At 34.6% G+C, this 72089-nt stretch overlaps 2 protein-coding genes and 1 pseudogene across 2 annotated transcripts; 2 read left to right on the top strand and 1 right to left on the bottom strand.

The window, feature by feature from the left end:
- The window catches only part of LOC120145290, an 11834-nt pseudogene extending 9485 nt beyond the window's left edge, over nt 1–2349 (top strand).
- A 24203-nt stretch (nt 2350–26552) lies between these two features.
- Nucleotides 26553–36646, top strand: LOC120145732 (protein TOPLESS-RELATED PROTEIN 2-like). The gene is given in 28 exon segments (XM_039159488.1): nt 26553–27402; nt 27405–27453; nt 27874–28053; nt 28301–28414; nt 28663–28821; nt 29035–29070; nt 29072–29213; nt 29291–29420; nt 29511–29620; nt 29742–29880; nt 29982–30091; nt 30305–30374; nt 30488–30561; nt 30643–30738; nt 30819–30914; nt 31033–31160; nt 31480–31714; nt 31800–31967; nt 32639–32740; nt 32822–32968; nt 34090–34200; nt 34286–34337; nt 34340–34467; nt 34551–34679; nt 34860–34955; nt 35251–35436; nt 35956–36128; nt 36226–36646. Coding segments are annotated over 28 exon segments (3372 nt in total). The 5' UTR covers nt 26553–27374; the 3' UTR covers nt 36410–36646.
- A 1337-nt stretch (nt 36647–37983) lies between these two features.
- LOC120145097 lies at nt 37984–40445 on the bottom strand. The gene is made up of 5 exons (XM_039158996.1): nt 40319–40445; nt 39237–39678; nt 38998–39165; nt 38164–38882; nt 37984–38112 (listed from the first exon to the last, which is right to left on the bottom strand). The coding sequence occupies exons 1-5, from the start codon at nt 40430–40432 to the stop codon at nt 38065–38067; spliced, it is 1491 nt and encodes a 496-aa protein (XP_039014927.1). The 5' UTR covers nt 40433–40445; the 3' UTR covers nt 37984–38064.
- Nucleotides 40446–72089: the final 31644 nt, after the last annotated feature.

Consider the following 72089-nt stretch of genomic DNA (forward strand, 5'->3'; position numbering starts at 1 on the left):
AAAAAAATAGAGTGAATAGGAATTGATTTAAAGAGAAGCGGAAATCGGATTGATCGCTCTAACCTAATACCATGTAGAAAACAGACTATGTAGAAAAACTGACTGTAGAAAACAGACAAGTCTATTTTTTTCTTGTATACATTCAGTAGAACATATTACATATTTATATACAAATTATGCCTCTAAACTAGGAAACTCTAAGAAAGGAAACTAATCCTAGGAGATGTAATCCCTTGAAATAAGGGATTGAAAAATAGAAAATAATTACAGAATCTCTTAACTTAAGGGATTGAAACTTATTTCTATAATTCCTACAGTGTTCATACTTAAGAATTGTTTGAATAAAGTGGTTGAGTTGTGTGAAGTCGCGTGTATACCATTTGTTTCATAATTTACTTTGTTGACCTTTTGGATTTTGTTTCCCTTTTCCAGAATTTGCAGGAGGCATATATCATTGATTAGTTTTGTGGTCTTGTTTCCTTTCTTCTATAATCTTTGTGATCCGTATCTCTTTTTTAAATATCATTGGCTCAATATTGGATGTTGTGAAATTTGGATACACTAGTTGATATGACACTTGAGTCTGTTGTTTTCTCTTCCAGGTTTCAACGTGGAGAAAGTTCAGTACAAGAATGTTACGTTCACAGTTTGGGATGTTGGTGGACAAGAGAAATTAAGACCACTCTGGAGGCACTACTTTAACAACACAGATGGACTGGTAATGATAAGCTCTCTCTCAAAAGAAATTGGAAAAAAAAACTTGTAATGTTTCTTTTGATGGATTTTGACCTTAATCTGTGCCGTCGTTGGTTACTTTATTTGAAAGTTACCTTTAGTATGGCCTGGCAATTATTGCTCTCTCTCAAAGAATGGAAAAAACTTTTAATGCTTCTTTGAATGAGTTTGACCCAAATCTGTCCCATTTGTTGGTTACTTTGTTTGAAAAATCCTTGTATATGATAGTAGACATATCCCCTTTTATCTTATAGCTGTCTGTTTCCCGATTTGCTTAATTTGTTTCATTTTATAATATTTTCGTTTTTGTCATTTCAGAGGGAAACTATATTATTGAAATTTGAGAGATTAGGCTAAAGTCAAACATTGGAGGATTTTATAAATTCCTCTGCTGGTTAAGGCTTTACTACCTTTAATCAAAACTGTTGTCTTAAGTGCTTTCGTTATGCTCTACTGATTGAAATGATAAGCACGTTCATACTTCTCTCTACTATATTCATCCTTGCAGATCTTGTTGTTGATTCTCTGGACCGAGAGAGGATTGGCAAAGCTAAACAAGAATTTCAGGTTGAAATTTAGAAAACATACACAAAACTTGTTAGACACTTGGGCTTAACTTTGCCTCTTTTCATTCTTAATTTTTATTCCAGGCCATCATCAATGACCCATTTATGTGCAATAGTGTCATTGGTGTTTGCCAACAAGCAGGACATGGTATGATTCGGTAGTGATTTAAAACTTTCTTTTTATGTATATAGCAAAATGCATGTGGCATCTACTTGATGAACTATTGAGCGCACATATGCATTAGGTTGTTTGAAATTGAAGTAACAATATCAACTATATTTTTGTGTTGAAAAAAAATTCTTGTTTTTTCATGTACTCTTTGGACTGGATAGCTGAGATGAATAAGGCAATATTGTTTCTCTCTTTCATTTGATTTTGATTGAAGAATAGAGAAATATGCAATAAGCATCTTTCAAGCTTTCCGGTTGGAATGAAAACTATCATTGGTTTTTGCTTAATTGTGCATAAACTTAAGCTCTTCCACATGTAATCTGTTTCATTTATTTGATCCTGTGTTCTTTCCAGAAAGGGGCAATGACCCCGATGGAGGTGTGTGAGGGATTAGGTCTTTTCGATCTAAAAAATCGAAAATGGCACATACAAGGTACTTGCGCGCTTCGAGGTGATGGCCTCTACGAAGGGTTAGACTGGCTGTCTGGAACTCTCAAGGAGATGAGAGCTGCAGGATATTCGTCACTGGGTTCATCAACAATCTAAGGATCTCACACAAATCAGAACTCAGAAGCCATTTCTTTGCTTATATTATGGCATTAAAGCAAAGCTTGACAATGAGGAAAATAATTGGTAAACACTTCATTTAATCACTTCATGTAACATCATCATCATCATCGGTACTGCAGCCTGTAAAACTGGAAATTAAACCTAGATATTGTGATCTTTGTTTGGTTAATGTAAAGCTGATGGAGTTAAGTAGGGTTGCTTGGCAATTGCAGTTAAAGAAAAGTGAACACCATTGTGTATATTAAGAAAACAGGTACTATACGATGTTTGAAGGAAATTGTTTATCACCAGAGGTATTTTGATTTATATAAAGGATTATTATCAGTGTTGATTTTTTTTTACAAGCTAGATTAAAATGGTGACAAGTATTTATTTCTTTTGCTTTATTAGATTTTAATTTATTACAAGAATATATGTTATAATTTTATCACTGGAAAACACTTTTATACTGATATTGTTCTAAATAATTGTTCTTATATAAATAATTGTTCTTATATACATGTCATGAATATTTACACTTTTTTGGATTTAGAAATATAATTATTATGATCGGTGGCCTCAATGATGCCTCAATCATGAAAGGTAATATTATTATGGAGGTTTTAGGTTCAAAGGTAATAATAATTTTATTATTAAAGTTTTAGGTTGAAGCAGATACGTTTATAGGGTGTAGAGGGTGTTGTTAAGAAAATTTTAAACATTTATCATTTTATAACTTTTTATAAGCACTCTAAAGTATTTCAAAGAAAATACTTATTATACATATAATTTTTTTCATTAATATTATATGTTTATCGTATTATATCAACTAAGAATATTGCTTTTTTTCCAACATAGGTCTAATAATCTTAGAAGTCGATTTTTTTTATTTAATAAATATAAGGTAGTATCTATTCAAATATGACTCTTAATCATTTGACATTGACTGTTTATACATTTAGTATTCATAGGGTTCAAACTCATGACTTTAATGAATAACAACTCTTTTACTATCGATATCACTTGGTTTATGCTTAAATAATTGTTTTATTTATATTTGAAAATTTATTTGAATAATAGTATTCTAAGTTTATTGGAATGGATAAGCAGTCAGAAGTATTTGCACATGATAGATTAATTTAATTAGGGTAGGGTATGAGATTGAGGTATTATTTTAAAAGGGGGCAAATTATATTATTAATCCTCATTCTATTATTGTTTTTTATCTTGGTCGTTGAACTATGTAAAATCATCATTATTGTTAATTTTTTTTCTATTTTGATCGTTATCTAAAGAGGATGTTGATATGGATTTTTTTATTTTTTGAAATTTCATATTATTTTCTCTCCTCATCAATAATCCACATGCCGTTTTTCTTATATTATTCTAACACACTCCCTTTTAGTGTTTACGATATTTTCTCATTTTATTCTCCTCTTGGTTGATCAAATAACATAAAGAAACATTATATGTGGATTGTTAACATTCTCGATGCTTTTAAGAAATTATTCTGCTGACAATCAAGCTCAAAGATAAGTTTTCTCGACCTTAACAAAGGTATCTCTACTCCATTTGGTTGTTGAAAAAGAGAGTATGTTAATTACGGGAGGTATCTTCGCATCCCTGGCCATGGAAGAGGAACTCAACACTCTCGAATATGTTCAATTGATGAACGAAGACGTCAACTAAAAAATAACCACGTATGCAAGAGATAACTTCTTGTTGTTGAGCGAAAGTATCACAATACTTTTTGGAGAACCCATGAAGCCATGACGGATAAAGTGTGAGGTAACTCCTACTCGATATGTACAATGAGTTACGCGAAGACATCTCAGCATTTTGGGTGGTGGTTTTTTTATGCCCTTTGAAGTGGCATAGAGTAATTTTTATTACCATCACAGAGACATCTTAACTTTATCAGTCGATGTTAAAGAGAATTATGGAGAAGCGAATGCACCTCGATGTAACTCGTGTCATAACCATTTTTTATAAAATAATTAAATATTATTTTTTAAAACGATTATGACTTTAATTTTAGAAAAATTGATGGTTGAATTGATTTGAATAAATGGAAAGGAGTCGCCATCGACCTTTGGGTTAGGTAGGTCGAATACCTAAAAACGTCTTTTAAAAATAAATTTAAGAAAAATCGTTTTTTAAGACAAAATGATATGCGTTACCAAAGATTCATTTAAATGGATTCGGGAGTCGGTTACGCGTGGGGAAGGGTTAGCATCCACAACGCCCAAAATTGGTACTGTGTCGTTTACACATTGTCGTAACTGGGGAAATCATAAATCGAATATAAAGTTAAATTATGATCCATTTATTAAAATTTGATTAATTTTCTTTGAATTAACTATTTAATTAGGGAAATTCTTTAACTTGAATAGAAACCTTGAAATTGCAATCTTCGTCGAAAAAGCTATTTCGACTATTTCTTATCCATAAAGAATATTCCCTCTTTGATAAAATGCAAATCGAATATAAATTGAATATTACATTTGGCATAAAATAAAAATAAATCGCTATTTAAAACATGCATTACATTGTTCAATATGAAATAAAATAAATTAATTAACTAAAATAAAATCCATTATTTCAAGTCTCATTTCGTTCGAACGTCGTATCGGATCGTACCACTTCAATCAAGTGATACTCTCCACGCTCATTCTACAAATACGTGTTCTTGAAATATTCGAATAACATATCACTAAATAAGGAAATAAGGTAAAAACAAGCACAATTATAAAAGAAAAATAAAATATTTACAACATAAAAATAATAACATTATTAAATGTTATACATAATAATACATAAAATAGGAAACATGTACATACATAAAGGACTGAAATCAAAAAAATTAAATATTACAAACGTATACAAATGAGCAAAAAAAAAGTAATTGAACTTACAAGGACCCAAAATGGAGAAAAACATAAACTTAAAGGACAAAATAGTACAATAGGAATTTAAAGGTCAAAATAGAAAAAAATAAAAACTTAAGGGACTAAAATAGCAAAACATAAACTTAAATGATTAAAATGGCAAAAATAGAAATCTAAGGGACTAAATAGCAAATAAAAACAATCCAACGCTAAAAACAAAATATTAAACAATACATGCACTATAAATGCTAATAACCCAAAAATAGTATTGAGGACTAAAATGAAATAAATAGAAATATAAAGGACCACACAATAATTAAACCAAATACCCAAATAGTGACTAAAATAAATATTTAGGTAACACCCCCAAACACTACCCAATCCGGATACGAGTATGAGGTGTCACATTGACTTTCAAACTTTGACTCTTAACGAAAATCAAGGAAATTTAAAACTTCATTAAAATAACATTGTTACTTTACATAAGTTAACCAAAACAAGACAAAATCGATCAGAGCATTCATAACTAACACTTTTTACATGCCAACCCACTATACACAATCAAAATACATACTTTCTTAGTTACTTCTGATCTGATCTTCTAGCAATGATGTCGTTCTTGTCACCCCTATATCTGCTCTTCTGAATTCTTGGTACCTACGTATAAATCACTTACACGCTAAGTCACAGACTTAGTGAGGCCTAAAAAACATACACATACTATCATGAATACACACTACTATTATTCCACTAAGACCATTGCAATGCACCTGTAGATATCACACTATGACATATAAGTATGATATGCATGAATGAACAATTATGTTTTATAAGAGTTTTCCTTTAATTTATCTTTGAATGCTCATGTACATTATTGAGAACAGAAGGTACGAGAGTACACTGAGATTGTGCACAATGTTGTCACCACAGCTCGAATAAAATCCCACTAGGGGAACTGACTAATTGTCCCGAAGGACTATTATGTCCCGAAGGACCACTATGTCCCGAAGGACCACTGATAATTCCTCGACTTGGCATGCCAATGGAACTGACTATTTGTCCCGAAGGACTATTATGTCCCGAAGGACCCTATGTCCCGAAGGACCACTGATAATTCCTCGACTCTTGGCATGCCAATTATACTTACAGCTCTCATATTAATAGCATGGGCTTAATTACCAAAACATTTCTTATTTCATATCTCTTTCATCACTGTCTATGTAAACACATAAGTCACTTCATATCATTTCCATTATTTCACATACCTGAAAGGATCCTCTGATAATGACATTCATTTATATAATATCATGTTAAATTATGAATGAATTATGCATGGAATCACTATAACATTAACACATATATATGTATGCATGTGCATGAATATGGAATCATAAATTCAATTATAAGAGATAAACTTATCGCAAGTCTTATCTCATAATAATTATATCTAGGATATGCACTCACCTTAGCCTTGTTTGATTTGACTCGATCATAATCCTTCGATTGTTTCGGAACAAGATTACGTTCATTATCTACAAAATTATACATTTATACATATTAGTAATCCAATTGTATACTCTAATCTTCCAATTCTTAAGCTTAAGGAAAGGTAATTTCCATTCTCATCTATAATAGGGGTATCGGTACCCCTACAGCAATCTAGAAATTTCATTTTAAGGGGGGTATCGATACCACCTATAGGGTATCGATAACCTTATTGCATTCAGTTATTTTTCAATCAAGGGGGGTATCGATACACCTTCATAGGGTACCGATACCCTCTGCCCAGAAATTACATTTTGAGCACGAAATTTGCTTCTTTTTTAGCTCAACTCTTCATATTTCACCTCCTTTAATATTTCTAACTTGCATACACCTACTTAAACTAATTTATACACATTCAATACCTCTTAAACTTAAAAATCCAATCCTCCACATAGAATTCAAGAATCTCACTCAAATTCCAACATGTTCTAAATCTAATTCTAACACTTCGTATGTCTTAATTAAGTCGATGACAAGTCAAATTCAACCTCCAATTCTAATTATGAACTCTTTTTCAAAATTTTATTCAAGAACTCTTAATCTTGAATTCTTCCTACACCCTTCATCTTGTTGTTTTAAAGCAAATTAAGTTTGCCTTAAGCTTAATTAACATCTAATGAACAAAACAAAACTTAAATTTCAGCAAACAATTAGCTCATGAGAAATCTCACCTTTGTTTTGACCCCTTCACGTGTGGAGAAAGAAGAGAATAAGAGAACTCTAGAACCTTGTGTTTTGCTTCATTCTCTTCCACGTGTAGCTAATATATCTCTTCTTTAATTATTTTCCATGCAAATAACTATTCTATCCTTCAATTCCATCTTCCTTATAATTTAACCCTATACCAAATTACAATACTATTCAATTATTCTGCTTTAGTTACCAAATTCTAAAGTTTTACAATTTAGTCACTAACCCGATATTGAGGCTGTTACAAATCTCCCCTTAAGAAAATTCGTCCTCAAATTTTCATTACGCAAGAGATGGGGGTACTGAATCCTCATATCCTCTTCACGTTCCCACGTTGCTTCCTCTATCTTGTGATTCCTCAACAAGACTTTAACTAACAGAATAGTCTTGTTCCATAGCTGTTTAATCTCATGAGCTAAGATTTGAACCGGTTCTTCATACGACAAATCTAATTGAATCTTGATCTCTTCTGGAGTCACAATGTGGGAGGGCAGATCGATATTTCTGAAGCATTGAGACATGAAAGACATCATGGATTTCTCCATTTCAGGTGGCAGCGCTAGTTGATATGCCATGGTCCAACTCTCTTTACAATCTCGTAAGGTCCAATGAAACGAGGACTCAACTTTCCTCTTCGGCCAAACCTTAAAACCTTCTTCCATGGAGACACTTTTAAAACACTTTATCTCGACTTGAAACTCAATTCTTTTTCTTTTAGTTCTGCATACGATTTATGTCTATCAACTACTGCTTTGAGATTACTTTAAATTATTTGGATCTTTCTTTCAACTTCCTAGATCAACTCAGGACCAAGACTTCTTTATCTTAAGCTCAAACTAATTTAGGGGCATACGCCATCTCCTTCCATAAAGAGCCTCATAGGGTGCCATTTTGATGCTTGATTGATAACTATTGTTGTAAGCGAACTTAGCAAGTGGCAAGTATCTTTCCCACGATCCTTTGAATTCTATTACACATGCTCTCAGCATATCCTTCAGAATATGGATAGTTCGCTCAGATTGTCCATCTGTTTGAGGATGGAATGTTGTACTAAAACTTAGTCGAGTGCCTAATGCTCCATGCAAGGTTTTCCAGAATCTCAAAGTAAATCGAGGGTCCCGATCGAAAACTATGGAAAGGAACTCCATGCAATCTAATAATCTCTTTAATATATAACTCAGCATATTTATCCATGGAGAAATCAGTCCGCACTAGAATGAAATGAGCTGACTTAGTCAATCTATCTACGATCACCAGACTGATCTCTTTGTTCGGAGTTAAAGGTAACCCCGTTACAAATCCATTGTTACATTCTCCCATTTCCACTGAGGAATCGAAATTGGTTGCAATAATCTGACGGAACCTGATGCTCAGATTTGACTTGCTGACAAGTCACACACTTAGATATGAATTCTGTAATGTCCCTCTTCATTCCAGACCACCAATATCGACTCTTGAGATCCATATACATTTTGTTTCCTCCAGGATGCATGGTCAATGGGCTACAGTGAGCTTCGTTAACAAGTATTCTTCAATTAATCATTATCAGGAATAACTAACCTCCCTTGATAATATAGGTTCCCATCAGTCTTCAATTTATAATCCGTAACCTCTCCATTCCTTATCTACTGTAGCTTCTTGAACATTTTCATCTCTAGCTTGTAATTCTTAATTCGATCTAGTCATGATGGCTTAAAAGTAACTCTGCATATTGCACCATCTCCGCTTAATGATAGCCTAGCATCCAAAACTCGTAAGGCTGCAAACGTCTTTCGACTTAAAGCATCTGCTACCACATTTGCTTTACCCGGGTGGAAATCGATTACTATATCGTAATCCTTTAAGAATTCCACCCATTTTCTCTGTCTTAAATTCAATTCTTTCTGAGTCATCAAATTCTTTAAACTCTTTTGATATGTATATAAATAACATTTTTCACCATACAAGTAGTGACGCCAGATCTTAAAAGCGAACACTACTGCAGCCATCTCCAGATCGTGAATTAGATAGCTCTTTTTGTGCGGTTTTAATTGTCTCGATGCATAAGCCACCATTTTACCTTCTTGCATTAACACGCATCCTAAGCCATTACGAGACGCATCATTATACACTACAAAGTTCTTACCAGACTCAGGTTGAACCAACACTGGAGCTTCTGTCAGAATCTTCTTTAGCCTTTCAAAACTCTCTTGGCACTCCGGAGTCTACATAAATTTTATCCCCTTCCTCAATAATTTAGTTAGGGGTAATACTATTATCGAAAAGTTTTTAACGAATCTTCAGTAATAGCCAGCTAACCCCAAAAAACTCCAGACTTCTCACACATTCTTTAGAACTTCCCACTCTATAATAGCTTTAATCTTTTAGGGATCCACTCGAATTCCTTCTACAGAAATCACATGTCCAAGGAACGTCACTTCCTTCAACCAGAATTCATATTTGGAGAGTTTAACATAAAGCTTCATTTCTCTCAAAATCTGTAGAACAATCTTTAAATGTGGACTATGCTCTTCTTCTGACTTTGAATACACTAAAATCTCATAGTGCCCATATCTCGTTCTGAATGTCATCTTTGGAATATCTTTATCTTGAATCTTTAATTGATGGTAACCAAAACGTAAATCAATCTTCGAAAACACTGAAGTTCCCTTTAACTGATCAAATAAATCATCAATTCGAGGGAGGGGATACTTGTTCTTGATGGTCACTTTATTAAGTTGCCTATAATCAATACAAAGACGCATGGATCCATCATTCTTTTGACGAACAAAACTCAAGCTCCCCATGGTGAGACACTTGGTTGATAAACCCTTTATCCATTAATCTTATAATTGGATCTTATTCTTGTAACTCTTTGGGGCCATTCGTATGGTGACATGGCAATAGGTGTAGTTTCTGGCATTACTTCAATATGAAATTCTACCTCTCTGTCTAGAGGTAAACTCGGTAATTCTGTAGGGAAAATATCAGAAAACTCTCTGACTATAGGAATTTCGTCAATCCCCTTCTCTTTAGCTCTAACATCCAGTACACTAGCAATAAACCCGTGACATCCCTGTAGCAATAACTTTTTTGCCAACATCACTGATATTACATTAGCCAATGGGTTTCATCCTTCACTAAATACAATGACTTTTATACCTTCTGGACTTCTCAACGTTACTCTTTTAAGTCTACAATCAACATTAGTATAGTAATGATATAACCAGCCTATTCCCAGTATCACCTCGAATTCGTCAAAAGGAAATTCCATCAGATTAGCAGGGAATTCAATTCTCTGAATCCGTATGGGAAACCCTTGACACATCATATTGACCCAAGCATTGTGCCCTAACGGATTAGTCACTATCACCTCACTACTAGTAGCTTCTAACAGAATATTCAATTCTTTCACTAACTTATTGCAAATATAAGAATAAGTAGACCTTGAATCAATCAGTACAAACACATTCTTGTCATACAACTGAAAAATACATGCTATTATCTCTGGGTCATCTCAATCCTCGCTAGTCTTAAGATTATACACACGAGCTGTAGAATGTATCTCTTGTAGAGCCGACGACTCTGATTGACTTCTTCCTCTACCTCTTCCTCTCTGGGTAACCGAGGTAGATCTCTCTGGCTGAGCAGATTCACCACCTAACATGGGACAATCCCGAACAAAATACCCGGTGTCCCCACATTTAAAGCAGGCTCCAGAAATCATCCTGAAAATCCCCGAGTGATTCTTTCCATATGTGAACATGGTTTAACTTGACTTGGATTAGATCTCCCATCTCTAGATCCCACTGATCATGTTGTCATCCCCTCATCGTATTTGATCCCCTCGCGGAGGCCATAGACTCTGATCTCGCTTGGGGTTGAGAACTAACATCTCTGCCCCTTTTAATGGTGCAGCACTCGATGATGCACCCAGTCTTTTCGATGTCTGAGCTCAAGAATCTCCAAACCTCTCATTCTGAGCTCTTTCCAGAGCTTTAGCACGATTCACCACTTCATGAAATGAAGAAAATTTAACACAATAAACATCTCTTCAAACGAGGATGCAAAGCTTTAGCACGATTCACCACTTCATGAAATGAAGATAAATTTAACACAATAAACATCTCTTTCAAACGAGGATGCAATCCCTCAACAAACCACTCGCAAGCATCCTTCTCTGTAGGAACTAACTCAGCAGCGAAGCGACTTAACTTGTTGAATTCACATTCGTACTTATACACTGTACGGTTCCATTGCTTCAAATTCATGAACTCTTGCTTCATTTGTCGGATGAACTGATCTCCGATATATTTATGTTTGAACTCTTCTAAAAACAAGGACCAAGTTACCTGATCACTTGTCATTCTCAAGGTAACATTGGTCCACTAAATCCTTGCTTGCCCTCGAAGCAAGGAGACTACTCCATCCAGCTTGTCAACATCAGAACAATGAAGTCCCTCAAGCATAATTTTCACGTCATTAAGCCAAAGGTCCACAGCAACAGGACCTTCTTCGGCTTCACCTCTAAACTCTGGTGTTCCAAAGCCCTTAAACTCCTTTGCAGCATTCATTCTCGGAGTTGAAGTAGTAGAAGTTTGGAAACGCGCCAAGACAACGTCCAGTGTTATGAAGAACACATATTGATCACTTACAGGAACTTCAGAAGGTGTCTATTCTTCACCTTGCCTGGCCAGGGCAGGTGAATTGTTACTTTCAGCGGGTCTATCATCTCTCGCTTCACTTCTAGAACTACTGTGTCCGGATCTATAAAAACAAAACCATATCATTCTATTAGTAAAATATCATACTTACTATTATCAGATCAGAAGTTTTCACTATTTTGTTGGGCATGTATACTTATAAGACTCTTTATACTTCGGTTTATGCCGAGAATCGACTAAACCGGTAGCTCTGATACCATTAAATGTAACACCCCCAACCCGTACCTGACCCGGATACATTTATGAGGTGTCACATTGACTTTTCAAACTTTGACTTTTAACGAAAATCAAAGAAATTTAAAACTTTCATTAAAATAACATTGTTACTTTACATAAGTTAACCAAAACAAGACAAAATCGATCAAAGCATTCATAACTAACACTTTTCTTACATGCTAATACACTATACACAATCAAAATACATATTTTCTTAGTTACTTCTTATGTGATCTTCTAGCAATGATGTCGTTCTTGTCACCCTTATATATTCTTCTGAATTCTTGGTACCTACGTGTAAATCACTTACGCTAAGTCACAAACTTAGTGAGGCAAAAAAAACATACAACAATACATCATGAATACACACTACTATTAATCCACTAAGACATTGAAATGCTGTAGATATCACACTATGACATATAAGTATGATATGAATGAATGAACAATTATGTTTTATAAGAGTTTTCCTTAATTTATCTTTGAATGCCCATGTACATTATCGAGAACAGAAGGTACGCGAGTACACGAAGGTTGTGCACATTACTGTCACCACAGCTCGAATAAAATCCCACTAGGGGCACTGACTATTTGTCCGAATGACCACTATGTCCCGAAGGACCACTATGTCCCGAAGGACCACTGATAATCCCTCGACTCTTGGCATGCCAATTATACCTACATCTCATATTAAATAACATGGGCTTAATTACCAATAACATTTCTTATTTCATATCGCTTTCATCACTATCCATGTAAAACATAAGTCACTTCATATGATCTTTCCATTATTTCACATACCTGGAAGAATCCTCTGATAATGGCATTCATTATATAATATCATGTTAAATTATGAATGAATTATGCATGGAAATCATTATAACATTAACACATATATATGTATGCATGTGCATGAATATGGAATCATAAATTCAATTATAAGAGATAGATTATCGCAAGTCTTATCTCAATACAATTCTATCTAGGATATGCACTCACCTTAGCCTTGCTTGATTTAACTCGATCCTAATCCTTTGATTGTTCCGGAACAAGATTACATTCACTATCTACATAATTAAACATTTATACATATTAGTAATCCAATTGTATACTCTAATCTTCCAATTCTTAAGCTTAAAGAAATGTAATTTTCACTCTCATCTATAATAGGGGTATCGATACCCCTACAGAAACCTGAAAATTCATTTTAAGGGGGGTATCGATACCCTATAGGGTATCGATACCCTTATTACATTCTATTATTTTCGTTCAAGGGAGGGTATCGATACACCTTCATAGGGTACCATACCCTTTGCCCAGAAATTACATTTGAGCACAAAATTTGCTTCCTTTTAGCTTAACTCTTAATATTTCACCTTCTTTAATATCTCTAACTTTCATACACCTACTTAAACTGATTTATACCATTCAATACCTCTTAAACTTAAAAATCCAATCTCTATATAGAATTCAAGAATCTCATTCAAATTCCAACATGTTCTAAATCTAATTCTAACACTTTGTATGTCTTAATTAAGTCGATGACAAGTAAATTCAACCTCCAATTCTAATTATGAACTCTTTTTCAAATTCCATTCAAGAACTCTTAATCTTGAATTTCTTCCTGCACCCTTCATCTTGTTTTTAAAGCAAACTTAAGCTTAATTATCATCTAATGATCAAAGCAAAAACTTAAATTTCAGCAAACAATTAGCTCATGAGAAATCTCACCTTGTTTTGACCCCTTCACGTGGGAGAAAGAGAGAGAATAAGAGAACTCTGGAACCTTGTGTTTTGCTTCCTTCTGTTCCACGTGTAGCTAATATATGTATCTTCTTTAATTATTTTCCAAGCAAATGACTATTCTACCATTCAATTCCATCTTTCTTGCAATTTAACCCTATACCAAATTACAATACTATTCAATTATTCTACTTTAGTCACCAAATTCTAAAGTTTACAATTTAGTCACTAACTTGGTATTGAGGTTGTTACAATTTACAAATGTCATGGTCATATTCGAAGATAAAAAAATACACAATAAACTAAAATAGTGACTAAAATGAAATGTTTGTAAATATTACACCCAGAATCAAACATAAATGAAAATGGTATAACACATATGATATTGATCAAAATGAATTATTCTAAACATGTATTGCTAAAAGAGAATAACTGAACATAATAACACCAAAACATTTTAAAAGGAAACATGGACGAGGTTATAACATAAAATAAAATAGAAGCAAAGTAAATAAGACCAAAATATTTACAAGCTATGAAGAACCTAAATGGATATTTACCCAACTCTTGAAAAACACGGTAAAAGCCCATGGGCAAAACGGTACCTTTTTGGTTGGCGTATATAAGCCCCAAAACCAAGCTTCATTCTCATTCCACCCTCATTTTCCCCTATTTCACAAAACAGAGAAGAGAGAGATTTGGAAATCTCTCAACATCCCCCGTCGTGAGCCATGGTGGAGCTCGCAGTGGCAAGCGGCGGTGCACGGCAGCGTCAGCGACCGGAGGAAGCCCAAAACGTTCATCTCATTCCCCTTAAACCAAAACCCACATTAGTTTCACCTAAAAATCGCCCTAGCCTCGTAGATCTAGGGATTACCTTTCGAAAAAACCGAGAACCCGACGACCTTTGGTGTTCTCGACATTACTCCGACAAATAACCCCTCTCTTTTTGGTCGAGTTTTCTCTCTATTTTCTTTCCTTTTTTTTCTCCCCTCCACTAAATCCCCTATAATCTCTATTTCCTCTGTTTTCTTTTATTTCTCTCTTTGTGATTTCTTCTGATTGTTTTTCTGCTGTTGGATGAGTGCCTCTCATAGCCCGATTTTCATCGGGATTCTCAGTTTTGCCTTGGGATTTCTCTTATACTTGCATCTCATATTTTATTAGTTTTTTCGAACTTTGATATGATTTTTGCTTTTTTTCATTGTGGATGGATGGGAACGGCTCGATGTGATGTTTGGCGATGGCTTGGGATCGCTTGGTGGTGGCTCACGTTGCGGGGGCATGAGAGGTGGAGAGCACACGCGGTTTGGTGGCTGACTTTGATTGGCGGTAGTAGCTGGTTATAATTTAGGGTTTTAAACCATAATCCCTAAAGTGATATGGACCATTAGATGAGTCCTAAGAGATACGACACCTAGAGATGGAATGGAAATCGTAGCTGGATTCTATGTCAGCTGGGTCGGTTCAGTTTGGGTTAGTGGATCATCGGTTCGATTGTAAATGGGTTTAGCTTGGTCATATGTTGGGCTTCTGGTTCGCTGAGTGATTGTAATGGGTTGATGTACTGGGCCTCGGGTAGGCTGAGTAGCTTGTAATTTGGGATCCAGTGGGGCCTACAAAAAGTGTTGTAGACATAAATAAATAAATAAATAATAAAATAGCGATAATAATAATAATAATAATAATAATAATAATATTTTTGGTAGACCCGGACAAAAACGGGTGTCTACAACTCGGTCTGCGACAACGTACTGCAAGTATTATAGAATCATCTCCACACTTTAACAAAATTTTGATGAGATTAAGACATCTTCGCCTTTATAGAAGTGAAGAGATAGAATTTGTCTTGTATCTTGACGCTTGTTAAGACACAATGGAGTCACTCTTATTGCTAGAACAGAGGCTCTCCGATCCACTGGATAAATTATATAAGTCGTAAGCTTGGGGTGAAAGCTTCTTTATGCCCGACAAAGATATCTCAATGATATTTAAGGGTAGAGGTATCTTATTTCTTGTGGATAATAGAGACATCTTAACTTGTCCAATAAATTCATGTAGAGGTAACTTAACATGTTTGATAAAAGAGAATGCATCCCCACTATGACACCACAGGGGAAGCGTCTCAATGCCATGACAACATGATAACAAATATAAGACCCTTAATCTTAGTATTAGAAAAATATTCAGGGTTATAGTACTCAAACAGAAGAATAAGAAATCCAATATTTTTATGTTATAGATAACATAAAAATGCTTGAGTGATATATAGTATTTTAAAAAGCTAGTTTTTTTTTATACCTTTGTTTGACGATAAACTAAGCTCTAGTCTAGGCCTTACTTAAGTTTAAGGCTAAGACGAAGGTTTAACTAGTATGTTTCCTCTAAATTATTTCCTATTCTATAAGATTAATGAGAATACAACTCCTATATCTATTAGCTACTCAACTAATATTAGAGTTGTATATGTATCTTATCGGGACCAGGGTTTTAAATAGTGTTCGCGATCACGTTTTTGGTTGCGTCGCGTTTATCACAGTTGCTGACATAACGGATGTCATTGCTGGTATCGCGATCGTGAATTTTTTTAAATATCGCACAACTTACCCTAAAATGACTAAATCAAATATAATTAAAATAAAATTGTAAAATTTAAATTGCATAAATTTAGATTACTGAAATTAAGACTAAATTAAATAAAAATTAAAGTTTACATTTTAAACTAGAGATTAAATTATAAATTCTAAAAGTGGAGGGATCTCAAATTAATATACCTTTAAAATTATATTTTAAAATTATTAAAAAAAGAAATAAATCACCCCTTCCCCGACCTTTCTGCCTCCCCTTCCCCAACCTTTATGGTCATGGCCTTCTGCCTCCCCCTTCCTCCTTCCCCCCATCATTATCTAGAAAAAAAACTGCGGCACCAATGTTTGTACAGGGAATGTTGGTTTTTGTTTTTGTTTTGGAATCACGATTGAATAACGGTTGTTGCGTCCCATTATCAGTGCAATCATCTGTTTCATGTTAAATTGTGGGCGCAATCGACTGATTGGTGGAATCTGTGACCCACCGCAAAAACCATGAAAACGATTTCGAACGGTCGCGATCGCAATATTATGGTCGCTATCACATTTTCAGAATGTTGTTTGATACCCTGATCAAGACTACACATGAGAAGAGTAGCTGGATAGAATGAACCATTTCTCTTTCATTAGCAATTGAGTGTCATTCCTTAATCTTCCAATACCTCTTGATGCCACATTTGTTGCTTTAGAAGCGAGACTTTTCGGAAGAGATAGTAGTCGCAGGTGATGGACTCAATAGCTATTGAGGTTGACACTATCACACCATCCTTTCAACGCTAGTAGGAAAAAAAGACCCAAGTGAATATGGTGTGTAACATTGTTTGTGTTATCCTCATGTATTTCTTATTATCCATACCATACGATCTTTTGGCCTTGAAGGGATGCTCGACATTGTCATTGCGATCGTGGCTCGACTTGTAACACTCTAATTTATGGGTTAGTAGTTTTGGATTACCCTTAGTGAGTTTTGGATAAACCTGAGAGTATATCAAAAAGCTTTGGGCCAAATTGGTCTACTTTGGCTTGGTTTAAGCCCAAAAAAATGTAAAGTATATATTTTATTTGGGGCCAAATGATGGAGGACCAAGGAGGTAATTTAACCCTAAAGAATTTTAAAAAATGGATCTCTCATTTATTTATTCATGTCTATGTTAGGAGGGGATCTTCCTTGTCTTCTTCCTCACCTTTCACTTCCTCTTTCTTTCATCTCTTTCTCTTGTAAGTTTGCTAAGGTGAGAGCTTTATTATCAACATCTTTAGTCCAAGATTATGAAGAGCATAAGAATCTCCATTCCTAGAGTTTCTTTCTAAGCTCTCAACTTTAGAGTTTGACCATGGTAACCATAGTGAAGTTTTAGAAGGGTTTTGTGTTCTAGAGCTAATAGTGATCTAAATCATTTTAACCCTAAAAAATAATGTTCTCCTCTTAAACTTTTAAATGAGTAACTCATCCCTTGGTTATTAATTAGTGAAAGAAGTAGGCGAAAGCTCCAAAAGCAAAGGAAAAGAAAAATTAGTACTTGGGTGAGCTTGGGGTTGATTCTCCAAAACTAGTAGTAAGGTAACACACCCCTAACACTTCTATAATGCTGTAGATCATATAGTTTGGTGATTGTATGTGTTCATGAAGCATGTTGAGTGTATTTGGGGTTAATGTAATGAATTGGGGTATTAATGTTACTCATGCATAAAGAAACAAATTTTATGATCATTGGAACCTCGAAAGCTTTTTAACAATTAAGGGTCTTGGGAGTGACTAGGAGAGTTTTACTTGTGAGAAAACAAGGCATTTTAGGTTTAGGGCACCAATTCAGTATGAACAATATGATACTACTCATTTAATAGACTAAAAAAATCAGGGATTTGGGTAGGTAGTATCGATATCATATTTCGAGGTGTCGATATTGTTTAGAGTATGATACTCGGGGTTTGGTATTGATAACAAAAGACAATTGTAAATTCTGATAGCCAAATTGGTACCGGTACTATGATAGTATCGATACTACAAGAGAGGGTGGTATCGATATTCTAATTAATGGTATCGATATTGAGGTATTTTTACAAATATTGAATGAATTTGGTATCGATACTTGGGGCAGTATCGATACCACACGACTGAGTATCGTTACCTTCGTGAATGCAAGGCCTATAAGCCTTGTTTTGATAAAGGGACTCATAAAGGGGCTAGGACGTTAAAAGTTTTAACGATGAGGTACTAAAATAAAATAAAAAATTAAATTTTAGATATGATTTTAAAAATAAAAAATTGAAGTACTAAAACAACAAAAATGGATAATTTAAGTTCTAAACTCATTATTTACCTTAAGTTAAACTTTCGTTCTTTCAACTAAACACTTGGAATTACACTTAAAAGAACAATATGAAAGGTCTAAAACGTAAAGACTGATAGGGATAATTATTGTGATACTTTAATAAAGCGACAGCTGCCCCACCCTAATATGTTTATTCATATTATTATCTTGTTAATATCTTTTTTTTTCATTCCATAATTTTTTATTTAAATCATTTGTAAAAATTATTATAATTATAATATAAGTAAAAGAAAAAAATTATAATATTAAATTTTGTAAAATTTTATAAAAAATGATTATTGGTAGTGATACAAAAACTTACACAAATCTTGTTAAATACGAGTTTAACTTTTTTTTAACATTTTAATTAATTATTTAATATTTTTATATATAAAAAATAAAAATATTAATATAATATTATTAATATATATTTATATGCTAAGTGTTTTTAATGTTTGTTTTAGGGTATTTCTTGGTGATTTTCCCAGTATATCACCGGTGATCGGTATTATTATCGATCAAACACGGTCAGATTTTCTCGATCTAAACACTCTTAGCAGGAAAGCGCGCCCCTTGAACGCGCTATGTGATTTGGCGCCACGTTGAGGAAAGCGCCCCCTGAACCGCGCTATACGATGACTGGGTACACGTGGGGTATAGCGGCCCCCTGATACGCGTTTACCCACGTAGGGGTATAGTGCGAATCAGGGGGGCCGCTATACGACGTACCAAAATTATATTTAACGCGGTCTCTGATCCGCACTATATCTTTATAATATAGCGCGGTACAGGTACCGCGCCTTATATGCTTATAAATACTCTCATCCGGCTCACATCTCTCGCATCTCTCCTCTCTTATAAATTAATACAACAATTCCGTCAACGAGTAATAATATCGTAATCTCTCAATTTGATTTAGAACTCGTGTGATTTTCGTTATAAGGTAATTTTTGTTATAATTTTTTATTATTACTTATTGTTTATTATCATTATTTGAAAAAATATTATACTAATTATTTTCAATTAATTTTTATGTTTGTAAAATTGAAAGCGGGAGCATACGTCGAATAGTTTTGCGGTGCAGGTAATAATTAAAATATTAATTAAATTATTTTTTTGCAGATAAATATTGTCGCACTTTTAAACTCAAAGAATGGCGCGACTTTCACTATGTTATTATGATGGTGAAATTCGAGAGATGAAACCGGCGTTGTTTTCGTATCAAATGAGCTTGTTAAAATATCATTCAAGAGAAATAACTCTTGAGGAGCTAATAACGAAGATTTCGAGGAAGATTCATGTTGGAAGTAGAAGAATGTCGTCGTTGCAGTACAGATTTCCAACATCATTGTTGCCCATTAACTTATACAGCGTTCGAACTTTCGAACAATGATGATGTTCAAATGATGGTTGAAGCTCAAAGTAATTATTCAGACTCCGCTATGAGATGTATGAACATTTTGTTCAAGTGCGTGCTGTTCGGGGTCAATCTTTAAGCTCACACTATGGGCTGGTGAACAATACGTATGGAAACACCGCGTCCAGTTCAAGGGTATGACATTCATCTGCAAATCCCTTTGACCTTAATAGGGAGATGCCATCGACGCAACCATCTGTGCCGTTTCCATTTGACACGATGGCATCAAGCTCCAGTGGGAGGCATTCGACTGCGAGCTTTTTCGATCTCAATGTCGATATGCCTTCCAGTTCAAGGAGAAGGCTTGCAGTAGTAGTAGGTTCTTCGACCTAAATGTGGAGAGCATGGAGGAACCATCATCTCCACCAGAAGAACCGCTTCGTGAGCCTGGTGCGGATGGTGCTGAGACTGGACTATTCATTCACCTAGAATCATCGCAATTCAACTCGATGATGATGAAATTCCAGGAAATATGGCACAAACTGACCCTCCTGCACACATGTATGAAGCTGATTATGGTGCAATGTACGGGCCAGAATTTGCGGATATGCCTCATCTCGGGTGACTATGGATATTACTCATCAAAATGATTGTGAGTTATCTTTAGGCATGGAGTTTTCAGCAAAGAAGAAGCGATGATGGCTATCAAAAATTACAATATTCGTAATTCTGTTCAGCCAGAGTCAACCGATCGACGACCGAAAAATATGTATGTGACTATGGATATTACTCATCAATAAATGATGGTGAGTTATCTTTAGGCATGGAGTTTTCAAGCAAAGAAGAAGCGATGATGGCTATCAAAAATTACAATATCATCTGTTCAGTCCAGAGTCAACCGATCGACGACCGAAAAATATGTATGCTATTGTGCCCGACGCGAAAACGGATGCAATTGGATGGTCGTGTATGAAAATGAAGAGGAAAAACAACATATGGGAACTAACAGTATACAACGGTCCTCACATGTTGTGCTGGAGGGGTCAGCCAAGATCATCTGAACTTGGACTCTGAAGTGATATGCCAAGCCATCATGCCCATGGTAAAAGCAAGCTCTCATATAGCTGTTGCAGTGTTGATTTCAGCTATACAATCGTAGTATGGGTACACCGTCTCCTATAAAAAAGCTTGGTTGGCAAAACAAAATGCCATTGTCAAACTTCATGGTGAATGGGATGCATCTTACAACGAACTTCCAGGTTGGTTAGGCTGGTGCAGACGTTGAATCCTGGGATAATTGTGGACTTCGAAACCTCCTATGCATACCATAATGATCGAGTTCTTCGCGATCGATGCCAATTCTACCGGGTTTTTTGGAGTTACCCATAGTGCGTTAATGCTGCCAAATACTACAAGCCTGTGGTCCAGATCGACGGGACTTTCTTGTATGGAAAATACAAACAAGTTTTATTATTGGCAGTTGTCCAAGATGGCAATCGCAACATTCTTCCAGTTGCTTTTGCTCTTCGAAAGAAGAGAAGATATAGATTCTTGGGCTTTTTTCTCCGAAATTTACGTGCACATCACGAGGGAAAAATTTGTGTCATTTCAGATCGCGGAGCTGGGATCAAAGCAGCAATGGAGTTTTTGGGTCCAATGTGGCAACCACCCTTTGTCTAACATAGGTATTGTCTCCAACACATTGTTGCGAACTATCATGGAAGGTACAAGAAGAATGATGAGCGTCAATTAATTGTGCGCATGGGTAAGTGAAAGCAAGTTAGTAAGTTATACATTTTTTGATCATTTTAATTTTGCAAAGAAAGTAAGTTAATAAGTTATACATTTTTTGATCAGGTTACGAACTACTTCCTCGAACGTTTGAATCAATGCTTCAAGATTTGCGGGCGAAGAATGAGGAAGGTTACGAATACATCAGCCTAATCGATAAAGAAATGTGGACGAACGCATATGATGGTGGATATCGATATGGACGCATGACGACCAACTTGGCTGAGGCAATCAATTCAACCTTAAAGGGTGCACGTCACTTACATGTAGCGGCTTTGGTAAAAACTACATATTTTCGTTTGGGGGCACTTTTTGCGAAGCTCGGGGGACAAGCTCAAACCTGGATGCAAGGCAGTCATGTCTATCACCCTAGATTAGTTGCAGATCTACATAAAAAAATTGCTGCATCAAATGGAATGTCTGTAACAAGCTTCTCTAGAAGGGATGAAATATTTCGTGTCACAGAGTTGCCCCGACCTCTTCAAGGGATTGAAGCTGTGTCGCTAAGAGTAAATCTAAGGGACAGAGCGTGCGACTGCGGGTTTTTTCAAGCTCTGAAGTATCCATGCTCTCATGTGATAGCAGCTTGCTCCCATACACGTCAAGACTATAATCATTTTTGTGGATCCCGTATACCTATTATCTGAAGTTTTTAAGGTATACGAATTTGAGTTTCCCCCAATAGGTAATGATAAAGACCCTGATGAGGTTCAATTTTGGCTTCCGATTGTACCAAATCTGAGTTTATTAAGGGAGCGTGGTCATCCAAAATCCAATCGAATTCATTGCGATATGGATATTCGAGAAAGATCTAGACAAGACAGAAGATGTGACCATTGTAGAAACCCATGACACACTAGAAAAACATGTCCACTTCTGTTCTCATCAAGTAACAGTTGATGAGGAAATGATGTATTTGTTTATCAAATAATAATTCTTGTATTTTAATTTGCATTTACTTCAAGTTAATGTCATTCGATAATCGCTGATGAAGATTAAAAAAATGAACACAATTATTAAATTTTATCAAACTAATAACAATTTGATATTTAAATACAACAAACTTACAATAAGAATAAAATGGTAAATGATAACCAAATTACAATAACTGATATTAAATGGTAATAAAAAAAATTAACTAAAATATATTTAAAAAAAGTCCAACAAATTTAACAAAGTAAAGTAAGTATTAAATGAGAAATAATAAAAAATTACAATTAAACAAAAAATCTATCGATGCCTACGTCGCGAATGTGTTCCGCATGGCGGTGGCTGTCGGTCTCGAGGAGGATTTCTTCGTATCACTGGTTCTGACTCCTCGCTGTCATCATCATTGTTATCGTCGTCGTCACCATCGTCATCGTCGTCATTGTCATCGTCATTGTCCTGAGCAGGTACATCAGGTTGATGAGGAGCTGATGACGATGAAGCACCTCCATAGAATAAGGACCCTGGAGGTGTATGACTGACTATCCCACCGGCATACGAAAACTGGGAAAACTGGGAAAACCCAGACATCGCTGAGTGTGAAAACTGTACAGGAGGTGTCTGTGCTGCGACCATGGGTGATGAGGATGAGCCCGCCAAATATCCATCATATGAACCCCAAGTCGGATCTACAAACATAGACCATAATAGCCTCCTGGAGGGGTCATCTGTGACGGTGGTTTTGGCGGGGTCATAAAACCAGGTGAAGGCAGCGGCGGCGACATCTGGTAATGGAAAGGCGATGGAGGCATCATATATGGCTGCTGGGAAGGTCCTGCTGGTGCATCATATATAGGACAGTTTCCCGTTACTGTTGAACCACTCATAATAATCCTCAGCATACATCAAAAGGTCATAAAAAATGGGCTCTCTACGGGGAAGACGCCGATGTCGATCCTCCCACAACACGACCCACCCATGATGCCTCACCAGCCAATATGTATCTATCTTGCCGCGTCTATCTAAGCTATGCAACTCGTCCATATTGTGAGGTGCTTTCGGAATTGGTTGAAAACAACCAAACTACCGGAGCACACGATCAATAGAGTGCCACTCGACGGTCGCATAACAGATCAGAGGGACCATCGCCATCCAAACATCTGATGGACCCCTCAACTCAAGTGGGATCACCGCCCTCATATCATCAGTAGAATATGGCACCCATTCAAACTAAAACAAAAAATATAATTTTTATCAAAATAATAATCTAATTAAAAATTGTTATACGCTGTATAAAATTATTAATATACAAAATCATGTTTATAATTACCTCCCTAGTGGAAATACGAATGGGTTCACAACGGGACATAAAAGGACAATCGTATCATGCCCAAGACTACAGCAGCAGGAGACATCCGCCGATAGCATTACGCTGTAGTCAGTGGCTCCACACATCTCCCTGTACAGCAAAGCCAAAACTGCCGAGCCCCAACTGAATGATCCGGCGAGATGAAAGTCGCTAAGATGTCGCAACCATATGCAGTGAACTAGGTTGCGCGATTTATCCGGCATCAACAACCCTCCTATCAGCTGCAGTATGCATGCCCGTGCATACATCTTAACTCATCCTCAGAGGCGTCTGCGCTCAACTCCCGAAAATTGGCATCTAACCAATTTAACGGTATCCTACCTCCGATAAAATTTTTCGGGACACGTCCTAGACTATCCCGACACAAAGTAGTCCAAGAACCGGAAGTTATCCCCGATATCACATCTCCATCCACCGGAAGCCCCAGGTGCATAAAAACATTCCCAAGCGTGATCGTGCACTCTCCACACGGAAGATGGAATGTGTGGGTCTCCGGCCTCCACCGCTCTACTAAGGCAGAAATCAGGTCTGACTCTATCTTACAGTGACCCTGATATCTACCTATGTAACCGAATCCAGCCTCTATAATACGGCAAGACACAGCTGGGTATCACTAACTAAGATTCCTAATAAAAGGATCTAATACACGGTCATTCTCCTAAAAATAATAACTACAAAATTAATTTTTAATCTAATAATCATGCATTAATGAATCAACTAATTATACTAATAATTTAAATTAAATTAAAACGTTAAAATGTTACCGTATCAGTAAAGTGTCGAGATATTTAATTCTTAATCTAATAATCATGCATTAAATCAATCAACTAAATATTACTAATAATTTAAATTAAATTAAAATGTTAAAATGTTACCGTATCAGCAAAGTGTAGAGATATATGATTTCCATTCGAGAGAAGTAGACTGCCTTCCATTATATATATGCACAAGAATTATATTAATAAAATATTAAATAAAGTAAAAACATAATAATAAAAATATTATAAAATATACCTTAAAAAGAGAGTATTTGAGAGAAATTTAGAGATTTGAGAGATTTGGTGTGATAAAAGTGATTGAGGATGGGATATTTATAGGAGATGGGGATGTGAAGGGTTGGGTATTTAGGTATAGCGCGCCCCTTGCACCGCACTATACCCCACGTGTCAGATATCCAAGTATAGCGCGTATCAGGGGGCGCGCTATATCCACGTGGCGCCAGATCACCGTATATCGCGGGATAGGGCGCGCGCTATATCCACGTGGAGCCAAATCAACATATAGCGCGATTCAGGGGGCGCGCTTTCCTGCTAAGGGTGTTAGATCGGGAAATATAGTCTGACCGGTGTTAGATCAGTAATAATACCGATCACCGGTGATATACCGGGAAAATCGCCCTATTTCTTATTATATTATAGGGTAAATTACACTAATCATCAATGGACTTTATTCTCTCCTATTTCACTCACTGTAATTTAAATTCATTCAATTTTCTCACTGAATTCACACAATTAGCATTTTGGTTACTCAATCTTTTTCTAACAAACGACGTTATAAATGAGATGTTATATAGATGCAAACGATGTCGTTCGGTGAAAATTTTTGTTTTTTTAAAATGGTATCATTTTGAATACTATTAAATATTTAACGATTGAGTGACCAAAAATATTAATTATATTAAATTTAATGAGAAAATTAAATAAATTTAAAGTATTGTAATAAAATAAGATGAAATAAAATTCAATTACACCATTTACTATATTATATTGAACTATTTATTGGATAGGAAAAATGAGTTATTTTCAAAATAAAAATAAAAATAAAAATAAAAATAAAAATTACCAGTGGGAATGTAAGATTACCAGAGAATAGGATTACTGAGAATGTTATATTTTGTGTTTGATTGGTTTAGCAGGAATGTAAGATTACCGTGTTTGGTTAAATGAATAAATATTATTAGATATATTTGACAAAATTATCCTTATTATATATTATTTTTTAACAAGTTGAAAATATTTAATATTTCTTTAAAAATTTAAATTCATAAAATTTATTTTTTTATAAATTAAAAATATAAAAATATTTAATGAAAGGGTAAAATTTTATTTTAATCCCTAAACTTCATATAAAATTGTAATTATATATATATTTTTTGTAAATCTAAAATATTTTAAGGATAAATTTAAAGGTATTTTAGTCCAAAACGTCGGTAATCTAGCAACATCTAAATAAATGAAGATAATGACATTCCCGGTAATATATCTAAAAAAATCTACTATTTATAATAAAACATTACTTAGAATGAGATTTCCGACCAATCAAACATAAAAATATTAATTCCATTCCATAAGAATCTCATATTACTTTATCCGAACACCCCTATAGATTCTAGCATGCTATTATTTGAAATAGCATCCAACTGTCATACCAATTAATCGGACAAATTTGTATTTGTGTGTGTGAGAGACATAAACAGAAAAAGAAGGAAGAAAAGGAAAAAAAAAAGTCCAGCAGACCTTTGTCCTAATCTTGCAAACAAAAAGATACAGACAGAGAAAGAGAATCAAAGTTTGAGTTTACCCTTTTCTAATTTTATTTTTCAGACAAAAGTTAAGGTTGTTGCAGGAGAAAAACAAAGTAAAAAAGAAAAAAAACCTAACCCTGTTATAGTTTTTTACTCTGCTTGCTCTTTCATGGTGTTACATCAAAGGGCAAACTATACTCTTTTTGGTTCTTTGGTTAGCTCTTTCTCTTAGTGTACACAAATAAAACTTGAAAGTTTCAGACTTTTTGTTGTGAGTGAAGTTCAAGCTTTATCTAACTCTCACACTTTGTTGCTTCAGTTTTTTGGATCGTTTATTTACGGTTAAAGGAAATTAGGGTTCATGTGAAGGTTGGGGTTTGCTTGTAAAAGAGGTCTTCAAAGGGTTCTTTGGCCTGGTTATTGTTTTTAACAATTTGGGTTTTTGTTGTTTTGGCCAAAGCAACTTGAATGGTTGGTTTGTGGGAGCAGTGAAAGTAGAGTGTTTAATGAGTGATATTAGAAATTAAGTATTGAAGAAGGGAGTTGAAGGAATGCCATTTTCTGGGTATTCTTTGGGCCTTTTCAATTATTGGGTTTTGTTGGTGTTGTAAGGTGTTTTTGTGTTAATTTTTAAAAAAAGTTGATTTCTTGGTTCATCATTTAATCTTTGAGCTGGAGCGACTAGGAGTACCCGGGACAATGTCTTCCTTGAGTAGGGAGCTGGTGTTTTGATATTACAGTTCCTGGATGAGGAAAAGCTCAAGGAAACTGTTCATAAGTAAGTTCTTTGCTTCATTTTGCTATGTTGGTTCATTTGAACTTTTTGGCTGTTGAGCTAGGTTAGAATGATAATGACTTAAGAGTTTTTTTGCCTATGGCTGACAGAGGGAAGAGCATATTTCCATCATGTTAGCTAATGCCTTTTTGTGTTGCAAATTGCAATGGAGAAAATCATGTATATTTGTTTGGCATTATAGAAATGGCTTTATTAGTGGCAAAGAAAAAGGGAAAAAATGTAAAACAAGAACATGGCCTTTCGGTTATTCATACCTTTATTTTCATTCCCTGGCAGTTTGATAGGCTCGAGTTAATTCACTTTTGAATACGTTTCTACTAATCCTTGCTTTGGCATTCGACGCTTATAGCTTTTATTGTGTGCTTTTGCATGTGGCTTGGTGATGGTGTGCTCATATTCTAGGTTAGAACAGGAGTCTGGTTTTTTCTTCAATATGAAACATTTTGAAGATCAAGTCCAGGCTGGTGAATGGGACGAAGTTGAGCGTTATCTGTGTGGGTTTACGAAGGTTGAAGATAATCGCTACTCAATGAAGATTTTCTTTGAAATTAGGAAGCAGAAGTATTTGGAAGCTCTTGACAGGTGAGCACATAATGTATTGCGATTAATATCTTGCTTGTCAATGTCTAGGATTTGCAAACTTTGTGCTTCTTACACTTATAAATTTCCAAAGCGGATGATGTCAAAGGGACACTTTATAGAGTAGCAGAGGTAGCTTATCTTGAACTTAGGAACATTTTTCAGCCCAAGGCTTACGTGGCTTTTATGCAGTTTTCTCTCATGCTTCTTTCTTAAGTTTGGAGTTAATCTATGCATCATCTTCTATCAGGCAGGATCGAGCAAAAGCTGTAGAAATTCTTTTTAAGGATCTGAAGGTTTTTGCATCATTCAATGAGGAACTTTTTAAGGAGATTACCCAGTTGCTTACTCTTGATAACTTTAGGTGTGTACTTGTGCTTTCTTTTTGCTCTTGACCAGGGTTTCAAATCGTGGTCGCGTTTTCGGTTATTTCGGATTTACCGTGATTGTGGCCGTCGCGGGCGCAATTGCGGCCGTCGCGGGTAACTCGGACAGCGGTGAAGCCGCTATATCGCGGACGAAATCGCGGTCGCGGACCGTTTTTGAAACCCTGCTCTTGACAGTTACCTGATTGAATTAAGCTAAATTTTGCTGTTTGTTTTCTGTTATCAGAAAAAATGAGCAGCTTTCAAAATATGGTGACACAAAATCCGCTCGAAATATTATGCTTGTAGAGCTTAAGAAGCTCATTGAAGCGAACCCCTTATTTCACGATAAGCTTGCATTCCCAGCTTTTAAGAGTTCACGACTGAGGACCTTAATAAACCAGAGGTTATTGTTTACCCGCTCGATGGTTATTTTACTAAATCTTGTTCGGTATTTTTTGGTTCCGTCTTTTCTTCTTTTATCCATTGTGAAAGCAACGTTTGGGTTTTGGCGTTTCAGTTAGTACCTTGATACTTTAACAAAGGGCATATAGAACAATTGATACAATCGACTCTAGATTGGTTCAGTCTCTGTTAGCTCATTTTCTCTATTTTTCAGTCTGAATTGGCAACATCAGCTTTGCAAAAATCCTCGTTCAACCTGACATTAAAACTCTCTTTATGGATCATTCTTGTTCTCCCACTACTAATGGTGCTCGACCTCCTCCTCCGACTAGCAGTCCCCTTGTTGGACCAATTCCTAGGGCTGGGGCATTCCCTCCTATTGGTGCCCATGGTGTAAGTATTTGTATTAATTTCTCATATAAAATATATGAAACATTCTAAAAAATTTCTTATACGACTCCGATGTGCAGTCATTTCAGCCTGTTGTTTCCCCATCCTCTGGTGCTATTGCGGGTTGGATCTCAAGTGGTAATCCTTCTTTACCTCATGCTGCAGCTGTGGCAGCAGGTCCCCCTGGTCTTGTCCAACCCTCTAATGCAGGTGGGTACAATGCGTTGGCGTTTGGTGTCTCTGTTGAAATAATGTTTCAGTAAACTTGCTTTATTTGATAATTTTTCTGTGATGGTTTAGCTGCATTCCTCAAGCATCCAAGGACACCATCTGGTATGCAAGGGATGGATTACCATTTGGCTGATTCTGAGCATTTGATGAAGCGCATTCGTACCGGCCAACCTGACGAGGTGTGGATATATTTGGCAATTCCTTTGTTGTCTTAGGTTCCCTCAGTTATTTTTTGACATTATTATTTTCTTCTTACCTCCATTTAAGTACTGAGAATGTGCTGACACATGGCTTCTGCAGGTATCCTTTTATGGTATCGCACATACTCCCAATGTATACTCACAGGATGACATTCCAAAAACCGTTGTTCGGGCCCTTAATCAAGGATCTAATGTCATGAGCATGGACTTTCATCCTCAACAACAAACTATTCTCCTATGTAAATATATATTTTCTTCTTCATGCCATTTTGCTTTGAAAATTCTAAAAAAGATTAGCATTCATTGCTGATTTATTGACGGTTTAACCTTTTTATTTTAGTTGGCACAAATGTTGGTGACATCGGCCTTTGGGAAGTAGGATCTCGGGAAAGATTGAGCCATAAACTGTTCAAGGTTTGGGATATCACAGCTGCTTCCATGCCTTTGCAGGTACCATATAACTTCCTCTGGTTTTTACCATTTCATCTTTCTTTATTGACCCTTACAGATTTTTCTGTTGTGGCAATGGTATAATCTATATTTGATGGATTCTACCTTCCCACCACATAAAACATGGACAAATATGGGCTTGAAAGTTGAATGATGTTGTGATATCAGTTAACTTCGGTGTGATACTTTCTTTTTGTATTTATTCTACCCTAGACGGCTCTGTTGAATGATGCTGTGATATCAGTCAATCGATGTGTCTGGGCACCTGATGGACTTATGCTCGGTATACTTCCCTCTGTTTGCTGTTTGAAACTTAAATACCGTTTGATCTCTCTGTCTTCCCCTCCTTGAAATTACTTGTATCTATTCTTGAATTAAGTATTGCTTTTTCTATAGGTGTTGCATTTTCAAAGCATATAGTCCAGATATATCAGTATAATCCAACTGGAGAATTAAGGCAGCATTTGGAGGTAAGCTTGTCACAATGTGTTATAATATCTGTTGAAACTTGCAAAAAAAAAAGGTTCTTAACAGCTTATTATACCTTCTAGATTGATGCTCATGTTGGAGGTGTTAATGACATAGCATTTGCTTATCCCAACAAGCAATTATGCATTGTCACATGTGGTGACGATAAGATGATTAAGGTATCAACTTTTTACTCTTTAGTTTTCTTAAGTTGAAGAAAATGGGTTTGCCGGTATTGAAAAGGTCTCATGTTTGGCAGGTATGGGACACTGTAGCTGGACGTAGACTTCATATTTTTGAAGGTCATGAATCTCCTGTATATTCTGTTTGCCCTCATTATAAGGAAAATATTCAGGTAAATCTCACATAAAAATTACTAATACAGTTGTATTTAATTTCTGCTTCTATGTGGTCGTTCATGGTTGGGTCATTTTCCATCCACGTAATATCTGTGAACTCTTTCATATGAGCAGTTTATCTTTTCCACTGCCATTGATGGGAAGATTAAAGCTTGGTTATATGATTGCCTAGGATCTAGAGTGGACTATGATGCTCCTGGACTTTGGTGTACAACAATGGCATATAGTGACGATGGAACTAGGTAAATTTTTTAATTTGTTCAATGCCTTCTTTCTTTCCTTACCTTTTTTATTTGAAATTATAATCAATAATGTTGCAACACATAATATTTGCATAATTATGCATTGAGATGTTGGCATTTCAAATGCATTAGAACTCTTTCAAATTAAGAAGATTGTTGGGGTTTTTTTCTGTGGTTCATCTCACCCCAAAGATAGTCAATTTCTGGTTGTTTCCAATTTTGTAAGGTTACTTTCGATGTTATTTATCTTCAAGCTTTGTAACATATGTATAATGTGTAATATGCATATGTGAACAGAAACTCTGATTTATTCCTGCAGGCTCTTCTCTTGTGGAACAAGTAAAGATGGAGAATCCCATTTGGTTGAATGGAACGAGAGTGAAGGAGTGATCAAAAGAACATATTCTGGTTTTAGGAAGCATTCTTTAGGTGTTGTCCAGTTCGACACAACGAGGAACAGGTTCTTAGCAGCTGGTGATGAATTCCAGATTAAGTTTTGGGACATGGATAATACTGCCATGTTGACAGCTGTTGATGCAGATGGCGGGTTGCCTGTTAGTATTGTTACATGTTTTTCTCTCCTTCTATTTCTGGTAGTTAAGTTGCATGTCATAATAGTCTGTTCTGATCCTTTTACAGGCCAGTCCCAGACTAAGATTCAACAAGGAAGGTTCATTGTTGGCTGTTACAACGAGCGATAATGGTATCAAAATCTTGGCTAACAGTGATGGATCACGCTTGATAAAGATGTTGGAGAGTAGGGCTGTTGATAAAAATCGAGGCCCATCTGAACCTGCTAATTCTAAGGTAGTTTTTTGCTTTGCAATTATTCCTTGGATTTGGCAATTGTCTTATCTAAATAAGGCTATGTAACTCACGTCCTTGGAGGATATAAAATATCCTAGAACTGCATGTGCTGTTGGTTTGGTGGTTAAACTTGCTAGGAGACATTGCTTAGTGCATGTTTGTGTGTGATTTTTGGGGGTTGACTTTCTTACTGGAAAAAGGCCGGAATATTGGAATAGAAGGCATGGTTTTAGGCTTTTACTGTGTGCTTTCAGTGAATCTATCGGTTGATTATGGATTATGTTTCTTCAGAGATGTTTAGGTTGCGTTATCTTTTGTGGTTTTGGTCTTTTGGTTTTAGGCTGGTTGTGGTCCATGTGTAGCACTTTTCTATTATAATGACCTTAAGCAAAGATGCTTTTCCATGGAGACTCTTTTACGACTATTACACAATGCAATCACAAGGAATAATATAATATCTTTGTTTGACCTTACAATATCCGGTAGCATAGCAAAATAAACTCATTGCTAGTTTGTCATACTGCATAAAGGGTAGAAATTCTTGATTGTTTCAACGCAAATGGCTTCAGAATCTTTACGGCTTTCTCTGCATGTCTTTTTTTTTTGTGAATATTCTTTCTATGTTGCTAATATGTTACTTATTAACTTCTTTCGAACTTTGTTTTCTACAGCCATTGATCATTAATGCTCTTGGTCCTGTTGGAAATGCTGCCATTGCACCATCCCTTGAACGCCCGGATAGAGTCTCCACTCCTGTATATATTGGAAGCCTTGTAAATTCAGCCTGCTGTTTCAGTTGCATTTTTTCTTTGGTGTTACCAGGATTCCTAATTTCATTTGGATGTACTTCGTAGGGTACCATGGACAGCAGCAGGCTTGTGGATGTTAAACCACGAATTTCTGATGATTCAGACAAGGTAAAGAGCTGGAGAATTCCTGACATTAATGACCCATCTCACCTGAAAGTCCTACGGTTATCTGATGCCATAACAGCGGGAAAGGTATGAAGAACAATTGGTAGTCAGATTTCAGTGTATCGTTGTTTCGTAACAAACTTACTCGCATGATGGCAATGCTTGGCTTCTTTCCTTGGTTTTATTTTGATATTTATTTGTGGGTTGTTTAACTTCTTGACCTTTTCAATCTTCTGTCGGATGAGATTCTTTGGCATGTTTGAACCTGGTACCTAATGTAATATCTCATTCATGCTGTACAGAACAGGGTTTGAATCTGGCTCGATAATAGCTACTTTTGTGGTATATAAAAAGCATTAGCCCTCCATCCCGATGCATGCCAAAAATAAGATACTTTATACATGTATTCAGTAGGGGCACATATTTTGGTGGTTTTTCTGTTCATTGGTTTAAGCAGTAAAAGAGATGATATAAACACATTGGAAGCATATTAATTTATATATACGGTACCCCAACACTTCACTTTTCTTGAAGCATCCGTACTCGATGCTTGTGTTCAACATTTGCTTGAAAACTGGTATAGGGATGTGATCCTCGGTCCTTCCAAATACTTGGAAATCTTGAAAAAATAAATTGAATATACCGTGTTAGACACATACCAATGTCTATTACTTACACCTAAATCTGGGTAACATAGTTTTATAGCTTTTTGGAAATTGAGAAGAACATTTGAATGATTGGATGCTATCTTTTTGCTTAATTATTTTCGTTTTCTGCCTTCAAAAAAATTATTTTCCTTTCCTAGATATTTGATTCTAAGCAAAACTGTCATATTTAGCCTGTTGTTACACCCATTATAGGAGGAATGATGGAATACTTGGTCATCTATACATCGGTTCTTTTAGTCTCTTCCAACATGCTTCGGGATAATAGCTTAATTTAAAAAATTAGACTGTGATGTGATATATGCATTAATTTTACTGTTTTATGCTTAACCTGTAGTGAGAAATTAAGTTAAATTGTAACATTTAAAAAAAAAAAAGTTTAATTGTAATGTAGCATAGATGGATGCATCCATATATTTGTACATCAGTTATGTCTTATGCATGTATAATCTTCGTCTATTAGAGAATTGTTTTATATTATTTTTGTCCTACTTTTGGCTTTATATATTCCTGTAATCGAGGATTGGTGACCTTTAATTGCAGGTGGTTAGGCTGCTGTATACCAATTCTGGTCTTGCTCTTTTGGCCCTTGCTTCGAATGCTGTTCACAAGCTTTGGAAATGGCAACGTAGTGAAAGGAGTCCCTTAGGCAAGGTTCGTCTTGTGTCTTTAAATGAGAAAATCCATATTCTTAGTATTAAACACATTTCTAATACTTGTCCATCTCTAATACTTGAAGGCTACTGCATACGTTGCACCACAATTGTGGCAGCCACCTAGTGGCACTCCTATGCAAATGATATAAATGAGACTAAACCTGCTGAAGAGTCTGCTGCCTGTATTGCGCTATCTAAAAATGATTCTTATGTTATGTCTGCATCAGGAGGGAAGGTTTCTTTGTTCAACATGATGACATTTAAGGTGAGTTCAGTTTTCACTTAAAACTCTGATTTTATTTGTTCGTTGAAGGTATCCGCATGACTTATGTGGTTAATTCTTAACAGGTGATGACCACCTTTATGTCCCCGCCTCCAGAAGCCACGTTCTTGGCATTTCATCCGCAAGACAATAATATTATTGCGATTGGCATGGAAGATTCCACGATTCAAATTTACAATGTCCGAGTTGATGAGGTGAAGTATTATTTCTAGCTTGGATTTCTGTAGAAACTATTTTGTTTATACATGTGACCGTTTGGTGGTTTTCGAAATATAAATGCTAAAATATTTCACGAGAAGCTAAAGCTCATTGTAGCAGCTCACTAATAATATTGACTATTAAGTTTTTGTATGCCATTGGATGTGTTTTGGCAGGTCAAAACCAAACTCAAGGGCCACCAAAATCGGATAACCGGACTTGCCTTTTCGCAGACTTTGAATTCTCTGGTGTCTTCAGGAGCTGATGCACAGGTTAATTATTGATTGAACAAATACCGTATGATGCAACTTTAGTAGATATATCGTTAATTCTATGTTGCCCTTGTATTTAGTGTCTTTAACTTTAATGTTAATCTGGCTCTTCATTTTCCCTAAGAGTATCTGTGTCCGACATATATTTACATCTTCGAAGTGTATGGACAAAATTAGAAAATAATCGAGTATACCATGTTGGACACATACCCATATCCTCAATTCATCCCCGGGTCCAAGTACCACGTGACAAGTAATTTAACCAACTTGTTTAATACGACTGTTTCCCTTGTAGCTGTGTGTTTGGAGCATAGATGGATGGGATAAAAAGAAATCAAAGTTCATACAAGACCCAGCTGGTAGGCAATCTCCTTTAGCGGGAGAAACCAAAGTCCAGTTTCACAATGACCAAACTCATCTGTTGGTTGTCCATGAAAGCCAAATAGCCATTTATGACAGCAAGCTCGAGTGTTTGCGCTTCGTAAGTTGCCTACCTCACATTATTTTCCTTGCATAGTAATTTCTCATTTTTCTTTCGGGAACTCGTTTCTGAGATCACAACTAATGTGGTAATAAGGGCAACTCTAGCATCGGTTGTAACTGTCTGGTTGAAATTTTGAAATTGAATTGTGCTCCGACAATGAGGGGTATTTCAAGTATAATTAAGCCAATATCGATGATCTAGAGATACTTATGCCTTTCAATCTAAAATATGAATACATAAGTTAATATTCAATTCAAAATCATGAAATTGTTGCCCATTTGCAATATGATACGACCGACCAAAGTCGTGTAAGTGGTTTTTTGCTAGTTGAATGTTTTTAGTTCATAATTTTGCAGAACTTTAACGAGTTTTACTATAACACCATAATTGCACGAGAGTTTAGTAGTTGTCTGTGCATGATGATAATTCATATATATTGTTTTATTCATTTTCGATATCCTTGGGAATTCTTCCGATGATATGATATATAAACCACTGATTGTGTAATTCTTGCAGTGGTCTCCGAAAGAGGTGCTCAATGCTCCCATTTCGAGTGCAATATATTCCTGCGATGGCTCACTGGTTTATGCTGGTTTTTGTGATGGCGCTGTTGCAGTTTTCGATTCAGACAATTTGAGACTCAGATGTCGAATAGCGCCTTCCGCATATATACCTTCATTACCAGTCAGGTGAAAGATAATGACCATATGATAATTTTACATACAATGTTTAAGCTCTGTAAAGGTACCATGGCTGACCAAGAAATGAAAAACAACTTTTCTGCAGCGGTAGCAATGGTGCAGCGTATGCCGTGGTCATAGCTGCTCACCCATCAGAAGTGAACCAGATTGCGCTGGGGATGAGTGACGGGGCGGTGCATGTGGTCGAGCCATCTCAAGATAACGGGTCTCAGAATCCTTCGAGTTCATCAAATCCTTCATTAACTGGTAAACAACCAAGAGTTAGCTAGTAGGTAAATATTAATGTCGGTAGGAAGCGTTCTACTTTTGTAATCAAATTGCCTTAAAAATCACTGCCAATGTTATTTAATATTCATCGTATTTCTTTTTTTACCACGTTGGTTGTTTTATGCTTTCCCTGCATTGTTATTTATTTGCCATGTTTACCACGAGACCTATGCGTGCAAATATTATCCTTTAATATGAAGAGTGATTTCTTTTGAGAAATAAATACTAAACTTCTATTGCATGATTGTCTCCTACGTGTTGACTCATAATAAAATTATTTTATCGAAATAATTTCACCTAAATTAGTGTGCAACATAGATGGGAACTTCTTTGGAGTGAAGGGCGTCGTGCATAATGGGAAGCTCTCCTAGACTCGTGTATTTATTGAAAGTTAAAAGCACCAACTGGAGAAAAAAAATGTAAACAGCTCAAAGAAGAGCAAGGACTTTTGAAATAATACAGTTATGGCTGAGTCGGCCTAATTAATGGAGTCAACTGCACATTCTCTAAGTGCATGTGCATGAATCCTATGGGTTGTGAAAGATCTAAATCAACGCTGGCTACAAATACAATTAGGTTTGGCAACGCAAGCATGTGAAGTAGTGTACACCATGAGATGCTTTGCTCTTAACCAATTAAGATTTTAGCATAAAAAGTGATTCTCTGCGTCTTGGTGTGCCTAGTGCCTTTCAAAACTATGCACATGAAATAATTTACTCACCTAGTTAAAAAAAATATTCAAATAGCATATTGAAATTATAAGCATCTATTTGTAATGTCCCTTTAAGGATTCTTCTTTTTTTATTATCTCCAACTCCCAGTATTCAGAAAACAATCAACTAAGCAAAATAATGAATTGTGCACCACAAAGAAAGGGGGCCGAGAGAATCAGGTAAGAAATGAATGCAAACATTTGATAAAGCAAAATTGGTCTCTCTTACACCTTAGGACCGACTCATTATTAGCAAAATAATGGAAAGGAAAACACAAGGCAAGAAACCATTGTTGTTCAAAAATAGCAAGGCCAACATTTGCAATGTCTGTTTCAGTTTTGCTACTCATCATCTTCACTCTTCATCGAATTCTGTGGCAACATTTGCAAGGCTGGTCTCTTGCTCTTTCCACATGGTTGCTGCAACTGCAAAAAGAAATAAATGAAATTATTAACACTGAAGCATTTGAAAGCATTTAAAAGCTCTAATATTTTACCACCTCACCTTATGACTGATCTCTAGTTTGTCAAACATCTTGTTTAGCTTCTTTAGTCGTCTTAAACTCAAACTTTCCAACTTCTGCTTCGCTAATTCCTTCTCCACATTGTTCTCCTTGTTAAGCTTATCCGACATTTGAGTCTTGGCCACTGTTGTCTGTTCCTTGTTTGAAGATTTACTTGGCTGCGAAAATTGAGCTTTCGATGGTGACGACAGCGGCATTGAGGTTGTAATAGTCTCACTGTTTGAGACAGGAGTTGTGTCTGCAAATTCCTCCGCTGGCTTTATGCAGACATTGATTAATGCTTCGGAACCACCATAGTCTACCATCTTCTGAGCTATATCATCCACAATAGATTGGGAAGCTCTGTGGAATGAACTCACAAGGGTGGTTTCAGCTTCGGTTACATTTGCATCAACTGATGCTTCTTCAGACACCATGTTTGTCATGGAATCCTCAGATGATGCCTCATCATCATCATCAGATTCTTCATCTACTTTGCTGTCATCATCACCATCATCAACAGTTTCTTCAGATTTTTCATACACCATATTCCTTGGGCCCTCATAGCTGTAGGCACCTGTTGGAATACTTCTACCTTCTTGTTCACATAAAACTTCCTCTTGTAGTTGATCAGTTGATGATTTGCTGTTAGATCCTGTGTCATCATCAATGTTGGAATCACCAAGGAATGCATCATCATCATCATTAGATTCTTCATTTCCCTTTTTTGCAGAGGATTCCATATGAACTTCTGCAGGGAGATCTGGAACACTTGAGCATCAGCAGTGATTTGCTCTTCAGCTAGTGATTTACTTTCAGATCCTGTGTCATTCTTGATGTCATAGTCGCCAAGGAATGTATCATCATCATTAGATTCTTCATTTCCCTTCTCTTTTGAGGAATCCATATGACCTTCCGCAGGGAGAACCAAAACGTTTTGAGATACATCACCATCAGCATGCTCTTCAGCTTTCGGAAGTATGGTTACATCATTATGCATTGCCTCCATATCTGCTGATGAAGAATGATCAGAAACTTCTTCAGGTAGATCGTCAACATTTGCAATCAGTACTGCAATTGATTTAGTCTCATCAACAACCGGTTCCTCATAAGCTTCCTTGGTCTCATCAGCTACCGATTTCTCATTTAAGTTCTCGATCTCGCATGCATCATTGGAAACAGCAACATCATCAGCCTTATCAGCTACCAATTCCTCATTTAAGTTGATGGAATCTTCAGAGACAGCACTATTATCAGAATCTGCAAGTGTAACAACAACCATTTCCGAAGAGAAAATTATAAATGGCTTGAAAACACAAATTACAGTGTTTGGCATGTTAAGATGGTTAAAGAGTGGAATAATTTGCTTTCATACCCTTTGGATCTATGATTCCAAGAGGATCATCTGCAATCTTGTCATCACTTTCTAGTTCAGTCTTCTCATCAGTTTCTACATTGACACATTCAACATCATCTTTCAATTCCCTTTCATCTTCAAGAGATACACTTAAATTCCGAGCCAAAGGTAGTTCTAGTGTAGCTCCTGCAAGTGAGATGATCAAATTAAAAACCTGAAAATGGAATCTCAAATTCATTCATAAAAAATAAACTTACCAGATTGACCATTTTTTCTTCCATCTTCACCTTCTACCATTTCATCAACCTTTGCAGGCATTTTCTCACTCTCCTTGATACTCAATCCAGTCATGCTCTTCCCTAGCAACCTCACCGACCGCCTTGTACTGTAGGTAGGCTGCAATGAACCTTCTTTCTGAGCCTTGACTTTGCTCCTACCACTTGGCAATGGAGTCTCAACTACATCACTCTTCCTCTGATCCTTAACCTCAACCTCAGGCATATTCAAGTTCTTGTTTTCTTCTTCCACTGCCATTGTTTTTCTTGCAGTTTTTCGGGTTCGGATGGTTGATTGTGTGCTTTGTTCTTCCTTGCTGGGCTTTCTACTAGTTGAAGTCCGGGTAACAGTACCAAGAATTTCCTTATTCACAGTCTTTCCTGGGGATTGAGATTGATTCTGCAGCTCCTCAAGTCCTTCAACCTGTTACAATCATTAATACAGAAAATGAATATTTTCCTCTGAAAAAGGTCACATTTTTCTAGTTCCAAGAAATTGATTCTTTTTCCTTTGAGATTAATATCAGGTAATTAAAAACAGTTTCTTTTCTTCCAAACAAAATGATTGATTTTCCCATGTTTTCTTGGCAACCAAACAGAATCTTTTCACAATAAAAAATATTACTATGATACTTTTCATCTGGTTAAATGGATTACTGAAAACAAAGTTCATTTTCTTTCCTTTTCAATAAGATTACTGTTTTTCCCACGTTTTCTTGGCAATCAAACAAAACCCTTTCATTGATTAAAGAATAAAATAACGGTTTACCAGACAAATGATAGTTTTTCATCTGATATTAAAATCTGGTAAACGGATTCTTGAGGGGGAAAAAAGTTCATTTTCCTTTTTCAGTACTCAGTAGCATTATTGCTTTTCCCGTGTTTTCTTGGAAACCAAACAAAACCATTTCACGAGAATCATGACTAAAGAATCCAGGAATGTTATTTTTCACCTGATTAAAGTCCAAAAAATTGATTGTCATGAGATATAAAATAAATAGGAATTTCAAAGATTGAAACATATATAAAAACGCAGATCCAAAAGAATAAAAAAAAAGGCTTACCAGCTCAAGAGCGTTGAGAGCATCAACCATGGCAACGTTAGTAATGTTAGCTGGGATTTTGTTTCTCTTGCAAAGAAACTGGAGCTCTTTCCTTGTAAGGCATTGGAAATCCATTGTTTTTCAAAGATCAAAGGAACTGAGAAATTCGTTTGGTTTGGATGAGACGAGAGAAGAAATGCGGCCTTTTAAAGGTGCAAATGAAGGAAGAAAACCCTAGATGATATGACCGTTGGAGCGGCTGGATTTGAATTTTGAATATAGGATTAGGATATTATATCTTTTTAAATATTATATGAATTTCCTAAAATCCCACAAAATAGTTTCCTAAATAATTTCTTCTATTTTTTTTGGAAGAGAAAATTTCCGTTTAATTTTATGTTTCTTTCTTTGAATGGGAAGAAATTCAAATAAATTTAACCAATTTTTAAAATAAATAAATAAAAACCAAACAGAAAATCAAATTAGTGACACCTAAATGATCTGGACGCTTAAATCAACTTTTAGTATTAAATAATATCATAAAAAAAAAGTAATGAACATAATAACTATTCAATAAAAATCTGTATTTTATGAAATAATTTATTTTCGAAAAAGTCCCAATTATTTTAAAATATAAAAAAACCTCAAACTCTTAAAATCTTTTATTCTAGTCTCATTTACTCCAACCGCCGGTCATCTCCGGCCGCCCATTTGCCGGAGACCGACTACCCATACGTCACAGACCATCCAATGATCAGTCACAACTCTTACTATCATCTCAAAACCCAAAATTCTCAAATCCCTAAATTTAAAATTCTAATCCCTAAAATCCCAAATACTCATCATTTGATTGGCCGTTTGACCATGGAAGGAGGGAGGAAGGGGAGGGAAAAGGGGACGGGGAAGGTTTGAGGGTGTTTTTTTCTTCTAATAATATTTTTATTTTCTTCTAATAAAAAAAATGAAATAACCCCTTCATAATATACTTGTTGAATTTCCATTGCCTTTTAACCTTATTCTGATCGGTGGAACCTAAGTATGGTGTTATTTTATTGCTTCTTTTCTATCCACGTTATAGTAAGATATGCTACATTGATGTATTCAACATTTTCATGAAAGATACAAGTCATGCTTGATTTTATAAGGCATAGAAAAGAGTATTTATTTAGCCATTCGAGGTGTAATCCATGCAGTAGTAAGTTCTTTCCAAGTTTCAGGCCAAAAAAAACAACTTCACTCTGCACTCGCATGTCCAAGTTTAAAAGAAGGGAGTAACATATTTGAAGCACTTCTAACCTCTAGTTATACTAATTTCATTGTCACTTTACTTGGAATCTGTTAATACTGTTCTCCATTTGCAGTAGAAATGTTTTCTTACCTCGCTGCCACCATATATGATTTATGATCTTAGAATATATGCCAATATTTTTCCAATGACAATTCTGTTGCCGTATGGAAATACTGTCACCCTTACTTCCCCAGTGCTTTTGATTATGAATGTCTTTCCATCCAATCTGTCTTCTTTACCGGTCTAGTTATCTCCCCACTGGTCCGGAAATGTTCTAAAGTCCTGTCGGAATCGATGTGGAAAATGTGCAAATAATGGGTTTCCACTTGTTTGCAACTATTATTTTGTGGTGTTTTTATTTGGAGAATTTCATGGGATTTTTTTTTTACATTGTTTCACTTAATATTGGTTTTGGAAGAATAAACATTGTTAAAATCGTTATACTTGGAACAATTGTTGTTCAATAATATTTAAAAATAACTCCTATTCAGAACAACTATTGTCGAGGCGTTCTTTTTAAATCAGCGTCGAATAAAATCTGGATTTTATAAGTGGTTATCTCGATTAATTTAGGACTTGAATTTAAAAATCGTAAAATCGGTTCACGGATTCGCCACCATCTTTGATTAGATGTGATTAGACATGCAAAATAAATGTGTCATTCTAATAAAATAAAATTTTAATTATATTAAAACAATAATTTTCAAGTCCATGTTAACAAAAAATTGAGTTCTAGAGTCAATTACGCGTGGGGAATGTTTAACACTCTACAATGTCATAAATCGGTATCTAATTAATTAATTAGTTGTATTTGTAATAAAACTTATACATTTGAATATAGTTTAATTCAAGAGCCCTCTTTAAACACACACAAAATAATACATATTTCTTTTTCTCTCATTCTTAAATTTGAAGTGAAATCGTTATTTAGGTTTCACTTAATAGAATACCCCTTTATTTTAAAACTATTGGAAATGACATTCTTATGCGTCAAGACAAACATTTCACAACAATTCTAAAATAAAAGGGTATTCTACTTAGTCCAATTATTTGATTCGAGTCGAGGAATACTTATGGAGAGTATCATGCATATTAATTAAAATAATTAAAACCTAGACCTATATGTATAAACAAACATATTTACACCTAGCATTTAAGAACATATGCAAAATGATATATATAATATAAGTAAATAAAATAATATATCACATGATACTTAAATTTTGTTTAGCTATGTTTTGCTATAACCAAAAAAAAAATATATTAAAGAAATTTTGAGATTATTTTCGATTCAATTTTTAAGTTTATATTCGATTTAATTGTTCGAATATGGAAATTACTTTTAAGAGCAAAAACTCCATTTGTACTCCTTACTCTTTTTAGCTGCAAGAATAGTACCGATATTGTTCATGTGGTACTGATACTGATACCGATACTCCCTTTGTGATTTTGGCAAATGCAAATTCCAATAGCCAATTTCTTACCGGTACTGCTCAAGTATCGATACTCATGTTGGAGTACCGATACTCCCATCTCACCAACGACTAGATTTTGTATTTAATGCAGGTAGTACCGATACTACAAGACTAAGTACTGGTACTCAAGGCGTATGGGCATAATTTATTGCGGGAAATTTCATCCAAACAGCTCTATTAACTCCCACAACAGCTCAAACGGCTAGAATTGAATAAAGGGGCATAAAAACAAGATTTCAAGTTATATGTAAAGACAAAAGATCACAGAGAAAGCCAAATCAATCACACAGAGTAAAAAAAATCAAGTAAATATTCTTAAACATTCATTTTGCTTTTAAGAACACTTTTGTACTTCTTTGTTTCATTCTTTCAAGTGTTCTAGTTGTTCTAAATTTTGCAAACACATACCTTGTAAGAGTTTTTCAAAATTTTCTATTTGTAATTTCTTCTTAGGAAGGTTTATACACTTGAGACTTGGGGTATAAGTCTAAGTGTGTTGTAAGGTTAAACGTTGTCCTAAAAGGTTTGAACAAATTAGTGAATTTTGTTGAAATCCTTAGTGTGGAAGCTAAGGTAGTGGATGTAGACTCATTGAAGAAGTTGAACCACTCTAAAATTTCTTGTGTCAAATTTTGCATTTTCTTGCAAAAAGCTTACATCACCCACTCCCCCTCTTTGCCATTTCATTGGTTCGATTAACTCAACAATTGGTATAAGAGCTAGACTCACTGAAAGGTTTTACCAACTCTTGAAAAGATCCTAAAAGAGTCAAGTCATTCATGGCCTCTACATCAAGTTTCAACATCGTTAATGATTCTCAACCCATCAGCAAGCCTCCATACTTCAATGGAGCCAACTATTCCTATTGAAAAAATAGGATGATGCTCTTCATTCAAGCAAATAATTTGGGAGCATGAAGCATCATGATGAGTGTTCATTCTACTCTAACTAGAGTTATGGTATAATAAAGTGAAGAAGAAAGGAGATTATTCCAACTCAATGCAAAGGAAATGCATATTCTATTTTGTGCACTTGGACATGATGAATATGAAAGAGTTTCATCTTGTTCCAATACTAAGGATATTTAGGACAAACTTGAAGTCACTCATGAAGGAACTAATGCAGTAAAACAACTTTGATTAGTCTTCTCAATCATAATTATAAAACTTCAAGATGAGACCAGATGAAAATATTAAAGTTATGGTCGATGGATTTTCTATTATTGTCAATGGTCTCAAAGGTTTTGGTAAAGTCATCCCAAATGAGAAACTAGTGAGGAAGATGATCTATAGTCTTCCTAAATCATGGTAATCTAAGAAGACCGCTATAGTATAAGTAAAGAATCTCAAGACTCTCACTTTTGACGAGCTCATTGGGTTTTTGCATACTCATGAGATGATAGTAAAGGAAGAAGATGAACAAAAGAAGAAAGGTGAAGAAAAAAATGAAATGAAAAAGAAAAAAAAAGGTTGGTGTTGCTCTCAAATCTACAATGACTCAAATGAAGATGATGATAAAGATGAAGAAATGACAATGTTTTCCAAAAGATTCAAGAGATTCATAAGATCTAACAAGAGAATAATATTTTAAAGAAAAGAGGGATTCCATAATGATTATAAGGAAAAAGATCATATTATTTGCTATGAGTGCAAAAAGCCCAAACATGTCAAATATGATTGTCGACAATTGAAGAAGAAGGGATCTTGCAAGAAGAAACACAGGGCACATGTAACTACATGGATTGATGATGAGTCCTGCAATGAAGAGGAGGAAGAAGTAGCCAACTTGTATCTCATGGCCATAGAGGATGATTCTAAGGTAACCTCTAATTCATCTATTTCAAATGAGTATTCTTTTGATAAATTGCAAAAGGCTTATGATAAATTTACCTTAGAATTTGAGAACATAATTTCTATGCATAAGAAAAATATTTCAAAATTGAAAGATAAAATATTTCAAAATTGAAAGATGAAAATGTTCTTCTTTCTAAGACTAATCTTGAAATTGAAAGTCAAGTCAAAGATATGCAAGTCAAACTTGAAGAGTTTGAAAAGAAAAATCAAGACTTGCATAACTTACTTTCAAAAGTTTATGATGATCATAAAAAGAAACTTGATGATCTTAAAGCTTCTTTTAACTATGTTGGTACAAAAAGATTTGAAAAAGGTGAACATTCAAAACCTAACAATGTTAAAAATAGCTTTAACTAGTACAAACATAGAGGTCCCCAAAGAACCTTATATAGAAAAGTTATTAAAAGCATATGGGTCCCCAAAGGACTCATTGCTACTAATTAAGGATATCCTTGAAAAATGGATACTAAATGAGACAAGATTATTGGGAACTAATGCTAATGGATCCAAAAAAAAATTGAGAACCAAAAAATCAAAATTTAATCTATGTTTGTAGGTGGAGCATTTCTACAAGGCACAAAGAAAAAGTTCAAATTCATAGTACCTTGATAGTGGATGCTCAAGACACATGAACGATGATAAGAGTCAGTTCTTAGAGCCTAAAGCTAAAACTGGAGTAGTAGTAACCTTTGGTGACAACTCAAAAGGTCATATGAAGGAATTGGTTCTATTGGTAACAACTCATCCATTCTTATAAAAAATGCTTTATATGTTAATGAGTTTAAGCATAATCTACTTAGTACTAGTCAATTATGTGATAAGGGATACAATGTATTGTTTGAGTCCAATGGTTGTAAATTGTTAACATTGTATCCAATATGGTTATGCTTGTCAGTCATAAGATACAAAATATCTACATGGTGTATTTAAATAATATTGACATTTCAAATGCATGTTTGGTTGCTAAAGATGAGAATGTTTTTTGGTTGTGACATAGGAAACTAGGACATGCTAGCATGAGTGTTTTACAAAAACTTGTGCAAAACAATCTAGTAAGAGGTTTGCCAAAGACAAAATTTGACCTCGATAAGATTTGTGATGCATGTGATAAAAGTAAACATAAAAGAACTTTTAAAACTATTAATGATGTATCATCTAGTTGAGTATTGCAATTGATCCATATAGATCTTTTGGGCCTATTAGAACTACTAGGTTGGGTGGAAAACAATATATATTTGTTTTTGTTGATGACTATTCTATATTTACTTGGGTTCTTTTCTTAAGTACAAAAGATGAAGCTTTAAAAAATTTCGTTACTTTCTCTAAAATAAACAAAAATGAAAAAGGATACTTAATTTCAAGTGTTAGGAGTGATCATAGAAACGAATTTCAAAATCTTGGTTTTGATGAATTTTATAACTCTAATGGAATTAGACATAATTTTTCACCCCCTAGGAACCCTTAACAAAATAGAGTTATTGAGAGGAAAAATAGAACTTTAGAAGAAATGGCTAGGACCATGTTTTGTGAAAATAATTTGCCAAAGTATTTTTCGGTGGAAGCCACAAATAACACTTGTTATGTGATTAATAGAGTAATAATTATACCTACTTTAAAGAAAACTCCATATGAACTTTTCAAAAAATAAAAAGCCTATCATTAGTTATTTTCATCCTTTTGGATGCAAGTGTTTTGTTTTAAATAATGGAAAAGATAATCTAGGCAAATTTGATACAAAAAGTGATGAAGAAAATTTTCTTGGTTATTCTTCAAATTTTAAAGCTTATCGAGTATTTAATAAAAGAACTCTAGTGATAGAAGAGTCCATACATGTTATTTTCAATGATAATCCTCTTCTGAGGAAGGATTATTGTGTTGATAGTGATATAGGTATCTTAAATCCAAATTAAATTGATGAATCATCATTGAAAGAAATAAAGAATAAGGAAACTCAATATGCCCCCAAGAATCTAACTCTAGAGGAAAGGGAGATCTCATTCCCAAGGGAGTAAAACTATGTCAAAGATGGTAAAATTTTGGATGATTCATCCAAAGGGGTAAACACTAGATCTTCTCTTAAGAATATTTATAATTATGTTACATTTATCTCATGCATAGAGCCTAAGAATGTCAAAGAAGCATTAAATGATGAACATTGGATTATGGTTATGCATGAAAAGTTAAATCAATTTGAGAGAAGTAAAGTATAGACATTGGTTGAAAGGCCTAGTGATAAATCTATTATATGTACTAAATGGATTTATAGAAACACACTAAATGAGAGTAGTAACATAGTGAGAAATAAAACTAGACTAGTTGCTCAAGGTTACACTCAAGAAGAGGGAATTGATTTTGATAAAACATATGCTCTCGTAGTTAGAGTAGAAGCCAGTAGATTATTACTTGATTTTGCATGTTTTAATGATTTTAAGCTTTATAAATAGATGTTAAAAGTGCTTTTCTAAATGAATTTATTAATGAAGAAGTGTATGTTAACCAATCTCTCAGTTTTGAAGATTCAAAAATTCCAAAACATGTTTTCAAATATTCAAAAGCTTTATATGGTTTGAAACAACCTCCTAGAGTTTGGTACGAAAGATTATAAAACTTTTTAAATGAAAAAGGTTTTTCTAAAAGGAAGGTTGATACTATACTTTTCATTAAAAGAAAAGAGAATGACATGTTAGTAGTACAAATTTATGTTGATGATATTATATTTTGTGCTACTGATGATATTGTTTGCCAAGAATTCTCTTAGTTGATTCAAGGTGAATTAGAGATGAGCATGATGAGGGAGCTCTCACTTTTCTCGGGACTCTAAATCAAGAAAAGGAAAGATTACATTTTTGTCAATTAAGCAAAGTACCAAAAAGATATGATCAAAAAGTTTTGGATTGAAGGATGTGAAACCTCAAACCACTCCTATGAGCTCATATAAAAAGCTTAACAAGGATGACGAAGGTAAGTGAGTAGATGTTAAGCTTTATAGATCTATGATTAGATCATTGGTTTATCTTACCACAAGTAGACCATACATTATGTTTAGTGTTTGTTTATGTGCTAGATTATTATCATGTCCTAAAGAATCACATTTACAAGCCATTAAGAGAATATTTATATACCTTAGAGACACTCCTAGTATAGGACTTTGGTATCATAGAGAATCTAACTTTAGCTTGCATGTCTTCTCGAATGCGAATTATGGATGATGTAAATTAGATAGGAAAAGCACCTATGATACTTTTCAAATTCCTATGTAGTATGATAATTTCATGGTTTTCAAAGAAACAAAATAGTGTATCACTATAAACCACCGAGAAATAATACATTTCGGCCGGTAGTTATTGTGCTCAAGTTTTATTGATGAAACAACAACTAATATACTATGGAATTGATGTATGTAGTATTCCTATCAAGTGTGACAATATTAGTGTTATTTGTCTCACCAAAAATCTCATCCAACATTCTAGAACTAAACATATGGAAATTAGACATCATTTCATTAGAGATCATGTTTCAATGGAAGATATAGTTCCAGAGTATGTAGACACTTTGCATCAAGTAGCTGAAATCTTTACGAAATCTTTAGATAAGGAAATATTTTGGGCACTTAGTGACAATTGATTTTAATGAACCTACCTTTACTTTGTGTTTAAATATTGTGTGTATTTTTATGATTTTATGAAGAAAAAAACATGCTAAATGACTTCTTTGATGCCTACTATGCAATTAGTTAGGGGGAGTTTAGGATTTTTTTTATTAAAATTGATGACGAGTTCAAAGTTTTCTTAAATATGTATTTATTTGTTTGAACATGTTTTTTTCAATTTAGAGTTACCTATACCATTATTGATACCCTAAAGTATGCATTATGACTTTTGACCTTTTTGATGCATTTTAACTAGAAATTCATGCAACTTTAGCATTGATAGGTGTTTTTGTTGTTAAACCTTGTATGAAGGAACAAATGTTTGTATCTTGGCCATAACTTTATGTCTTATATGGTCATATATGTTGTATGTGCTTAATATTTTGATAAAGATGACATTTTAGGACTCATTTGCTAATTTTTTTGAACCATTTCATGCATTTAGTATCGATATTGTTCTTACAGTACTGATATTGTTCTTCCACAATATCAATATTGTTCTTATAGCATTGATACTCTGTATCGATAACATCTCCTTCAGTGTAAGAGTACCAATACTCATTTAAATGAGTATCAATACTCGGGGTCAGATTTACGTTTTAAAGGTCAAAATTTCCCCACACAAAAATTCTCCCAAACTCAAAAGCAACTGATGTGAACCATTCTCCCTTCTCTCTAAAAAATCCATCAAAATCCTTCATACTTGGGTTTATTTTGGTCGAATTCAATCGCATTTATCCTACATCATCAAATCGTGTTGTGTTCATCGATTTCAATCTCATTTTCGTGATTCAAAGTAAAATTCTCAAAAACCCTATTTTTGATATTTTTATTTTTTCCATTTATATGTTAAATTAACACTAAATAGTTGCTGGGCTTTAAATTTTAAGCGGTTTTACATAAAAAATAGTTCGTATATACTTGTAATTTCATTCGAATTTCAAATTTTTTAACCCTAAATTTCGAATCAGATATTTTTGTTAATATAAATTTATATTTGTATTATCATACTTTAATATAATCATATCTTTATTATAATCTCATTTAAAATCTAAATTTCGAATTAAAGAAAAATTGTATATATATTATTTCATTTTTTTGAAAATTATTTTTACTTACTCTTTTACGTACATATATATACATTATACTTATTTATTGTTTTTATACACTTGTATATTTAAAACGTTAGGCCCTTAGTTTCTCATTTTTGATTTGATCTTAAATACCTTGAATACAAAGAACTCTTTTTGAGTTTTGGGATTGATGATTAGCATACATATATATTGCTTCTTTTTACAGGTTATCCTATTCTAATTTTTCCCAAAAATATCAAAACGACCTCGTACTTCCTGAGCTCAACCTCCCCAAACACCTCATCCTTAAAATCCACCTCCAAATCGTATTCCTAACCCCGTTCAAAATCCAAACGAGCTTATAATCCAAAACTCTTGCTTTAATAAACCCAGTCGCCAAAACCTTCAGTATAGGTACACTCAATTTTTTGATTCTTTAGCTCTTAGGGGTGAGCACATGCCCTCCCTTTCTGCCATGAATGAGGTTAAGTTTAAATATCTTCTAATTATTAAATCATGGAAATTAGACAACACTTTAAAATAAAACTTGTTGTCTTTCAGCAGCTTGTTTGTATCTTCTATTCAGATGTTGTGTGTGTTGTTGATGAAGCTCAAAATGCCACTGTTAATATTCACTTCTATCTCATGAGGCAATACATTCACATCAATGCTGCTTCCATAGTTTGAGTCTTGGGTCTAGAGGTTAACGTTGTAGATAACGAGAAAGATATTGTTTAATACTCTTATGCAGTCGTCCATAATGTCAATAATTTAGATGTTCATGAGCGTTTCTCTCATCTTATTATCTCTTGGTGGTTTCGACCATCCAGAGGAAATTTCTCTACCATTCTTACCATAGACATTTGGTGGATTCCTTTTCTTCAAAATAATAAGCAAATCAATTTTCCCTAAATAGTATTTGGTGAGCTTTTCGATGTTATCAATAACTTTCAATATAAGAAACTATGGTTGTCTTATTAGTCATATCTTTGTCAAAGTCGGTATCAATGTCGATCTAGATCCTGTTATTCCCTTATCCTCCTACATTGATCTTAAATCTCTTCGTAAATCGGGATGGGAAAAGTTCGAGATGACTTGGATAAGAAAAGGGAAGCAAACAATTGACTATACCTCTGGTACACCTCAACCTCATGATGATGATTCGATATGCAATGTTGATGATCAGGTGAATAGGGTTTCTTTCGATCCTCCTCGAGTCAGTGGTAAGGATGCGAGTGTGACTCCTCCTTACTTTTAGACTTTCATAGAGATGATGGGCATGTAGTATGCTACCATAGAGTCCCACTTCTCTGCCTTGGCGACTCAGGTTTCGAACATCGCTTCTATATAGTTGGGGATAGAGTCTCATATTTCGAAATTGTCCTCCTAGTAGCTCAACCTATAGTCGATGTTAGATTCAAGGTATGATTATCTCGCTCGATTTGACACTTTAACAGAGTGAATCAACACAATGTCGAGTAGAGTTGAGGCTCTTGTTCATGACTTCTCGTCTTTCCATACCTCATTATCGAACGTCATTCCACCTCCTCCGCCCTTGGACGATTGAGTGCTAGTCTGTTGTTATTGCATTTGGATTAGGCTTGTGCTTTTTGTTTTGGCTATTTGGATGATTTTATGTTTTTTATATTAGTTTGATATTTTGGTATTTGAATAATTAGTTGTCTTTGGATTTAGATATTTTGTGTTTTTGGATGATTATTTACATTTTTATGGATATTTATGGATATTTTGATGTTTATTATAATTTTACAATTTTTGATATTTGAGATTTGCTTATGTTTTTATTATGATCATGTTTATTGCTTAAGAATAATATTTATGATGACTAACATATTTTGGAAAATTTGATCTACACAGCTTGTATTTATATCTTATTTGAGGTTTTTGATAGAACAAAAAGGTGTAGAAATATTAGAGTAAGGGTGGTATTTATTTTCAAGAAAATCTTAAAAATCTTAAAATTTTTCAAAGGTATTGTTATATTGAAAGGGGAAATTATTGAACCATGCTTTGATATTTTGATGTAACACAAATAAATATATTAAAGAAATTTTAAGATTACTTTCAATTCGTTTTTTAAGTTTATATTCGATTTAATCATTTGAATATGGAAATTGTTTTTAAAGTCAAAAACTCCATTTTTACTCCTTACTCTTTTTGAAAATTCAAGTTATATACTGGAATTAATTTTCAAAAAAACTTATAAAGAGTTTTAGATTTTAATCGAGTCAAAAATAAATTTTTAGCTCGGCAACATCGATACTGCAAGAACAATACTAATATTGTTCATGTAGTACCAATATTGGTATCGATACTCCCTTCGTGATTTCGGCAAATGCACATTTCAATAGCCAATTTCATATTGATACTACTCGAATCAATATTAGTATTGATACTTATGTTAGAGTATCGATACTCCCCTCTCACAAACGACTAGATTTTAATATTTAATACATGCAATACTGATACTACAAGCTCGAGTATCGGTACTCAAAGTGTCAGGGCAACATTTATTACAGGAAATTTCATCCGAACGACTCTATTAACTCTCACAACAACTCAAACGACTAGAATTGAATGAAAGAGGTATAAAAACAAGATTCCAAGTATATGTGAAGACAATAGATCATAGAGAAATCCAAAACAATCACAAAAAGTTAAAAAATCAAGTTAATATTCTTAAACATTCTTTTTGCTTCCAATAACACTTTTGCACTTCTTTGTTTCATTCCTTCAAGTGTCTAGTTGTTTTGATTTGTGCAAACACATACCTTGTAAGGGTTTTTCAAAATTTTCTATCTGTAATTTCTTCTCAGGAAGGGTTGTACACTTGAGACTTTAGGATATAAGTCTATGTGTGTTGTAAGGTTATACCTTGTCCTAAAAAGTTTGAATAAATTAGTAAATTTGTTGAAATTCTTAGTGTGGAAGCTAAGATAGTTAATGTAGACTTCATTGAAAAAGTTGAACCACTCTAAAATTTCTTGTGTCAAATTTCATTTTCTTACAAAAGGCTTCCATTATTCTTTTAATTGTCAATTCACCTCTCTCTTAGTCATTTCATTGGTTCAATTGATACCTGTGCGTGGAAACTACTCGCGGAAGTCTTTGGAAGCACCTGGAGGATTTTGGCGGTGCTGCTGAGAATTAGGGTTTTTGGAACCCTCAATTTATACCACTAAATCTGGACAGTTGAATCTCGTATTGATGCAATGATGAATGGGTGGCTTCGCAAGAGCGGAGGAGTCCCTAGGGTTTCTACAAACTTCATAATACTTTGACTTGGGTCTGGGCCATTGTACTTGGGTCTTCCATAAACTGATTTGTTAGGCTCTATTTTTTAATCCGGTCTCCTCCGTTTGGGTAATTTGAGTTAATTGTATTGGGTTTGTAACATAAATTAAGAAAATTAGTTTTATTTATTTAAATTTAATATGTATATATTAATAATATCATTAATAATATATATATTCATAATAATATTATATATATATATATATGTAACTTATATATACTACTCGCATATAATAAAAACATGTAAACATATATATGATATAAATATGTGCACTCATCAACACATAACCCATGTATATAATATATATATACACACACTTGCGTAAGCACATATATAGCTAGCATATATGTGTATTCATATATGATAATATATATTCACACACATATACATACATACATACATACACACACACGCACACACATACATACATACATATTCATACTTATACTATAGTATATATGCTAACAAAAGAAAAAAATAACATAAAAGCAAGCAATAATATATATATATATATATATATATAAAACTCAAACAAAACCGCCGGATAACAATGAGTATCTAAAACTATTGTTTAGAACAACTCTTTAAAATAAGAGTAAAATACACCATTCCTCACTGAATTTTACACTCTCTCCTAATTCACTCACAGTCATGGTTTTTAGAATTGGACCGGTCGTGCTACCGGTTCACTGGTTCAACTGGTCGAACCGGTCAGACCGGTCGGAAGGACCGGACGATATCATAATTAATTAATTATTTAAAAAGTTAAATAAAAATACCAAAAACGTTTAATAAAAAATAGTTTTTTATATCACAAGTCATATTCAAAGCAAGTCATAACATATATAAGTTAAAAACCATAAAATCAAGTGAAACAAAATGAGTCAAATCAACTACAACATAATATTTAAGGTAAATCATATTAAATAATAAATATAATTATATAACTATAATCAAAAAATAAATTTGGGGCTAAAAAAATCATAACAAACGATGTCGTTTGATTTAATTTAAAAAAAATCCCACATGGCTAAGAAACATAGCAGAGCATCACAAAAGTCTAAAGAGTACAAATATGAAAACAAAACAATCCCACATGGCTAAAAAATATAGAAGAGCATCCCAACTGACTTCTATAAATAATAGAGGTAATTTTGCATTCAAAATCATGGAGCCTTTTGGTGAGCACAGAGCGAACTATTCTTTCGCTTCAATCGAGCTTGAATTTCAGACTTCAATCGAGCTTCTAATTTTTTTTTTGAGTTTGAGCCTTTTTGAGTTTGAGCCTGTTTGAGTTCAAGTTTCAATATTATATTTCGAGTTCGAGTTGAACTTGATAATTTTTAGCTCGTGAGTTTTTAAGTCGAGTTGAGCTTACTTTAAAGTTTTCGAGTTCGAGCTCAGCAATACTTGAGTTCGACTCGGCTCGTTTAACAAACGACGTCATTTGATTTAATTTTTTTAGAGCCAGTTCTATCAATTTTCAACCGGTTCACGGTCCGGTCCGGTTCGAACGGTTCACAGCCGATTCAGTGGTTCCTTCTGGTTCACTAGTAGCGGTTTAACCAGTGTAGAATGAACTGGACCAGGCAGTGGTTCCCAGTTGAACCGGCCGGTTCGATTTTCAAAACACTGCTCACAGTTTAGTTTTTCCAATTTACTCTCTATACTTTCGAATTATTCCTGATTTGATCACTCTGAATTATTTTTATCATTATTTAATGATGTGACATTTTTATTATTAAAATATAAACATAATTTAAAATAAATAATAAAATAATATTTTAACTTTTCCACCATTTGCAGCAACAATGTCGTCCATTCTCATCACCGTTGACCACTGTCATACTTCGAAATCGACAATCGTTTGATCCCAAATTGTATCGAGAGACCAGCTTTGACATGTTGAGTCTAAATCGGGTGGTTGTTTCACTAAAAAAATGTCCCAAAACCTACGAATCTTGATTGAAACATTTCATTTTTGTCACTTTTGATATCCTATTCATGGACTTCAAAGCATACTCTAACAAAATAGAGGTTGGATCTAGACTTAAGAGGTCAAGGTAAAGCGTCCCATGAAATTTGGGAATGAAAGTCCACCATCTACGGTGATCAATAACGACCAACATTTCGATTTTCTCACTTTTGGTTGGATTCAGAGCATGTTCTCAATTTTGATAGGGTAAAGACAAATAAACAAAAAAATTTGTTTAGTTTCAACTGGTTTTTGAACAAAAATGAAAAAGGTTAATATGCTCCACTATAACTTTAGGGTAGGTAGAATTTGATATATTTTGTTGCTTTTCAGGGTAATCATATCGGGAAACTTTGATTTATTTCACCACTCTTTAGATAAGATTGAATCAAGGTTGATTTTCTTCACAACTCTTCAAGAAGGTGAAATATGGAAAAATAATATGTTTCACTACTCTTTAGGGAAGATCAGATCTAAAAACTTTGATTCACTTCACTACTCTTCAAGGAAGATTGAACCAAGTTTGATTTGCTTCGACACTCTTTAAAAAAGTCAAATCTAGAGAAATAAGTTTTTTCTGATACTCTTTAAGGAATATCATATCTAAAAACTTTGATTCACTTCACTACTTTTCAGGGAAGATTGAATAGAGGTTAATTTGCTTCACTACTCTTCAGGAATATCAAATCTAGAAAAAGGGATATGCTTCTCTACTCTTTAGGCAAAACCAGATCTGGAAATTTTTTATTCATTTCACTGCTCTTCAAAGAAGATTGAACTGAGGTTGATTTGCTTCACTACTCTTCTAGAAGATCAAATCTAGAAATGGGATATGCTCTACTACTCTTCAGGAAAGATTACATCTGGAAACTTTGGTTCACACCACTACTCTTTATGGAAGATTGAATCGAGATTGATTTTCTTTATTACTATTAAGGAAGGTCAAATATAAAAATGAAATATACTTTGCTACTATTTAAGGAAGATCAGATCTGAAAATCAAATATTACAACTTTTCAGTGTATATTTAGCGATTTAAAAATGTCATGCCTTAATGAAGACTGAGTTTTCTAGAAAATTAGAAATGAGGTTCCTCGGGGAAACAATCATTAGAAAGACCAAATTGAGGTTCTTTCAATCTTTTAAAAATACCTAATTGAGACTTCTAGAGAAATAATCTAAAAAAAAAGATTAGATTGAGTTTTCTAGGAGATAAGTTTTAAGAAAATCATGAATGAGGGTTCTAGGTAAACTAAATTGAGCTTTCTAGGGTACAAGTCTTGAAAGAGTTAAGATTGATGTTTATAGGGAAATAGTCTTAAGGATGACTAAATTTAGCTTTCTAGGATACAAGTCCTAAGAGAGTCAAGATTGATGTTTCTAGGGAAATAATCTTAAGAAAGACTAAATTGATTTTTCGAAAGAGATTTTAAAGACATCCTCAAGAAAAGGAAAAACAAATCTTTTCTTTTTCATTCTTTAATGCAATGATGAATGTTTAATGCTCATATACAAGTTCATGTAAAATGATGTTGATATATGATTTCTTGATTAGTGGCCATAAATAGATGCCCAAGAAGCCTTCATTTTCACACTATAATGCATATTCTCAACTCTTGCCTCGCAGTAATCTACTCTTCTTGTCCCTAACAAAATTGCCCCCAAGTTATAATTTTCTTTGCCCCAGTTTATGATTTTGAGTTATCAAGTCAAAGAGAACTCTGCCCAGAGCCTATCCTGATATTAACAACAATTTTTAGTTCAAACTTGTATTTTTTGGAAAATAACCTGTCATCTGGTGTCATTACGCCTTTTTTGTCATCTCTTTTTATTTCATCATTTTAAAACCATAGCAGAGGCACTTTCTCTTTTGATTAACACCTAACTGAGATTCTTACTACGATTAGATATATGGTTTTGACAACCTTTCTATCTTTGACTCACTCTATTGGAGTTGTTTTTTCAGGACTCTATGACCAATTAATGCATGAATGGTTTGCTTTTCGATATTAATCCTTATTGTCTTTATATTCTACCCCTGACATTCCAAACGATAAATATTTCTCTCAATATCTTCTCGATATGAATCTCAACTTGCTCTAGGTTCTTGGTAATGCCTCGATATGGGCATTTTTCATGGCTCATCCTTACATGAGTGCAAAAACTTTTTGAATTCAAATTACAACATCCTCTTTCCATTTTTCAACAACCCATACACTCAATCCAGGTCCATATAAGTGACATCAGATGTCTTTGTTCCCTCTTATTCTAATCTAATAGTTTGAGGGCTTTTCTTTATGTGGTCTTGCAACTAGATGTACAATACTTCTAACAGAAATGCCTTAAATATTTAATATGAGTTGAGATACCAAGGAATCTCAAAATAAATCATGTCTCTTCTTATTAAGGCCATTGTCTACTTCCTGGTTAGTTTTTGATGTTGATGACGTCACCAAGAAGTGTGAAGAGCTTTATTACCGAGTCATTTAATCTTTCAAACTTTATTATTCAAAAGTAGGAAAACGTCTTCATTACTCATCTATCACATATTCTTATTTCTTTGACTTTTATTTATTATCTTACTTCTTTATTTGAGGCAGAATAAGCCTCATCAATTTCAAGGACCTCACTCATTCTCGAGAGATTATCTTGTTTAAAAATGTTTTTCCGTTTCTTTTATTTTTGAATTCAAAAGAAAGAAAGAATTTCATACAACAAAATGATGCCCTTACCTAAGGCTCACAATGAAGATAAATCATAAACTCAATGAATATCGAGTAAATCAAACATTTTTGTTTTAAAAGATTATAGCCCTTCGATAAGTGTAAAGATCAAGTGGTTGGTTTCAGGTTGACTTCTTATTTTTCTAAAGTTCTGATCATCGAGATTTTGTCTAATTCTTGGTCTTTTCCAACATTGTGATTTCAGCTTAGCATTCCCATTAGATGCAGACACAATGAAACAACCGTCATAATAAATTGCTAGAACTTTTTAGAACATTTCTATTTTGGTTCTCTGTAATCTTCCATTTGTTCAAGCTTTATAAAATCCTTTAGCTAAGGCAGTGCATAAACATCAGTCTAAAAATAAAATTTTTAAGTGCTTGTGTGAAGTTGACTATAACAAGTGTTTCTCAACTCCCTTGGTCCATTTTCCACCTAAACTCATTCTTAATCTAAGCCTTATGCATGATCGCCTTTATTGAATTCACTCTGATGTTCTTGTTTTTTGGGTTTTTTTTTTTGTTTTTTATACTTTAAACATACAAGACTATGCTAAATTTACATTCTGAGTATTTAGCTTCAGGATTTCTTAAGCTCGTTAAGAAGAACCTGTTATAGTCCGGATGCCATTGATAATCAGAAAGTTTCATCTTTAGATTTCATTCCCCAAGAAAATGACATAAAATAAATTTATCTACTCCATTATTCCATTTGCAATGATTAGAATCGTCATTGAATGTCCTCAACAAAAGTGTGGTCTAATCAGTTTTGCAACTTCATACGAAATTTGCTTTATTTTGGCAACTCAAATACATACCTCAGTGCCCTACCCTTGGTCACTTTGTCATGTGAGGAGAAGATTATCTTAGTCCATACAAGAGAAGGGTATGTTGTTCGGGTGTAACCTTTGAGGCATGATCAAGGTTATTATTTTACAAGGATTCAATCTTGTCACAAGTCAAAAGACTATAACAACAATTTTCAATGGGTTATAACGTCAATTATAAAATATTTTTATTATATTTAAAATTCACTAAACTCTAATAAAGACTTGTTTCCTTTCTCATAGTCTAAAAACAACGTTTATTCAACTAAACAAACTTTAAAACAAAAAAATGATGCAAAACAAATTCAAACAAAAAAATGCAAGTGCAAATGTGGCTAGAGGGGGTGGACATGGACCTCTATTTTTTTCATCTTGAAATGCCTCATTACTCATAGGATATATGAATGTTTGACTTAATTAGATCACATACCTTTTCCTTTAAGGCTCTGCTTGCTTCCAAACAATTTTGGCTTTAAAATCTTTACTATGATAATTACTTGCTCCTTTTTTTCTTCATCTGTCATCATTTGAGATATTTTGAGGGTCATTTCTTTTAATTTCATTTCATCATCGATACTATTAACCCTATACTCTTTCTTATTCATCTCTTCCGCCCTGTGGCCTGCTTTTGGTTCTTTCATACTAGTCTCTATTGTGTGAGGAATTTCTAACATTCGTAATGTGATCCAATTCAGCATCATGTTTACATTGGCTATTCCAACCTTTCAAGGGAAGAAACTTTCTATCTTTATACATAATGATGCTTATTTCATATGCTATAACATAGTTATATTCATATACATATATTACATCTATAGCTATAATGATAATAACTTATTCATTACTATGTGAGGCATAAGTTATTATTACATACTATAGTACACATTTCTATCTTATACACATTATATAAGTTCACATACTTAACTTAATTCTTTATGTTATGTGTGTAGGTACATTCAGCCACAACTTGGGAGCTAAATTGGAGCTAAATTGGAGCTAAATAGAGAAAGAAAAGGCAAGAAAACTTACATGGGGACGTTTAGGAGAGCACAAGGAACAATTGGTGAAAATTTGTACGGAGACCCGTGAGCTCATAGCTGGATTGAGCTAAAGATTTGAGCTACAAGATGACTTCAATTCAGTTGGGGAGCTGCACCATCATCATCGCCACTTAGGACACTTCAAATATGTCCCTAAGTTAAAATTTGCGAAATCGTACCTTTTCGCGAATAGTTACCACCTCAAGAGGTACATTTTCACAAAGAGTTACCATAATATTCACCATGCTACAACTCACCTATAGTCAGCTCATCTCTAACTCATTTACCTCCAAACTAGCTCAAACATGAAATGTTACCTTTCCAAACATTGTGACCTTTCATGATGTAAGGCTATTCAAGCTTCTTCAATAATGGAGAAGTTGTCAGCCTTGTTGTTTCCCGATCTAGGAGAGAAACTAAATGCTACACTTTGAATTGATAAGTAATCTGCAAAATTAAAAGAAAGAAATGATTAAAATGGAAATATGAAATAAGAAATGGAAGAAGAGAGGAAATGATAAGAAAGAAAATGGAAAGAAATGATATCAAAGTAGGCTGCAGAAGTGTTGTATAATTATCCTTCAAGTGATGATGGATTCGGCCTCTAAATGATGTTGATGGACGTATGCCTTGATAATGATTGAAGGATAATTTAATAGTGAAGAGATGAAGATGGTAATAGAATAGTGGTAGAGTTGGCGTGAAGGTGATGGAATATGGTGATGGAAAGATAGTATCTTATAAGACTAAGAAGGAACTAATGCTATAAAGAGAAAAGACTCGTTTCTTATAAGTCATTATAAAGGATGGTAGCAAGGACTTTGACCCACTATCTATAAAGAGATAGAAACCAGAAGTATCAATGGAAGGGGTTTGACGCCACAAACTTAAGAAATAAGCTGGCTTAATCGATATAGTTCTAAAAGAACTTAAAGAGAGAAAAATCTCACAAGAGTTTTAATTTATCAAAGGGTTGTCTTATAAATGAAATGTTAAAGCCTATTTATAGGCGTGCAAGGGGTTTGACCGGATGGTCTATTTGTTGTTCATCTTGGCGCCAACTTTGAAGTAAGGTGGTGCTTTGGCTGAATAGAGAGAAGTCTCTTCACTTTGGCGCCCATTTCATCCCACACGGATGGCACATGGGTGGCTGGTAATGAGGCACTCACATGGGTGGCATAGGGTGCTTATGGTGTGGGTCCTCCTTGGCGTGAAGATAAGAAGCAAGTTAGGCGTGACTTGGCATCCATCTTGCGTCTAGATGACATGGCATCAATGGGGCAACAACTTATTATGAAAGGTCACATTTGTGTAAAGAAACTTTTCATCATTTGAGCTACTTCCCATGTGTTTGAGCTGAAGATGAGCTGGCCATAGATGAAGGACATGTATATGAGTCTTAGGACAGTTCCTTATGGAAAGGCACTTTTCGGAATGACAACTCTTCGTAAAAAAGTAAGAATCCACAAAAATTGACCTAGACCATATTTGTAGTGATCTGTGTGGTAATGATGATGGTGCAACTCTCCAGCTGAAATGAGGTCTCTAGCTAGCTCAAAAGTCTAGCTCAAGTCAGCTATGAGCTTGGGGGTCAGCTGGCAACTTTGTCCCAAAATATTCTTGAGCTGTCCCGGAGTTGTCCTAGTCAAGTTTCCATAGCTCTTGGACTCCAATGCTAGCTTTAAATCAGCTCCCATCATGTGGCCAAATATGCACCTACAAAGAAAGCATAATATAAGCTAAGTAATATTGGATATAAACATATAAATATATGGTTCATAATAGTAACTTCATACATTACATAATATCATCATCATAACTATAAATGTAATGTATGTAAACTATTATTATACCTATGGTATAAAGGAAGAGTAAGTTAGAGAAAATCCCCCTTTAATTATTATGAAAGGTTGGAGATGCAAGTCCGTTTATGTTGCTGTTTTGGATCACATCATCCTCTTTTCTTTAAAGTGATTTATCCTCAAATCGAAGGGTAGTTTTCTTTCAACGTTCCTCTATCCCATAGTTATTGTTTTGTCAAAAGTAGGGATCCCTTAAATAGGCACTTGTGAGAGATATGCCCATGTAGTTTTTCTTTGAAAGTTTAGGTCCCTTGAAATCTCAAAAGTGGTGTCTCCTAATTCTCCAATAGGCATGATCATTAAGTCCTCATAGGTCACGTCTATTGGTCTTCCTAAGGACACACCCTTTGAATGAAAAATTGTGTCCTTTTGCTGTTCAATGGACACATCTTTTGGGTTCCCAAAGTTCATGTCTCCCAAACCTTCATTTTGACAAATGGTGCCTCTTGGTACAACCTGCAAGTTAGAGAAAAAATATGCATGTTCAAAGTTAGAATAATCATCTTCAACCTTGCATGTTGTTAGTAGGCATTCTCGTATTAATCACTTTGAAGAATAAACACTTGTTCTTGGATCAGTTTCCTTAGTGCTTGTTGTTTCTTTTCCTTTCCTCATAGCCTCAACACTTTGCTTCATTTTGATTTGATCATTCTGAAATTGTTTTGGCGTTAAAGGAGTAAGGACAATCTTCTTCCCTTTATGGCTGAACGAGTATTGATTGGTAAAACAATCATGAATAGTTCTCTTGTCATATTGCCATGGCCTTCCAAGGATTAGATGTCTAGCGTGTATAGGGACAACATCACACATCACCTCGTCCTTGTATTTGCCAATTGAAAAAGGAACTATCACCTATTTGCTAACGTTGAGTTCTCCTCGTTCATTGAGCCATTATAGCTTATAGGGACTCGGATGCTTCATTGTTTTCAAGCCAAGCTTTTCTACCATTATTGTACTGGCCACGTTAGTATAACTTCCACCATCTATAATAACAAAACATATATTTTCATTTACATGGCATCGGGTATGAAAACTGTTTTCTCGATGTGCATTATCTTCCGTGACTTGAAGATTCAGACTTCTTTTAATTACCAAGGCTTCTCCTCTATCAACAAAAATCTGCAAGAGTTATTTCTTCATTAACTTCAGTGGGTGCCTCTTCTTCTTCTTCAAATTCATATTCTATTTCACCATTTCCAAGTAAGAGCATGGTGTTCCGGTTAGGACACTATGTAGATACATGGCCCCTCCCAAGACATTTAAAGAACCTAATGTCTCTGGAACGTTTAGTGGTTTACTTTTCTCGTTTGGGGTCTTTACTTACTTGCTGAGTCTTTGAAGATTCGTCTTGTTCTTTGACAGGAGGAGGAGTAGGCTTCTTTATGTTGTTTGGACTCCATTTTGATGGTGTGGGCGCAATATTGCGAGATGTATGTCTCCTCTTCAGTTGCCTTTCGATCTTCATTTCCATTTGCACTATTTTATCTATTTCAATATAATGGTACAACTCTAAGGTGTTGGCAATTTGGAATTAAGTCCAGCAAGGAATCTCGCCATAGTTGCTTCACGATCCTCCTCAATGTTGACTCGAATCATTGCCACTTCGATTTCTTTGTAGTATTCCTCAACACTCCTCTGGCCTTGTTTGAGATTCTGTAACTTTTAAAACAAGTCTCGGTGATAATGAATATGAATGAATCGTTTCCGCACAATACCTTTCATTTCATGCCAAGTTGAGACCGGTCGTTCTCCATTCCTCATTCGGTTAAGGGTAAGTTGATCCCACCATATTAAGGTATAGTCTATGAACTCCATGGCTGCCAAACTCAGTTTCTTCATCTCGGAATAGTTGTGGCTACTAAAATAATGTTCTACATTGCTTTCCTATTCAAGATAGGCTTCAGGATCATTTTTTCCTTGGAATTGAGGAATTTTTGATCTTGATATTGCTTAGATTGTCATCAACAATAGCACGTATAGGGCCTTGGAATGCTGCTTGTTCTCCATCGTCAATATTGTCTTGAACATCTTCTTCTAGAGGTGGTGGTTGTTATTGTCTTCTCGGGACTCCATTATTCCGGGCTGGTGGTAGATCCTGACATGGATCTATCTTTTCATGAAGAGCATTGAACTCTTCACGAAACATTCACATCATTTTACTAATGAGTGCTTGCATCTGTAAGTTTGGTGTTCTTGCATTTTCTCTAGAGCTTTGAGACATGGTTAGTGCAATAAGAATAAATTAAAACCTTACCAGCACACTCACAAAAACCTCTCTTGATCACTCGAAAGAAAGTTCAGATTACACTCCACTCACACTCGTGTTTGCACTCGGGGATATATTCTTGGCTTTTTCGATCCTCCTTCTGATCTCACCCTCTCATTTTCCTTTTTCCTCTCGATTCTCTCTTATGGGTCCTTTTAAGAACTAAATCAAGATTGAGCAAGTTTCTTAGTTTGTGTGTCGGCTTAAAAAGAAATGGTTAGGGTATATAAATGGTTATGGTAAAGGTAGGATAGAAAATGTTAAGAAAAGGATAAGGTAATGAAATAAGAAAAGATGAAAGATTAAGGAAATGAAATTGTAAGAAAATGAAGATAACTTACAACTCAAGTTGCAACACTTACTATCTTCCTTCACAAGAAACAACAAGGATACCTCCATCAAGTTTGATGTTGGGGCATATTGTAATGTGATTCTCTTTGAGTGTATTTTGCATTTTTCTTCACTTTTCTTTTTCGTTGAATTTTCTTCTTTTCTTTCTTTTTTGCACTCCAATTTTGATGTATGAGTCTTTTTTTTTTTTTTTTTTTTTTTCTTTTGCTTTTTTGTTGCAGCACTTGATTGTTAATCCGACTAAGCTATGAATACCGCTTTATGTAAGGCTATTCAAGTTTCTTCAATAATGAAGAAGTTGGCACCCTTGTTGTTTCCCGATCTAGGAGAGACACCAAATGCTATACCTTGAATTGATAAGTAATCTGCAAAATTAAAAGAAAGCAATGATTAAAATGGAAATATGAAATAAGAAATGGAAGAAGAGAAGAAATGATAAGAAAGGAAATGGAAAGAAATGATATCAAAGTAGGCTGTGAAAGTGTTGTATAATTATCGTTCAAGTGATTATGGATTCGACCTCCAAAGGATGTTGATGGACGTATGCCTTGATGATGATTGAAGGATAATTTAATGGTGAAGAGATGAAGATGGTAATGGAATGGTGGTAGAGTGTGTGAAGGTAATGGAATATGGTGATGGAAAGATAGTATCTTATAAGACTAAGAAGGAACCAATGCTATAAAGAGCAAAGACCTGTTTCTTATAAGTCTTTACAAGGGATGGTAGCAAGGACTTTGACCCACTACCTATAAAGAGATAGGAACCAGAAGTATTAATGGAAGGGGTTTGACGCCACAAACTTAAGAAATAAGTTTACTTAATCGATATAGTTCTAAAATAACTTAAAGAGAGAATAATCTCACAAGAGTTTTAATTTATCAAAGGGTTGTCTTACAAATGAAATGCTAAAGCCTATTTATAGGCGTGCAAGGGGTTTGGCCGAATAGATACAAGGCTTTTCGGCAAAATACATGTCTTAAAATAAAAGTAAATGATGCTTGGATGAGGGGAGATGTCATTGGCCGAATGGTCTCCTTGTTGTTCATCTTGGCGCCAACTTTGAAGCAAGGTGATGCTTTGGCCAAATAGAGAGAAGCCTCTTCACTTTGGCACTCATTTCATCCCACACGCATGGCACATGGGTGGCTGGTCATGAGGCACTCACACAGGTAGTATAGGGTGCTTATGGTATGGCTCCTCCTTGGCATGAAGATAAGCAACAAGTTAGGCGTGACTTGGCATCCATCTTGCGTCTAGGTGACATGGCATCAACTTATTATGAAAGGTCACATTTGTGTAAGGCAACCTTTCATCATTTGAGCTATTTCCCATGTGTTTGAGCTGAAGATGAGCTGGCCATAGATGAAGGACATGTATGTGAGTCTTAGGACATCTCCTTATGAAAAGGTACTTCTCGGAATGACAACTCTTCACGAAAAGGTATGAACCCACAAAAATTGACCTAGACCATATTTGTAGTGCTCTGTGTGGTGATGATGATGGTGTAACTCTCCAGCTGAAATGAGGTCTCTAGCTAGCTCAAGTTAGCTATGAGCTCAGGGGTCAACTGGCAATTTTGTCCCAAAATATTCTTGAGTTGTCCAGGAGTTATCCTAGTCAAGTTTCCATAGCTCTTGGACTCTAATGCTAGCTTTAAGTCATCTCCCATCATGTGGCCGAATATGCACCTACAAAGAAAGCATAATATAAGCTATGTAATATAGGATATAAACATATAAATATATGGTTCATAATAGTAACTTCATACATTACATAATATCATCTTCATAACTATAAATGTAATGTATGTAAACTATTATTATAACTATGGTATAAAGGAAGAGTAAGTTAGAGAAAATCCCCCTTTGATTATTGTGAAAGGTTGGAGATGCAAGTCCATTTATGTTGTTGAGTTGGATCACATCATTTCATGAATGATGTTGCCCATGAAGATGTCATTTCACCAATGAGCACGTTGATGAAGAAATCACAACCATTGGAGGCCAAAATCATCAAAGGACATAAGAAAAAGCTCCATGACTATTTGGCCACACCACATGCCTTGCACATGAGAGCGTTGGCACCAAACATGAGGAGGCACATCATCATTTGGCCAAGAGAGATGTCCTTGGCGCCAAGATGAACCATTCAGCCAAGGGAGATGTCTTCCCACCCTTGCTGAAACATCAAGTCCCTTTATGAAGTGTTAGCCAAACCAACACCAAGCTTATGGACATATCTCTTCATTCAATTAATTATGTATTTTCATCAAGAGACATGTACTAGCCGAAACAATATGTAACCATTCGGCCAAGCACTCTCATTTTCTATAAATTGAGAGGCTTGCCATCATTTGTACTCATCTCATTCATATTATAAACAAACCTTTTATGAGTTGAATCTCTCTTCAATGTATTGTGAACTTTATCGATTAAGCAAGTATAATTTATTATACTTGTGGCATCAATCCTTCCATCTTGATTCCTAAATTCCTAGATTTCTATCTAGTGGGTTGAAGACACTATCACCACCCTCAAGCAAGTTTGTGAAGATCGAGATTGTGCTTCCTAGTATAGTTTCTTCTTTGGCGTGCTTGAGATACAACATCACCACCATGTCCATTACAACATCAACACTACCAGCATCATCCATCAAGACCATCAACATCTTCCTAAATTCTGCAGCCATCTATTTCGTTTCTTTCTATTTCATTACTTTTATTATATAACCATTTCTTAAGTCCATTATTAATCTATTTCTTTTCTTATTTTTGTTGCAGCCCAAACTTATAATTCAAGGACATCAGTACTTGTCAATCCTAGATTGGGACACAATAAGGCTATCTACTCATTTCCATCAAAGCGTGTAGATTTAGCCTACATCAATTCGAGTTTCGATTTTACGCTTCTCTAATTCATGCGCAAGAGGATCTTGAAATTCTCCTTTAATGTTACCACATTCCTCGTTGAAAAACTTTGGAGTTTTAGTTTGATTTATGTAGCAGACCTTATTGTCAAACTATTTTTGATGCGGAAGCAACAATGGTTGGACATAGCACGATGTGGTCAACATTTTAGAGCACAAATTTTCATACGGGAAATGGAATAGAGGGAACTGAAAATTATGAGATAATTTCGTTTCATAAACACTTCCTTAATAACTTGATAAAAGTCTATTAGATGCTTGGCCTTGATATTATTTCTTCTCGGTATTCTTAGGTTCATTGTTAAATGTTGAGCCTCTAAGGAATTTAGGGTTTTCATCTTTAAAGTGTAATAAACCTTATGTGATAAGGTTATGGACCTTTAACCTTAAGGTCGTACAGTTCTCTATGGAATGATTAAAAACACCAAAATTATATCTACATGAATTCTTGGTACCGTGCAAACCTGACCATTGATAAACATTAGGTTTTGGTAGAACCGGTGCAAGAAGATAATTTTGGAAGAGATGAGGTAGCAAGTCTGAATATAACTGAAAAATTGGGAAGATTAGTGGCTTCTTATTTTTATTCTCATTCTTCCTAGTCCTTTTGGTCATCATTTGGTATTCTTTTATGCTATTTTTTTACTTGTGTGAATCATATGTTTAACGTGGTAACCATCCTCTTCTACTGCCCCTTTACCCAACATTGGTTCAATAATGCTTTCTAGGACCATATTTGATTTTTGAAGCTGGCTTTAACTATCTCGATCTTGAATGATCTCTTAATCATTTCATAATGTCATTTTGGCCCCACGACTGACATTTAGACTGTCATTCAAAGCTCTTATCTATTTTTTCATATCAAATTTCCCTAATGGCTTCCCCTCATGAATCATAAAGTTACCATGGTCATCAAATTGGATGTTTGCTCCCTTAACTCATTCTGAAAGTTTTTTACATGGCCATTCATCTCTTGTTGAGCTCTGATGATATACTCTTGGAGTCCTTTAATTATGTTAACTCACGTTATTATCACATTCATACTCTTGGAGTCCTTTAATTATGTTAACTCACGTTAATATCATATTAATAGCTCTCAATCTTTCTTTAGGTACGACCAGGGTGGCTTCAATTTGCTTACAAAATTTATATCACATGATGCTCCATGAGTTACTCCCATGTTTTCATGGTGGAATGCATATAAAAATGATTAAATAAATTAATAATGTAGAGGCATGAATGCATAGATGCAAATATGTGAATGCAAATGAAAATGCAAAATGTGTTAATTTCATAAGTGAGCACCATAAAACAACCTTCATTTAGACAACAAAGTTTCATTACACTAGGTAGTCAAAGTAAATTGTGACTCTTCATTTCTTTATTCCCTTAAGCTACATTCTTCCTGGGATTTAACATTGCACTCAGAGTCATCACTGTACTTTATCACATTTAATGCCGCTCGATGTCCTTAAATTGCTTGTTGTTGAATCATGAGATTTTCACCTCTATGAAATTTCCAAGGGGACATGGTCTTTATATCTTCATGAAGAGTCTTCCTATCCTTGATCTGGCTGCATCTATCTCTCAAGAAAGCATCTTGGCCTTTGTGCCTTCAAGGATGTCTTAAACTGGCTTTAAATTTCTTCATTCATTGGTTGTCTTTCTTCATGGATCATTAGAACATCTTGAGATCTCCTGGTTTAGACTACATGGATAAGAATTTCTTGTCTCATTATGAACAACCTTTTATTTAGTCAACCACTTTCGAATTAACACCTTCGGGTGACATAAAGATGAAAATGCAAGAAAATAAAACCAAAATAAAATAAACACAAAACAAAAATAGGTTAGTACACATAAGATAACTAACAATATAGTAAGAACTATAAGCATCAAATAAAACCTACCCTTACAAGTTGACTACCCATATATGGTTTAATAAATCCTACATGAACATGATCCCTACCCCCATGTTTTGTTTATCATAAAAATCCTAACCGTATAATATATTGTTCGCATTCTTATTCGAAAAAATAATCCTAAACGCGGGATATCTAATTCTCATATATTTATTCAAATGATAAAAGTATTCAACCAAAAGTGTATAAAAGCTTTTCCTTGTGTACCCTCCTTACGGGATTTCTAAGGGTATGTCAGTCTCTATAGTCTTGGGCTTGCTATACTGGGCTTGTTAATAGAGTAAAAGGTACTCAAATTGTCCTTTTCGATGCTCCAATGGACTGTTAGACCCTTAATCCTGGCTCATCACATGCTTATTCAGATTGAGTTCAATTTAAGGGGTACACTTTTCTATGTCCACAAGGAGGAGATTAATATCATGAAGATCATAAGTTGTGTGCCCCTAGAGCGATCTACTGTCCATACAGAGGTGAAAACCATCACATGAAAGTAGCTTCTCACTCCCACTTAAATGGGATGGAGCAAGGCTTTTACTCAATGTCATGAAAATGCAGCTGTGTAGTGTGTAAGGAAAAGAAAGAAAATCATAACACATGCAAGCAATCATAAAGTGGAGTTCTCAAATCTTTTAACATTAGTTAATATGAAATCATTAGCAAATAGATTAGTCTAACTATTTAGTGGTTAATCAATGATAAAAAAGTTATTCTAAACAATGAGATGTCAAAATTAAATTAGGGAAAACTTTTAATTTCATTGCAAAGACAACTAATTAGTTAACAAATGACATGGCCCTCGAAAATCCCCAGTGGAGTCGCCAAGCTATCGAGGCGTTATTTTTAAATTAGTGTTGAATAAAATCCATATTTTTATAAAAGTGGCTACCTCTACTAATTTGGGACTCTAATTTAAAAATCAGTTCACGGAGTCGTCATCAATATTTGATTAGGGTGTGATTGAGCACCCAAAATAAAATTTTCATTTTAATAAAAAAAATTTTAATTATATTAAAACAACATTTCTAAAGTTTTGTTATCAAAAATTCGAGTTTGGGAGTCGGTTGCACGTGAGAAAGGATTAGCACCCCCACAATGTCCTAAACTGGTACCTAGTTAATTAATTAGTTGTATTTGCAATAAAACTTATACATTCAAATATAATTTAATTCAAGATTCCTTTTTAAACACATACAAATTATTACATATTTCTAATGTATACAATGAAAAAATTAAAATAATTAATTATGTTACCAACCTTTAGAGAGATAAGGATATTTAATTATTTAAGACATTGAGACGAGACCTTAGATGCGATCTAACAGTCTTTTCTTGGTGATTTATTTAACAAACATGATCTTTTTCTCATTCTCAAATTTTAAGTGAGAACATTATTTAGGTTTTACTTAATGAGATGCCCTTTTATTTTAAAACTATTTGGAAATGACCTTTTTATGAGTCAAGACAATCATTTCACAATAGTTCTAAAATAAAAGAATTTTACCCTTATTCCAATTATTAGATTCAAGTCGAAGAATGCTTATGAAGAATATCATGTATTAATTAAAATAATTAAAACCTAGACATGTATGTACAAACAAACATATTTACGCCTAGCATTTAAGAACACATGCAAAATGATTTATAATACTAGTAAATAAAATAATATATCACATGATACTTAAAGAGAAAATAACCTCAGTGACCAAAATCCCATATAATATACGATTTTAACCAACTTTTTCCGGATTTGCCAAAATGACCAACAAAATCGCAATGCGATCGCTAATTCGCAACGCGATCTCCATTATCGTAAATCAGTTTCCAGATTCGCAACGCGATTATGACTATCGCAATGCGATTTTCCAATTTCGCGTTGCAATTTTCCCAAGAGAAAATAACCTCAGTGACAAAAAATCCCATATAATATACGATTTTAACCAACTTTTTTCGGATTTGCCAAAATGACCAACAAAATCGCAATGCGATCGCTAATTCGAACGCGATCTCCATTATCGCAAATCAGTTTCAGATTCGCAATGCATTATATCGCAATGCGATTTTCCAATTTCGCGTTGCGATTTTTCCCAATTCGCAATGCGAATAAGTAATCGCAATGCGAATTTGGAAAATCGCAATGCGATACTGACTATCGCAATGCGAATTTGGAAATTCGCATTGCGATTTACGTATTCGCGTTGCGATTTTCATAATTCGCAATGCGAATACGTAAATCACAACGCGATTAAGTAAATCGCAATGCGAATTAGGAAAATTGCAATGCGAATACGTAAATCGCAATGCGAATCTTACTATCGCAATGCGATTTACATAGCGCCATTCGTATTAACGCGTATTTGTTTTTTCAAATTCCAAACATGAATTTTTTCTTAATAAATCAGAAACTGAACCGTCCACAGTAATCGCAACTCATAACCTCAAACCTAAAATCACAACACTCAGTCCCATCTCCATCTCTCACTCTCTACGACGAAATCCGTCCCCATCTCCGAAGATTTCCATCCCCATCGCCGGCGAAATCCCTCACAACCATTCACAGTAAAAATCCCTCACAATCATACAAATGGAAAATCAACCTCCGAGGGTAGTTTTTTTTTTTTTGAATTTTTGCATTATTTAGGTTTTTCATATTGAGATTATGATAAGTTTACTGGTAATTTCAATAATAGATTAACCATTTCACTTAGATTTCTTATTAAATTCATTCGATTGCTGCCAATACTGCTAAACTGTTTAGCCTGTGAAGTTAGTATTTGTCTTTATTTTGTCTTTTGGTTGAAGTAATGCAGAAGAAGAATAGTTTCGAGAATGAAAATCGCAACGCGGAAATAACTTTCGCAACGAGAGAATCACAACGCGAAATAAAAATCGCAACGCGAAACCAAAATCGCATTGCGATTTTCATTTCGCGTTGCGATTCTATCGTTGCATTTCGCGTTGCGATTCTCTCGTTGCGATAGTCATTTCCGCGTTGCGATTCTCATTATCTCGTTGCGATTTTTATTTCAACCAAAAGATAAAACAGTGTTGCAAATTTTAGTTTCAAGAATAAACTACTATTTATGTTTATTGTTTTTGGTATATCTTCACAGTGTAGTTTTTGGTATATCTAACTTGGTATGTTTATTGTTTTTGTAGAAATTTTTTTCGGCTTCATTGACATTAAGGAATAAAGTTAGCCTAGCCACTACAATTGCTTCGAAGCTTTCACCTGCACAAAGAAAATT

The sequence above is a fragment of the Hibiscus syriacus genome, unplaced genomic scaffold (genome assembly GCF_006381635.1).
Source record: "Hibiscus syriacus cultivar Baekdansim isolate YM2019G1 unplaced genomic scaffold, ASM638163v2 tig00110893_pilon, whole genome shotgun sequence".
Classification (NCBI taxonomy): Eukaryota; Viridiplantae; Streptophyta; class Magnoliopsida; order Malvales; family Malvaceae; genus Hibiscus; species Hibiscus syriacus.

Coding starts and splice junctions, on each gene's coding strand:
- LOC120145097 (XM_039158996.1), bottom strand. CDS start 40,432: ATGGATTTCCAATGCCTTACAAGGAAAGAGCTCCAGTTTCTTTGCAAG. Junction 39,166..39,236: donor AAGAAAAAATGGTCAATCTG/GTAAGTTTATTT, acceptor TCTCACTTGCAG/GAGCTACACTAGAACTACCT. Junction 38,883..38,997: donor TGGAATCATAGATCCAAAGG/GTATGAAAGCAA, acceptor TTACACTTGCAG/ATTCTGATAATAGTGCTGTC.